Source organism: Schistocerca piceifrons, chromosome 9 (genome assembly GCF_021461385.2).
Source record: "Schistocerca piceifrons isolate TAMUIC-IGC-003096 chromosome 9, iqSchPice1.1, whole genome shotgun sequence".
Taxonomy (NCBI): domain Eukaryota; kingdom Metazoa; phylum Arthropoda; class Insecta; order Orthoptera; family Acrididae; genus Schistocerca; species Schistocerca piceifrons.
Window position 1 is genome coordinate 216023017 of NC_060146.1, and position 72089 is coordinate 216095105.

The following is a 72089-nucleotide window of genomic DNA, read 5'->3' on the forward strand; positions in this document are numbered from 1 at the left end:
CCATGGCGGCCGAAGTATTTCGTGTTTCATGATGCACTTACAGAAAATTTACGCCGCATACAGGGAAAGTGGAAAAAAACATCATCCGTCAAGTCACAACGCGTACGAAAGTGTCTGTTGAGGGATCGTGACGGACGGTCTTGAAGAGGATTGTGACCAAAAACAAAGAGGACGAGAGATCAAAACTCATACGCGAGTCTTCTCAGCACCAAAACAACACGAAGGCCGCTCCATAAACAGGAAAACTGCAGGGTGATCTGGAATTCCAAAACCGTTCCTCAGCGATGCAAATGGCCATAAAAGGACAACGTGGTTTGAAGCCGTGAAACCTGGACTACGCAGGAATGGGACAATGTCATCTGGTCAGATGAATCCTGTTTCACGCTGTTTCCAACTTGTGGCCGAGTTGACGCCCCAAGAGACAAAAATGTTGTGTTAATGCATAATGAAACAGTGCTGGCATAAGCTGTTGCCAGCACTCCGATTGGCGGAGTGACTGCGAGGAGATCGATAGTAGGCATCGGAGCAAGCGAGCCTATCAGGAGAGAGGCAAAGACAGACTCGCAAGCAATGTGGCGCCAACGCCCTCTCGACTTCCAGTATTTATATCGCCACCGCGGTCGAGAGGGCGCAACAGTCATGCAGTGAGGCAACGATTCGAGTCACCAGTCGCAGGCCAGTGGGAGTCGCAGCCGCAGCTAGCTCAGCCTCTAGCTCAGAGTCGGTCAGTACCTAGCGACCAGAGTAGTGTGCATAGCGGGACTCTGTACTTCACCGGCAGTGAGGCTAATGTGGACTGTTACGGAAGAGCTAGTACCACAACACCTTGAATGTCTTAAGTTAAGTAGCTTCATGTTTAAGTTAATAAGGAACCCTGTCAATATATGTATGTAGTTTGTGTTACAGAAAGAGGATACTGGCCACCAAACAACATCCTCCCCTGGCAACCCATGGTACAAGCCTACATTGACAATTAGACGACACAAAAGAAACTATTTTTTATACCACTGAAAAGTCCGATTTTTCTTAATTTAGAAGAATATACAGAGGAGTCCAAAAAAATGTATCCTATGTTTAAAAGTCCATAACTGGCAAACTAATTGACGGTGTTGTCTCATCTTTGGTATTGTAATAGTTTGTAGTTCCGGCAATCGCCACGCAAGCGTTGTATTGCGTTGTTTTCTTTTGTCAGATGACAGTCGCCAGACAGTCAGTGTTTTCTTCTTAGTTGCACCTAGTTACTGGAGTAAACATGGCTGGCGCAAGGCTTACATTCGATGAAAGGAAGTCAGTTTTGAAGTGGTATTTTAAGTACGAAAACATTAATGCGGTTCAACGGCAATGGCGAAATGAGTATCAAACAGAGTCACCGACACGTTTAACGATTCGTCGTATTCGAGACAAACTTGAAGCCGAAGGCTGTGTTAAAGATGTACACAAACAACGATCTGGACGACCTGTAACAGTAACAAGTCCAGCTAACGCCCGTCGTGTGTTAGAACAATTCACTCGCTCACCACAGAAGTCTGTGAGACAGTGTGCCCGTGAAACTGGAGTGAGTCGCTCAAGCGTTCGGCGAATTTTGAAGGCAGCAAGGTGGAAGTGCTACATCCCACGATTGCTATACGCAATGAACGAGGACGACCCAGATCTTAGAATAGAGTACTGTGAGTGGTTTAGTAACATGGTGCGCAACGATGAAGGGTTTGCAGAGATGATTGTGTGGTCTGATGAGGCACAGTTCAAACTGAATGGTACAGTAAATCGCCACAATGGCATCTACTGGGCCGCTGAAAATCCGAACGTCCATGTAGACAAAGCCGTGAAATTGCCAGGGGTAAAAGTGTGGTGTGGGTTGTCTTACCGGGGCTTAATTGGGCGATTCCTCTTTGGCCCCGTAAGACACCCGCGAGGTGTACCTTCAGAAGCTTCAGACATCTATTTTACCTAAGAGACTTGTATGGAGAAGGAAGAATTTACTTTCAACAAGATGGTGCCCCAGCCCACTACCAAAATCGTGTTAGGGCGTATCTCGACGAAAATATACCACGAAGATGGATAGGCCGTAGAGGTGCTGTGGAGTATCCTCTACGTTCGCCAGACCTAACTCCTCTGGACTTTTACCTGTGGGGAACACTAAAGGGCGTCGTTTATCGACAAAAGCCACGCACATTCGATGAACTTCGAGAATCCATCGTACATTCATGTGCAAATATCCAACTGAACACGTTGTTGTCAGTAGTTCGTGCTGCAGTTCGGCGGTATCGTTTGTGTGTGGATGTTAATGGTGACCATTTCGAACACCTACAGTGATATCTTTAAGTTGGACTTTAAGCTACACTTTCACCAAAAATGAGACAACTCCGTCAGTTAGTTTGCAAGTTATGGACTTTTAAACAATGGATACATTTTTTTTGACCTGTCTGTAGAAGGAGGTTTAGAGGGTCCTGTAGCCACCTTTCATTAGTCTGGTAGCCCAATTTAACTAGCATTTCTCTTTCTTTTCCTTGTTTATCTTTTCTCATAACTCTCATAGTGGTGTGATTGAATGAATGTGATTGTGTGTCACGCTGCTAGACGGTGGTGTAGTCTGCTGCAGAAAGTCTGCAGATAGCCAACTCTCGTAGTGGTCAAGTAGGAAAAAAGGTTTGGGCTACTTGTAAGAAATCCACTTGCGTTAGGTTGGTGGCGGAAATGGCATCTTTGGGTTTTCTGGGCCACGCGGAGCGTGGAAGAGGCTGGAGAAGTAAAAGGGAGGCAGTCTGCCGGCGGTACGGGAAGCGTCCACAGCTGTGCTCCATTCGAAGAAGGGTGAGTTAGACTGACCGCGTGGCGCGTTGTTACTTGGCGAGGGGAGAGCTGTTAGCTTTGGGTCTCGCTTTTCAACTCTTAAAGATTACTTTGCCTTGTCGCAGCAAGGAATGCAAAACTTTGGCAGATTTTTCTTTTAGTAAATTTCTATAGCAGACTTGGATCCACCGGAAGAGCGGCACACAAAGGTGTCGATAAGAAGTGAGCACTCGCTTCTGTATGAATGTCTGTTTGCCTTCAGCTGTGCCTGTATAAGCTTTCATTTTTCTAAATATTTAGAGCTTTGCCTTCTCGTAAATTTTCCTTGCTTTATGTATCTTTCGACCGGGGGGAGCCAAGCACATGGTAGAACATTAGTTTGTTGTGCAACCGTCGTCACTAACTGTCCGGTCTCATGTTTGTTTTAAAGAATGTTAACTGTTCATGATTGCGTGATGTGATATTGTTGCAACTTGGACACGATACGTAGAAATTGCGTCTCCACAAACCACGTGGTCACGCGGGTGTACTGCGAAACGTGTACCGTTTCACGAGTTATTGCGATCAGTTATCAGGCAACAGCAGTTGTATGAATGATTCACATTAATGATTTTAGGTGTAGATTATAACGGTGTATGTAGCGATGCTTTTCTTTCATGTTTTAGGAATTAATGTTATCAGGAATTGTGTACGTGCCTCACATCCATATCTTAGGAATAAATGATTTTATACACAATTTTCTCTTGCATTCCGAGGTTACGTCTTCGCACCTAAGCCACTCACCTCGTAGCTTTCCCGTTAGCACATCCAACGCGTTTCCTTACGCACAGGTCCAGTGATTAGTTTCCCCTTTTATTTTAAAGCAAATGCTTTAGATTGAGTCTTATTTTCAGGTGTGTTGCTGGGAGCTGATCTTCTGCACAGTGTTCATACATGTACTATTTTATTTTAAATGGTTGATTCTCGTGGACAGTGCACGGAAAATACTATTAATTACATCGCATCCCCCATGAGCGAAATCACGACGTACGTATTTTTATGAGTTTTTGGTCTGTGATAAAATTAATATATTTTCCGACTCGGCCAAACCTTTGATTAGTTGTATGGTTAGAGTCGGTGGCGACCCTAATCTTCTCACGTTAATTTCACAATCAATAAGCATTTCCATTCCCAATCTTAACGTAATAACCCGTAGAAACAGGTTAGTTACAAGGTTTGTGTTACAGAATATTACTCTCTGGGGTCCCACAGTATTAGGAGTATTCAGGGGCCGCAAGCAGAACTCGGACAGACTCTGCGGAAGCTCCGAAACGACTCACGAGGAGGAAGGTTTTAGAGGAGCAAAAAAACTGTGCAGACGGGGCGACATCCTCAGCAGGTGGAGGAAGGCAGGGTGGTAGTCGCGCTGCCCGCAGTACACGGCGGCCGAGCTGTCAGCCGCCACGCAGGGCGCGGGCCGCCGCTAGTCGAGTTCAGAGCGACCGGCATGCGAGAGCGCCAGCGACTATCGACCGGGCGAAGTCGACCACGCTAACTGGCGCCGGCAGCGGGGCCCTGGCTCTGCCTGCCTGCCTGCCTCTCCCTCCCCCCTCAGCCAGCCATGCACCAACCTGCGCCTCACCTAATCAGCAGTAGAGACCTCACGCCCCCCTCTGTGTTACAGGTACGTTGCTGCGCGCGCCCGTTGGCTGCGAGCGGAGGACGCAGTCAAGCGGAGCAGAATTTCCGGAGGGTCATCTCCACATGCAGGTAGCGTCGCTACTGTATACTGGTCGAGGCCAACGGGGAACCTGTTATAGGGTAAGGCCACACACCACCTTTTACGAGGTTGAGTCAAATGAAAACCTTAAATATGTAATAACAAATCGAAATCCTGTAAGTTGGTAAACGTGCTACAAACAGCGTGCCGAATGGCCTGTACATCTACATCTACATTTATACTCCGCAAACCACCCAACGGTGTGTGGCGGAGGGCACTTTACGTGCCACTGTCGTTACCTCCCTTTCCTGTTCCAGTCGCGTATGGTTCGCGGAAAGAACGACTGCCGGAAAGCCTCCGTGCGCGCTCCAATATCTCTGTAATTTTACATTCGTGATCTCCTCGGGAGGCAGAACTATGGGGAAGCAATATATTCGATACCTCATCCAGAAACGCACCCTCTCGAAATCTGGACAGCAAGCTACACCGCGATGCAGACCACCTCTCTTGCAGAGTCTGCCACTTGAGTTTGCAAAACATCACCGTAACGCCATCACGCTTACCAAATAACCCTGTGACGAAACGCGCCGCTCTTCTTGGGATCTTCTCTATCTCCTCTGTCAACCCGACCTGGTATGGATCCCACACCGATGAGCAATACTCAAGTATAGGTCGAACGAGTGTTTTGTAAGCCACCTTCTTTGTTGATGGACTACATTTTCTGAGGACTTTCCCAATGAATCTCAACCCGGCACCCGCCTTACAAACAATTAATTTTATATGACCATATCGGTAGGACCCTAGACGACTCTAAAACAGTTGCCTGATCAGTCGAGTTCTGGTTTCAGCTGATAAGAGCTGATGGTAGGGTTCGACTATGGCGCATCCCCACGAAACCATAGACCTAAGTTGCCAACAAGGCACTGTGCAAGCTGGTGGTGCTTCTTTCTATGTATTCGCAATACATTACATTTGTCTATGTTAAGGGTCAGTTGCCACTCCCTGCACTAAGTGCCTATCCGCTACAGATCTTCCTGCATTTCTCTGCAATTTTCTAATCCTGCAACTTCTCTGTATACTACAGCATCATCCGCGAAAAGCCGCATGCAACTTCCGACACTATCTACTAGGTCATTTATATATATTGTGAAAAGCAATGGTCCCATAACACTCGCCTGTGGCACACCATTGACAACATCATGCTGTATTCTGTTTGCTAAAAACTCTTCAATCCAGCCACACAACTGGTCTGATATCCCGTAGGCTCTTACTTTGTTCAGTGCGGAACTGTATCGAACGCCTCCTGGAAGTCAAGTAAAATGGCATCTACCTGGGAGCCTGTATCTAATATTTTCTGCGTTTCATGAACAAATAAAGCGAGTTGAGTCTCACACGATCGCTGTTTCCGGAATTCATGTTGATTCCTGCTGAGTAGATTCTGGGTTTTCAGAAATGACATGATACGCGACCAAAAAACATGTTCTTAAATTCTGCAACAGATCGATGTCAGAGATATAGGCCTGTAGTTTTGCGCATCTGATCGACGACCCTTCTTGAAAACTGGGACTACCTGTGATCTTTTACAATCATTTGGAACCTTCCGTTCCTCTAGAGACTTGCGGTACACGGCTGTTAGAAGGGGGCAAGTTCTTTCGCGCAATTTGTGTAGAATCGAACTGGTATCCCGTGTAGGTGGCAGCTTAGTGCAGATGCACACATACAGTCGCAGTATCAGTATAAAGATGGCCGCCCCACTTGCGACTTGCACCAGGGAAGAACAGCGTTCTGTTACTCCGTTTTTGCGTTGTGAAGGTGTGAAACCTACTGAAATTTATCGACGAATGAAGTACGGTGATGCATGTTTGTCATAGCAGCAACTCTACAAATGGAGTAGGAAGTTCGCAAATGGTGTTACTTCAGTGGAAGATGCTCCTCGTCCGGGTCAGGCACAACGAGTTCTGACTCCACAGAACATTGCAGCAGTTGAAGCCATAGTGAAGGAAAACCGCCGAGTGACACTCAGTGACATTGCAGCATGTTTACGGATTAGTCATGGGTCAGCTAACCACATTGTGCATGATGTGCTCCAGTTTCACAAAGTGACAGCAAGATGGGTGCCCCGGCAGCTGACTCCTGAAATGAGAGAACGACGTGTTGATGCTTATGCCTTCCTTGCAAGAATCTTTACTGGGGACGAAAACTGGGTTCACTTCCACCAACCGGAAACGAAGAGAGCGAGCTAGGAATGGCGCCATTCCTCATCACCAAACCAAAGAAGTATCGAACAGAACCATCAGCAAGGCAGGTTATGCTGACACTCTTTTGGGACGAAAAATGCGTCATTTTTGAGCATTACATGGCTAGAGGGACCGCTGTCACCAGTGCATCATACACAGATCTCCTAAAAAATCATCTGCGGCCTGCAATCAAATCAAAGCGACGTGAATTGCCATCAGCAGGTGTCCTTTTGAACCATGACAATGCAAGGCCCCACACTGCCCGTACAACAGTTGCAACAATCACAGACCTGCATTTTCAGTGTCTTCTTCATCCACCATACTCACCAGGCCTTGCCCCAAGTGATTTCCTTATGTTTGGACCACTCAAGAACGCAATGGGAGGAAAGAAGTTCCGTTCTGATTAAGAGGTACGCCACGCGGTGCATTAGTAGTTGCGCGGACTACCAAAAGAATTTTTTTCTTCTAAAGGAATTCATGCACTTTGCAAGCGCTGAAGGACTTGCATTGAGTGTGGGGGAGATTATGTTGAAAAGTGATACAGCTTTGTACCACTTCTGCACAATAAACAATATTTAAAAAAAAATTTAAGGTTTTCATTTGACTCACCCTCGTATCATGGTTTGAAGGCTGCTGGGACTACTATCAGTGAGGTATGTGGACACCAATATGGCAACTGTGAGTCCGCCTTGATGCCAAACACCTGTGTCATTTATTTACTTATTCCCGAAACTAGTTTCAGCGACAATTATCGCCATCACTAGGGGGTTCTGAAACCACTGCTTTTGGGGAATAAATAAGTGAATAACAAAGGTGTTGCATCAAGGCAGACTCACAATTCCCATAGCTGTTTTCGTATGCAATCACGGACCAAATGGAAGAGTTTTGAAATAAAATCAAGGTATCTGAATGTCTATGGAGGAAAGGAAGCCCATTCCTCCTCAAGGGCCCAAACCAGACACTGTAGTGATGCTGCAGTCTAGGATACGGAGCGAAGCCAACACTCTTATTCATTCGAAAGGTGTCGCAGTGCGTTCAGCTCGGGAGTCTGGGCAGGTCAGTCCCCCCAGGAATGTTACTGAAAAAATGGTTCAAATGGCTCTGAGCACTATGGGACTCAACTGCTGTGGTCATCAGTCCCCTAGAAGTTAGATCTACTTAAACCTAACTAACCTAAGGATATCACACACTTCCATGCCCGAGTTAGGATTCGAACCTGCGACCGTAGCGGTCTCGCGGTTCCAGTCTGTAGCGCCTAGAACCGCACGGCCACTCCGGCCAGTATTGTTACTGACCACAACCCGTTACCTTACAGATGATGCTGTAAGACACTAACATGATGATACAAATAACAATCTTTTCCGAGCTGTACCTCTGCTGTAGACAGTACACCATGCTGTTCTATGTCCATATCCTTCCGTATTTAGCGTTTTCTTACACGCAATAACGCGACCTCTTCCTAATCTACATCTACATCTACATCTACATCTACATCCATACTCCGCAAGCCACCTGACGGTGTGTGGCAGAGGGTACCTTGAGTAGCTCTATCGGTTCTCCCTTCTACTCCAGTCTCGTATTGTTCGTGGAAAGCAGGATTGTCGGTATTCTTCTGTGTGGGCTCTAATCTCTCTGATTTTATTATCATGGTCTCTTAGCGAGATATACGTAGGAGGGACCAATACACTGCTTGACTCTTCGGTGAAGGTATGTTCTCGAAACTTTAACAAAAGCCCATACCGAGCTACTGAGCGTCTCCCCTGCAGAGTCTTCCACTGGAGTTTATCTATCATCTCCGTAACGCCTTCGCGATTACTAAATGATCCTGTAACGAATCGCGCTGCTCTTCGTTTGGATCTTCTCTATCTCTTCTATCAACCCAGCTGCTGAGCAGTATTCCAGCAGTGGGCGAACAAGCGTACTGTAACCTACTTCCTTTGTTTTCGGATTGCATTTCCTTAGGATTCTTCCAATGAATCTCAGTCTGGCATCTGCTTTACCGACGATCAACTTTATATGATCATTCCATTTTAAATCACTCCTAATGCGTACACCCAGATAATTTATGGAATTAACTGCTTCCAGTTGCTGACCTGCTATTTTGTAGCTAAATGATAAGGGATCTATCTTTCTAGGTATTCGCAGCACATTACACTTGTCTACATTGAGATTCAGTTGCCATTCCCTGCACCATGCGTCAATTCATTGCAGATCCCCCTGCATTTCAGTACAATTTTCCATTGTTACAACCTCTCGATATACCACAGCATCATCTGCAAAAAGCCTCAGTGAACTTCCGATGTCATCCACAAGGTCATTTATGTATATTGTGAATAGCAACGGTCCTATGACACTCCACTGCGGCACACCTGAAATCACTCTTACTTCGGAGGACTTCTCTCCATTGAGAATGACATGCTGAGTTCTGTTATCTGGGAACTCTTCAATCCAATCACACAATTGCTCTTATAATCCATATGCTCTCGTTTTGTTCGTTAAACGACTGTGGGGAACTGTATAAAACGCCTTGCGGAAGTCAAGAAACACGGCATCTACCTGGGAACCCGTGTGTATGGCCGTTTGAGTCTCGTGGACAAATAGCGCGAGCTGGGTTTCACACGATAGTCTTTTTCGAAACCCATGCTGGTTCCTACAGAGTAGATTTCTAGTTTCCAGAAAAGTCATTATACTCGAACATAATACGTGTTCCAAAATTCTACAAGTGATCACGTTAGAAATGTAGGTCTATAGGTCTGCACATCCGTTCGACGTCCCTTCTTGAAAACGGGGATGACCTGTGCCCTTTTCCAATCCTTTGGAACGCTACGCTCTTCTAGAGACCTACGGTACACCGCTGCAAGAAGGGCGGCAAGTTCCTTCGCGTACTCTGTGTAAAATCGAACTGGTATCCCATCACGTCCAGCGGCCTTTCCTCTATTGAGCGATTTTAATTGTTTCTCTATCCCTCTGTCGTCTATTTCGATATCTACCATTTTGTCATCTCTGCGACAATCTAGAGAAGGAACTACAGTGCAGTCTTCCTCTGTGAAACAGCTATGGAAAAAGACATTTAGTATTTCGGCCTTTGGTCTGTCATCGTCTGTTTCAGTACCATTTTGGTCACAGAGTGTCTGGACATTTTGTTTTGATCCACCTACCGCTTTGACATAAGACCAATAATCACGAAAACCCTTCAACATACCACAACGCTCAGATTTCAAGACTATAACAATTCATATTCGAAAGAAAGCAGGTTCTGATAGGTGTGAAAATTACCTAACTACCAATTTAGTAAGTCACACCTGCGTAGTATTAACACAAATTCTTTAGAGACGAATGGTAAAAATAGTAGAAGACGAACACGGGGAAGTTCACTTTGGATTCCGTAAAAAATGTAGGAACACGCAAGGCAATGCTGACCCTCTGAATTAGCTTAGAAGATAGCGTAAGGAAAGGCAAACCTAAATTTGTAGCATTTGCAGACTTAGACATAGCTTTTGAAAATGGTGACTGGAATACTCTCTTTCAAATTCTGAAGGTGGCAGGGGTAAAATACAGGGAGCGAAAGGCTGTTTACAATTTGTACAGAAACCAAGTGGCAGCTATAACAGTCGAGGGGGCACGAAAGGGAAGCAGTGGTTGAGAAGGGAATAAGACAAGGTTGTAGCCTATCCCTGGTGTTATTCAATCTGTATATTGAGCAAGCAGTAAAGGAAACAAAAGAAAAATTCGGAGTAGGTATTAAAATTCATGGAGAAGAAGTAAAAACTTTGAGGTTCGCCGATGACATTGTAACTCTGTCAGAGACAGCAAAGGACTTGGAAGAGCAGTTGAACGGAATGGACAGTGTCTTGAAAGGAGGGTGTAAGATGAACATCAACAAAAGCAAAACGAGGATAATGCAATGTAGTCGAATTAAATCGGGTGATGCTGACGAAATTAGATTAGGAAATGAGACACTTGAACTAGTAAATGTGTTTTGCTATTTCGGCAGAAAAATAACAGATGATGGTGAAAGTAGGGAGGATATAAAATCTAGACTGGCTATGGCAAGGAAAGCGTTTCTGAAGTAGATAAATTTGTTAACATCGAGTATAGATTTTAGTGTCAGGAAGTCTTTTCTGAAAGTAGTTGTATGGGCGTGTAGCCATGTATGGAAATGAGACAAGGAAGATAAACAGTTAAGATGAGAAGAGCACAGAATATTTTGAAATGTGGAGCTACAGAAAAATGCTGAAGATTAGACGGGTAGGCCACATAACTAATGAGAAGGTACTGGACGGAATTGGGGAGGAGAGGAATTTGTGGCAGAACTTGACTGGAAGAATGGATCGATTGGTGAGAGGCGTTCTGAGGCACCAAGGGATCACCAATTTGGTAGTTGAGGGAAGCGTGGAGGGTAAAAATCGTAGACGGAGACCAAGAAATGAGTACAGTAAGCAGAATAAAATGGATGTACGTTGCCATAGTTATTTGGAGATAAACAGGCTTGCACACGATAGAGTAGCATGCGGAGCTGAATCAAGCCAGTGTTTGGACAGAAGACCACAACAGCAACAACAGCAACAACAAACGTAAGAGCACTTCCACTGTATTTCACTCTTGGCACTGCACACGATGGCAGGTGGCGTTCTCCCAGCATTCGGCAAGTGATGATGATATTTGGTTTGTGACGTGCTCAGCGACCGCCCCTACAAATTTCCAATGTTCACGCAGTCCAGTCTCGCCATTTTCCCCAATGATGACGAAATGCTGAGGACAACACAAAGAGCCAGTCCCTGGGCGGAGGAAACCTCGACCTGGCCGGTAAGCGAACCTGGGACCCCGTAATCCAAAGGTAGCAATACTGACCACTAGACCACGAGCCGTGGACGCATTCGCCAACCCAAATCTTTCCATCGGAATACCACAGGGTACAGTACGAGTCACTCCCAGTCACTCGCTTCTAGCCATTCACTGTCCAGTGGTGTCAGTTTTTACTCCACCTCAAGCGTTGCTTAGCTTTGAGTGCAGAAAGGCGTGGCACAAGAAGTTGCTCGGCCGTTGTCCCCCTTTGTTTCTACCTCCTTACCCACAGTCACTGCTGATTTCATGCGATATTTGACAAAGACCCTCCACAACGGTCAGCGGCTCCTCTTGTCTGTAAATCAGGTCTGCCTGATCTTAGTTTAGCTGTACTTGCTCCTTCGCGTTTCTACTTTACGATCATATCACCAACAGATGAAATAAATTTGAAGCACAGAGACGACAAGTAGCTGAGGAACCGTGTCTGTCTAAATAAAAAGTAAAAACACTGTGTTTTGCATAAGGCAGATTAAAAAAAAACTCAAATCTAATTTCGACACACTGAAAAAAGGCCAACAATAGCTGTCAACACTCGCAAGATGATTCATACAACAAGTTAAACTTTAGTATTTGCTACCGTTCTTCTAAACTAAAAAGAGTAGCTGATACAGAGCATCTTCTTCTAAGCCCTCGGGTTATTTCGGCTTCGTCATTCCGTTTAAAATTTTAACACTTGCGTCGTCACATAGGGGGAGGTGGGGTAAATCCGACAGGGTGGGTAAACCCGTCCGCCCTCTATTTGTGAGAAACGGCAAAGAGGAGCGATTTCGCATTAGTGTTACCGTATAGAGCATTCGAAATAACGAAAATGTCACCTTCAGAGCTTTGCCGCATTTGACATTTAGAAACCCAAAAGACAACAAGTGTGTTTTCGATTGTTTCAAATTAATTTTTGTGCAAATTGCATCACTAGATTTACCTTATTAAATGAAATGATCGCAAAACAAATGGTAAGTGATTTTTTTAGTGCATTTAGAGACCCATTCAGTGTATGTATAGTTTTTGCTGGAAATGTCATGTAAATTGTTCCTATGTGTGTTAAATGAAATATGGCATGGTGGGGTAAATCCGACCGCTAAATGGTGGGGTAAATCCGACCGTATATTTTTTACCGTTTATGTGTACGTAATTATTTATTTATCCAAACAAAGTGAATTATTGTTTATTTTTAGGAACATGGTACGAAATTACAAATGAAAAACAACAAAACGCAATCAAAACGATATTCGCCGAGCAGTTGCTGCAATGCAAATGGGAATGTCTGTAGGAGCTGTTGCTCGTGATTTTAACATTCCGAGATCGACATTGCTGCTGCACCGCCGTGCAATCAAATCATCTTTTTTTTCATTAAAAATTTACATTCATTTAACTTGCAGTACATTTAGTACTCTAAAGGCAAAGGTCCCGAGTCCGAGTCTCGGTCCGGCACACAGTTTTAATCTGCCAGGAGGTTTCATATCAGCGCACACTCCGCTGCAGAGTGAAAATCTCATTCTGGAAACATCCCCTAGGCTGTGGCTAAGCCATGTCTCCGCAATATCCTTTCTTTCAGGAGTGCTAGCCCTGCATGGTGCGCAGGAGAGCTTCTGTAAAGTTTGGAAGGTAGGAGACGAGATACTGGCGGAAGTAAAGCTCTGAGGACGGGGCGTGAGTCGTGCTTGGGTAGCTCAGTTGGTAGAGCACTTGCCCGCGAAAGACAAAGGTCCCGAGTTCGAGTCTCGTCCGGCACACAGTTTTAATCTGCCAGGAAGTTTCACTTTAAACATTGTTATTTTTTAAATACATTTTGTTCATTTATGTATAAAACATAACAACTTATAATTATTTCCCAAAAAACGTTCATTTAGAACTATTTATGTGCAAAATCAACCAAAAAAAGATAGGGGGCGGATTTACCCCACAAGTTTCTTAAAATACGGATATCTCAAAAACTAGTGATGGTACAACAAAAATATTTTGCAAACAGTTGCTCCTTTATACTGCCTATAATTTAATGAATATAACGTTAAGATCCGATCTCGGATAAGCGTCTTATAGCCAGAAGAAATTACTAGGTCGGATTTACCCCACCTTGCCCTATACTCAGTGTTCCTCTTGCTAAATACCGCAAAACGTCAGTTGTTCAGTACGAGTAGTCCAATGCTATTCCAGTAGTCAAGAAAAGGCAATGTAATTAGCTCTAGTATATTTTATATGTTTTGCTGTTAACTGCGTTACTGGGAAAGCAATCCGTGAACGACCTGCGTTCATAGCTGTCATCCCGTGCATCAGTTATAACAGCTTCTGCTGTTATGCATATTAATGAAAGTAGAATTTATAACAGAAATTCCGCTCAGCAGCCACAGCGGAAAACGTCAATAATAAATCCCGGAGCGGCATCAGACACGCACATTGCACTTTACTGACGCGACACCACCCGATGCCCCTCCAAAATTGATGCAACGCTGTCAATAAACAACCATTAAAATTATCATTGCTAATTATCCGTATCCGGCAAAGCATTCGTGCCTACGTTAGTTAGTTAATTAGCTAGTTAGTTGCTCGCTCTGTGGGTTATACATATGCAGCAGCTGCAGAGAGGAATTAGTTGGTCAGTTACACAAAAACAACAAACACAATTTGCAGCGCCATATGTAACAACAGCTAGAACACTCATTTTCCAGCAAATGAAGCTCAAAGAATTTCAAATACAAGTCACGCAAAACATTATGTATATTCGCTTAAAATACCGATTCGTTTTTAAACCAAATCATGTACACTTCTTCTTAACATGAAGACACAGGGTGATAATTATTCAACTGTATAAAATAAAAACGTCATAACTTCTGAACGGCTTGCATTAGGACGTTCTGACCCCACCGTTGGCCGCGGGTCATGGCGGGAATTATTATGGTCTGGTTTAGCGACGAAGACCATTTTCATTTGGACGAGTTCGTCAATAAGCAAAATTGCCGCATTTGGGGGACTGAGAATCCGCATTTCGCGATCGAGATGTCTCTTCACCCTCAATGGGTGAATGGGTGGTATTCAGTTGTAATGTTGATGCATTAAGTAATTCTGAAAGCGGTGCTGATATTCAAGACAATAAAAGCGGCTTAAAAGCCGTAAGCTATCTGGGGAAGTTAACCTTGCATTACTGAGCAACTGTTTCACCAGGTATGCAGTCTAGCTTGCCAAATTGCCAACCAGACTAACATTAATTATAATCTTTTAATAGTCGTCTTACGACTACCGGTGATATATATACATAAAAAGAGAATTTAAATAAAAAGAAATAAATCAGTTTATATTTGGACATTTATTTTAACATTCATCATTGTTCCGTTAAAATTTCAGCATATTAAACTTGATTCATAACTAAACTGGTGCTTTATTTAGGATTGTGAAAATGTGAGTTTCTAATCTTACGAAACACATCAACTATGGAGTCAAGACTGGGAGACTGTGTAAGTAGGCTGTTTAGGTTTTCTTATTGGTAACGCTACGTAGCGCTCTGTATGAAACTCACTGGCTGCGCTGTGTGCAGTCTGTGGCTGGTTTGCATTGTTGAAGTATTCGCTATTGTAGTGTTGGGCAGCGGCAGTTGGATGTGAACAGCGCGTAGCGTTGTGCAGTTGGAGGTGAGCCGCCAGCAGTGGTGGATGTGGGGAGAGAGATGGCGGAGTTTTGAGAGCGGACGATCTGGACGTGCGTCCGTCAGAGACAGTAAATTTGTAAGACTGGATGTCATGAACTGATGTATACATTGTGACTTTTAACACTATTAAGGTAAATACATTGTTTGTTCTCTATCAAAATCTTTCATTTGCTAACTACGCCTATCAGTAGTTAGTCCCTTCAGTAGTTAGAATCTTCTATTTAGCTGGCAGTAGTGGCGCTCGCTGTATTGCAGTAGTTAGATTAACGAAGATTTTTGGTGAGGTAAGTGATTTGTGAAAGGTATAGGTTACTGTTAGTCAGGGCCAGTCTTTTGTAGGGATTTCTGAAAGTCAGATTGCGTTGCGCTAAAAAAAAATACTCTGTGTCAGTTTAAGCACAGTCATGTATAATTTTTCTAAGGGGACGTTTCAACTGCATACAACAGTGCACTCATAAAATAACACATGAAGAACGTTGAAACATATGCAAGAGGAAATTAACCACAACCAACCGATTCAATTTTCACCCAAAGAAGTTATGTTCGTAGCGCAATCCTGTCCGTGATGAAATTACCACACACTGGTATACTAAATTCATACTAACTCTCTGTGAAATCTTCCCGAAAAGAATTGCTGAGGGCTACTTTGATGATTACATCACATGCTTCACATGGTCAACTTGGTTTACGCAAAGAGTGTAACTTCACAATAATTTTGATAATTAAAATAAATTACATCGAAACGCAATTTACAAAAGAAAAACCTCGAACTGGTTACTATCATCTTACTATTAACCTGATGGGTCAAACAATTGTACAAGCATTTGGTACTGGTCTCACAAAGTACACCCCACGTGTGTTGAACATAAAGAAAAGTTGCTATATTGAAAAATATTGTCAAGACGAGAAGTTATAATCTCACGCGCATTCGCATTTAACACTTACGATCTTAGAGTTACGGATCATCAACACGTGGTTCCACTTTACTCACAAAGTAGTGACAAAGCAACTACCGGAATATATTCTGAACTTCACACTCGAATTACACTGCATTGCAATTTTAAGATAACATATTTTGCATCTAAACCTGAAATAAAGGTGATTAAATTTTCAGGTAGGCTGAACTTAAGAAATCCATTGTCCTACGGACTTAGCAGAGACACGCTTAGCCGGGGATCTTACCACTTCAGACGCTCGCTGCGGACAGACTGGCGTGGGTCCCTACCGAGGGTGCTTCACAGATACAAACGGAAGTGACCAGAGAGGCAGCTTCCCATACCAACATGACAAGGAACGGACAGGACCATACTAAGAATAGAAACCTCTTTGCTTTTAGAAAGCGTAGCTACCTGTTCCGACGTTGGTCCTATTGTTCTCTAGCAGACAGGCTTGTCTGCTACCATCAAGCATGCAACTAGAAATACATTTGCTAATTCAACATTTCACACAGAAGGGAAGGGGGATGACAGTATCTTATCATATACAGTATATAAAAGAAAGCAGATGTAGGCTCCATATGGGACTGTGTGACATGAATTACATATAAACTGTGTTTTAAAGTGTAGTAGAGTGACAGATCGTTTTTGATTATGTGTAAAAGTAACACCTTCCACTGCTCAGTCCCAGATAGTCAGAAACACCACAGTAAATTTAGAAGTGGAATGTATGCCGTAAATGACAACAGATTTAATAAATTAACATGAAAGGAATCCAACAGAGACCTTTCACAGTCACGAAAACGTCGGTGCGATATTCTTTGATGCCACGGCAACTACTGAATGGTACGAGAAGGTTTTGGAAGATGATTTCATCCCCATTAACCAAAGTGTCCCTGATTTCGAAAAGATGTGGTTCATGCAAGACGGAAGTCAACCGCATCGAAGCAGGAGAGTGTTTGATGTCCTGGAGCAGCATTTTGGGGACCGCATTCTGGTTCTGGGGTACCCAGAGGCCACTGGCACGGGCCTCGTTTGACCGCCATATTCTCTGGATCTGAACACACACGACTCCTTTTTGCGGGGCTGTATTACAGACAAGGTTTGTGGCAATAACCCCACAACCATATCTGAGCTGAAGACAGACATTCAAGAGGTCCTCGACAACATCGATATCGCGACCAGTTCAGCGGGTTATGCAGGATTTCGCTAGTCGTCTGCAGCATATCATCGCCAATGATGGCATGCATAACGAACACGCCATAACCTAAATCCGAATATCTGTAGAGAATAAAGTGATTGCACGCCGTAGTTTGTAACTAATTTACGTTTTTTTTTTTCATATGGTTCAATAATTGTCACCCTGCAGTAGTTAGCACATGACCCAGAAACTGCCTTTATTTCAGGTAAGCATTCTACACGTACTCTGTAGTGTTTATTTTCTCCAAGTTTCTCTAAATTTACAGTGTGTCCTCCTATTTAATTAGACCACTTCAGGATCAATTTGAATAGGCTCCATAAAGTTCGAAAGTATGGATATAGGTCAGAAAATCAACGACAGTAATACTGTATTCGACGTCGCGTGTCAACGTGTCATCTGTGGGCGAACAAATCACCATGGAAACATGTCCTCTCTAGAGTCCTGCAGTGTCCCATTCTCAGTCCATTGCTTTTCTCGTTGCATATCAACGACACTTAATCTGTGTTACACTGTTGTAACCATTCCTTACGTGCTCACGATACATAACTGTATGTCGGTCTCACGTTAGCCATAACAACGCTACTGCTGCCGTATTAGGTCCGAATGGCGATCTTTGATCATTATCACGATGGGCACTACAAATAGATCTTAAATTAACACCTAAGAACTCATAGGCCATCCTTGTAACACACCTAAAGTTCACCAGCGGACATTTTCGTGAAACAATGCCTCTAAAACTTCGTAATGGTTTCCGATCACTTTTGCACAATCTTGGGTGACCATCTGAACTGAAAATTATCAACTACTGCAGCACGCAGGATATCTCTCTGCCACCTACATCCGATCCAAAAATTTAGAAAAACATTTTCATTCCAGATTCAACAAAAATTAGTTTAAATATTCACTACTGTCACGTCGTTCAGCACGACACAAACATTAATAATAAATAAATAAATAAATAAATAAATGTCGTGTGACTAGGGACTCCTGTCGGGTAGACCGTACGCCGGGTGCAGGTCTTTCGATTGACGCTACTTCGGCGAATTGCGCGTCGATGGGGATGAAATGATGATGATTAGAACAGCATAATACCCAGTCCATGAGCGGAGAGAATCTCCGACCCAGCCGGGAATAGTAGAACCCGGACCCGTAGGATTGACGTTCTGTCGCGCTGACCACTCAGCTACCGGGGGCGGACGACACAAATAATGAAAACTCCAGATGACTCGAATAAGCTATGAAAGCTTGCGTAAGATTTATGTGCAACTTTCGGTCGTTTGATCTTATCACTCCTCATTACACCCGAATGGAAGAACCAGTAGAAGCCGACCTCCGGGAAGATCAGTTTGGATTCCGTAGAAATATTGGAACACGTGAGGCAATACTGACCCAACGACTTATCTTAGAAAATAGATTAAGGAAAGGCAAACCTCGGTTTCTAGCGTTTGTAGACTTAGACAAAGTTTTGACAATGTTAACTGGAATACTCTCTTTCAAATTCCGAAGGTGGCAGCGGTAAAATACAGGGAGCGAAAGGTTATTTACAATTTGTACAGAAACCAGATTGCAGTTATAAGAGTCGAGGGGCATGAAAGGGAAGCAGTGGTTGGGAAGGGAGTGAGGCAGGGTTGTAGCCTATCCCCGATGTTAATCAATCTGTATATTCAGCAAGCAGTAAAGGAAACAAAAGAAAAATTCGGAGTAAAAAGAACAAAAGCAAAACGAGGATAATGGAATTTAGTCGAATTAAATCGGGTGATGCTGCGGGAATTAGATCAGGAAATGAGACGCTTAAAGTAATAAATGTGTTTTGCTATTAGGGGAGCAAAATAACTGATGATGGTCGAAGTAGAGAGGATATAAAATGTAGACTGGCAATAACAAGGAAAGCGTTTCTAAAGAAGGGAAATTTGTCAACATCGAGTATAGATTTAAGTGTCAGGAAGTCGTTTCTGAAAGTAATTGTATGGAGTGTAGTCATGTATGGAAATGAAAAGTGGATGATAACTAGTTTGGACAAGAAGAGAATAGAAGCTTTCGAAATGTGGTGTTACAGAAGAATGCTGATGATTAGATGAGTAGATCTCATAACTTATGAGGGGGTATTGAATAGAATTGGGGAGAAGAGAAATTTGTGGCACACCTTGACTAGAAGAAGGGATCGGTTGGCAGGGCATATTCTGAGGCATCAAGGGATCGGCAATTTAGTATTGGAGAGCAGCACGGAGGGTAAAAATCGCAGAGGGAGACCAAGAGACGAATACACTAAACAGGTTCAGAAGGATGTAGGTTGCAGTAGGTACTGGGAGATGAAGAAGCTTGCACAGGATAGAGTAGCATGGAGAGCTGCATCAAACCAGTCTCTGGACTGAAGACTACAACAAAAGTTTGGATGCAGCCAAACAGGCGGCGTTATTCTCACACGTTCTGTTTAGTTCTTCAGTGGTATCCTCAACATATCACGCAACAATCACCATTCCACAGCTGCAGTACCACACCGCATACATTCAGCGTCTTGGCTACATCATTCACTATCTCCTTCTACTTACCAGTCCTACGTCTGTGGAACAAGCTACCTTGTAGCCTACGTCTCCTCCAAAACCGGTCTGCATTCAAGACGGTGTTACAGCTTTATCTGTCATTGCCGGCGTAGCCTCCCTTTAGAAACACGTGAGCTGTTTTCTTTCTCTTCAACACGAAACCAGTATCTCTGCTATACTGTAAATTGTGTGCACTTTTCTCATTCTATTCTATGCATGTTTCCTTTCTTGTATCTCGTTTGCTAATCTTAGGCTATTATCTCCCGATCTTCCTCTGACCAGTCAGCTTCTTCTACAAATTGATTCCTTCTGTAGTGTTGTGACACGTTTCTATTAGCTGTCATGATGCAGATTCGACAAGGACGTAATAAGGATACTGATTAGTGTTGACAAGATTTACATTTCTTAAATTATTTACTATTCACCTCATCATTATCACAGTGATATATTGCTTGTGTACGAGGTGCATTCAAGTTCTAAGGCCTCCGATTTTTTTTCTCCAGACTGGAAAGAGATAGAAACATGCGCATTGTTTTAAAATGAGGCCGCGTTCATTGTCAATACGTCCCAGAGATGGCAGCACCGTACGGCAGATGGAATTTTACCGCCAGCGGCGAGAATGAGAACTGTTTTAAATACTTAAAATGGCGACGTTTTCCTTACTTGAACAACGTGCAATCATTCGTTTTCTGAATTTGCGTGGTGTGAAACCAATTGAAATTCATCGACAGTTGAAGGAGACATGTGGTGATGGAGTTATGGATGTGTCGAAAGTGCATTCGTGGGAGCGACAGTTTAATGAAGGCAGAACATCGTGTGACAACAAACCGAAACAACCTCGGGCTCGCACAAGCCGGTCTGACGACATGATCGAGAAAGTAGAGAGAATTGTTTTGGGGGATCGCCGAATGACTGTTGAACAGATCGCCTCCAGAGTTGGCATTTCTGTGGGCTCTGTGCACACAATCCTGTATGACGACCTGAAAATGCGAAAAGTGTTATCCAGGTGGGTGCCACGAATGCTGACGGACGACCACACAGCTGCCCGTGTGGCATGTTGCCAACCAATGTTGACGCGCAACGACAGCACGAATGGGACTTTCTTTTCGTCGGTTGTGACAATGGATGAGACGTGGATTCCATTTTTCAATCCAGAAACAAAGCGCCAGTCAGCTCAAAGGAAGCACACAGATTCACCGCCACCAAAAAAATTTCGGGTAACCGCCAGTGCTGAAAAAATGATGGTGTCCATCTTCCGGGACAGCGAGGGCGTAATCCTTACCCATTGCGTTCCAAAGGGCACTACGGTAACAGGTGCATCCTACGAAAATGTTTTGAAGAACAAATTCCTTCCTGCACTGCAACAACAACGTCCGGGAAGGGCTGCGCGTGTGCTGTTTCACCAAGACAACGCACCCGCACATCGAGCTAACGTTACGCAACAGTTTCTTCGTGATAACAACTTTGAAGTGATTCCTCATGCTCCCTACTCACCTGACCTGGCTTCTAGTGAGTTATGGCTTTTTCCAACAATGAAAGACACTCTCCGTGGCCGCACATTCACCAGCCGTGCTGTTATTGCCTCAGCGATTTTCCAGTGCTCAAAACAGACTCACTCCTAAAGAAGCCTTCACCGCTGCCATGGAATCATGGCGTCAGCGTTGTGAAAAATATGTAGGTCTGCAGGGCGATTACGTCGAGAAGTAACGCCAGTTTCATCGATTTCGGGTGAGTAGTTAATTAGAAAAAAATCGGAGGCCTTAGAACTTGAATGGTCCTCGTACTGTACGCTGAGGTGACAAGAGTCACGGGGTACTTCCTATTATCGTGTCGGACCTCGTTTTGCCCGGCATGGACTCAACAAGTCGTCGGAAGTCCCCTACAAAACTACTGAGCCATGTTGCCCCTACACGCACCCATAACTGCGAAAGTGTTACTGGTGCAGGATTTTGTGCACGAACTGACCTCTTGATTATGTCCCATGAAGGTTTGACAGCATCCGCATCGGGCGATCTTGGTGGTCAAATCATTCGCTAGAATTGCCCAGAATGTTCTTCAAACCAACCACGAGTAATTGTGGCCCTGTGACAATCCCGTCATTATTTGACAGCATGAAATCCACGAACGGCTAAAAATGGTCTCCAAGTAGTCGAACATAACCATTTCCTGCCAATTACTGGTTCACGTAGACCAGAGAAGCCAGTCCATTCCAAGGAAACACAGCCCACACCATTACGGAGGCACTACCAGCTTGCACAGTGCCTTGTTGGCAACTTAGGTCTATGGTTTCGTGGGGATGCGCCATAGTCGAACCCTACCATCAGCTCTTATCAGCTGAAACCAGAACTCGACTGATTAGGCAACTGTTTTAGAGTCGTCTAGGGTCCTACCGATATGGTCATATAAAATTAATTGTTGGTAAGGCGGGTGCCAGGTTGAGATTCATTGGGAGAGTCCTTAGAAAATGTAGTCCATCAACAAAGGAGATGGCTTACAAAACACTCGTTCGACCTATACTTCAGTAATGCTCATCAATGTGAGATCCGTACCAGGTCGGGTTGACAGAGGAGATGGAGAACATCCCAAGAAGAGCGGCGCGTTTCGTCACAGGGTTATTTGGTAAGCGTGACGGCGTTACGGAGATGTTTAGCAAACTCAAGTGGCAGACTTTGCAAGAGAGGCGCTCTGCATCGCGGTGTAGCTTGCTGTCCAAGTTTCGAGAGGGTGCGTTTCTGGATGAGGTATCGAATATATTGCTTCCTCCTACTTCTAACTCCCGAGGAGATCACGAATGTAAAATTACAGAGATATTCGAGCGCGCACGGAGGCTTTCCGGCAGTCGTTCTTCCCGCGAACCATACGCGACTGGAACAGGAAAGGGAGGTAATGACAGTGGCACGTAAAGTGCCCTCCGCCACACACCGTTGGGTGGCTTATGGAGTATAAATGTAGATGTAGTTGTGTAGATGTAGATGGTCACGAGCCCAGGAGAGGCGATGCAAGCGATGTCGTGCTGTTAGCAAAATCACTTGCGTCGGTCGTCTGCTGCCACAACCCATTAACTCTAAATTTCGCTGCACTGTCCCAAAGTATACGGTCCTCGTACGTCCAACATTGTTTCGTGAGGTGTTGCTTGTCTGTTATCACTGACAACTTTAGGCAAACGCCACTGCTCTCTGTCGTTAAGTGAAGGCCGTCGGCCATTGCGTAGTGGTGAGAGGTGATGCCTGATATTTGGTATTCTGGTTCAAATGGCTCTGAGCACTATGCGACTTGACTTCTGAGGTCATCAGTCGCCTAGAACTTAGAACTAATTAAACCTAACTAACCTAAGGACATCACACACATCCATGCCCGAGGCAGGATTCGAACTTGCGACCGGAGCGGTCGCTCGGCTCCAGACTGTAGCGCCTAGAACCGCACGGCCACTCCGACCGGCATTTGGTATTCTCCTTACATTCTTGACACTGTGAATCTCAGGATACTGAATTCGCTAACAATTTCCGGAATGGAATGTCCCATACTTGTAGCTCCAAGTACCATTCCGCTTTCGAAGTCTGTTAGTTGTCGCCGTGCAGCCGTCATCATGTCGGAAACACTTTGACATGACGCACCCGAGGACAAATGGCAGCTGCTCCACTGCACTGCACTTTTATACCCTGTGTACGCGATACTAACGCCATCTGAATACGTGCGTATCGTTATCACATGACCTCTCTCATCTCAGCGTACGGACTGTAATGTTGATTCACTGAGGATGTCTGGTTAGAAGTAAGAGAGGGCCTAAATGTCGTAATCTTTCCAGGTGAAATAAATAAATAAACAAAATAAATAAAACAACGCAGTCAGTGGGACTCACTGGCGCAGAAACAACCAGACGAGTGTTACAGAAGTACGGTACTCGATCTCCAGTTCATTTGAGCACTATTTTTTAGCCCTCTTGTTTCTTTCACACTTGGCAATCGTTTCTAAACATGAAAATACACAGCCGCATTGTGCTTTAGAATACATGTTGAACTCTGGTGCATCCCACTATACTCGTAAAAAAACAAAAAACAAAAAAAAAATGCGCACAGTGACTTGCCCCCTCTCATATTTATATCTTACTCTGAGTAAAGTATGGTCATTACAAGGCTAGTATTGAGAACCCAGAAGATATGAGTATTTTCCTCTCTCATTGCAAGCGGTGAAAAGTTGCTATTCCTTCACAGGCGGAGTTCCCACGCAACATCTCTCGTCACCCGGGTGGTCCGGTGACAGGCGGGCTCTGCTGATCTTGAAAGGGTTATGCCGACGGGTGTGAGGGAGTCAAGTGGATGCTGCCCAGACGCTGACATTGTCATAAGAGCGGAGGCGACACGCCCACAGGGGCCTGACAGAGCAGCTGAGCTAGAGATTCCGTTACTTCGCAGAAACTTAGTTAAAACACCTTCTGACAGGCTACCAGTGAGGCGTGGGAATGACTTGTGTTCCCAGGCAGTCTTGGCGGGCAAATTCCCGCGTTTTCTGCAAAATCATAACTGTGATTGGCTTGATCAGGCGATAGCTCCGTGACGTAGCAAAATCGGCGCAGAAATTGGCGCCAAGTATCTCCATTGGTGGAATGGTTGTGCTTCGGCAATAGAGTGGAATTTTCCGCCTGTTTTCGAGTTGCTGATTGGAACATTTAACCACGGTCACTGTCGTGGGGGCGGGAATATTCTGTTTATGGCTTGTACGGGTGTTCTTGAGAGAGTGGAGTTTCGCCTTTCGGTCGGAGTAGGTTATAAGACTGAACTCTAGCTGCCTGGACAACCTGCCTTTCTTTGGCTAGCTTACTTTCATTTAATTGTAACTGTTTGACGAAGTTGCTGAAGTTTCGACTTCAGTGAAACTTTCCGAGTACAATTGGTAATTGAGTATTCTGCGTACAAGCGGCCTATGTTGTTCATCTTGAGCAGTTTTGGCTAAAGTTGACTATATCGGAGTTACTGTGTGACTTTGCTTGTTAAAATCAATCACTGTACTGTCAGTGATTGTGTAGCGAGCCTTCTTCGTCACCCTCAGAGGTGCATTTGTATTGCTAGGAAGCCTTTAGTTTGGAACAACCAGACCAGGACAATTTATTTCTGGCTATACTCTCGACATTATCATCACCTCGACGGGACGTCTAAGTAACCAGCCATCGCCTCCGGTACGCCAGATTGTGTCCTTGCAGTTAAGAAGACAGCTTGGTAACGTTTGTCCGCAGCACCGGCAGATTAGCGAATTTGCTCTGTGATAATCAGAGCTCAGCAGAGCGCGCCTGTTCCCGTCTTTTCTTACATGCTTCTGTCTTGGGTGTTCATTGTTTGAGTTCACAGTACTGTAGCAGCAATTAGTGTTGGGTTGGCTGGGTGTTTCTGTCAAAATTTGAGTTGCAAGGAATTTGCACCACATACCACTTGGTCATAAATGTCATAAGCTAGTTTATCAACAACTTCACCGTCACAGCATTTATTTCAGTATCCAATTTGACGTATTGAATGTTTCATGTGTTTTGTTTATTATTTTGAGTTTAGTCATAATAAATCAAATTGTTATTTTGGACAGAACTTTCATTCTGCTAATCGGTAGAGCAAACCTTTCATTTCTCACTACGTTAATGAAACTTTCCTGTATCCAATTAATATCTATTCAATTAAATTATTGCAGGTGCCTAACTCTTTTCTACTCCACTTGCAGGGTCGATTACAGTCAGTTCGCGTTTCTTCTTAATCCATGTGCAACAACAAAAGTAGGAATTAGAAAAGGGGGTGGCTTCGAGCATAATTTTCATATGAAGATTCTAGAAGACTTTAGTGTTAAATACAATCCTAGCCCCGGCACCTCGCAATTTGACCGTGAGTGCCCTTCCGGGGAGTTCGATCGCCAGCTGCAAGTCTTTCTATCTTACGCCACTTCGGTGACTTGTGCATCGATGATGATATGATGATCAGTGCAGTACCCACAGCCAGTAATGAGCGATGAAAATCCCTGGCAAGGCCGGGAATCGAAGCCGGGGCCCCGTGATCGAGAAGCAGCAACGCTGATCTCGCGCGAGACACGATAAAGGTGCATGTACATGAGACACGCAGTAGTGTCGCCGTCGACACAGCTGCTCTGTGTCTGCAATATACGTCAGCATTGCCGCAAGGCCGGCCAACATTGCTGCTGCTGGAAGTTGCCGACGTATCGCCTAGATGTTGCTGGTGTTGCCCACCAACAGAGGAGAATGTTTCTTATGGCCGATCGCATTTTCCTCTGTGCTTGTCTGAAAATCTGTCCCTCTCACCGTCATGGTGACAGTGCTGCAGCGCCAAGTAGTGTAATATCAGCGACGTAACAGTATTACTTCGCTTCAGTTGCAAAGACGGCGCGCTTAGTTGCAGTGGAGAATGCTCGAGTTATTTACTATCTACAGCAGTGCAATTCCAATCCCAGAGAAAGCAGGTGTTGACAGATGTGAAAATTACCGAACTATCAGTTTAATAAGTCAAAGCTGCAAAATAATAACGCGAATTCTTTACAGATGAATAGAAAAACTGGTAGAAACCGACCTCGAGGAAGATCAGTTTGGATTCCGTAGAAATCTTGGAACACGTGAGGCAATACTGACCTTACGCCTTAGAAGAAAGATTAAGGAAAGGCAAACCTATGTTTCTAGCATTTGTAGACTTAGTTAAAGCTTTTGACAATGTTGACTGCAATACTCTCTTTCAAATTCTGAAGGTGGCAGCGGTAAAATACAGGGAGCGAAAGGCTATTTACAATTTGGACAGAAACCAGATGGCACAGTCGAGGGACATGAAAGGGAAGCAGTGGTTGGGAAGGGAGTGAGACAGGGTTGTAGCCTCTCCCCGATGCTATTCAATCTCTATATTGAGCAACCAGTAAAGGAAAGAAAAGAGAAGTTGTGAGTAGGTATTAAAATCGATGGAGAAGAAATAAAAACTTTGACGTTCGCCGATGACATTGTAATTCTGTCAGAGACAGCAAAGGACTTGGAAGAGCAGTTGAACGAAATGGACAGTGTCTTGAAAGGAGGATTTAAGATTAACATCAACAAAAGCAAAACGAGGATAATGGAATGTAGTCGAATTAAGAAGTCTGATGCTGAGGGAATTAGATTAGGAAATGAGACAAAGTAGTAAAGGAGTTTTGCTATTTGTGGAGCAAAATAACTGATGATAGTCGAAGCAGAGAGGATATATAATGTATACTGGCAATGGCAAGGAAACCGTGTCTAAAGAACAGAAATTTGTTAACATCGAGTATAGATTTAAACGTCAGGAGGTCGTTTCTGAAAGTATTTGTATGGAGTGTAGCCATGTATGGAAGTGAAACACGGACGATAAATAGTTTAGACAAGAAGAGAATAGAAGCTTTCGAAATGTGGTGCTACAGAAAAATGCTGAAGATTAGATGGATAGATTACGTAACTAATGAGGTGGTATTGAATAGAATTGGGGAGGAGTTTGTCTCACAACTTGACTAGAAGAAGGGATCGGTTGGTAGGACATGTCCTGAGGCATCAAGGGATCACCAATTTAGCATTGGAGGGCAGCGTGGAGGATAAAAATCGTAGAGAGAGACCAAGAGATGAATACACTAAGCAGATTCAGAAGGATGTAGGTTGCAGTAGGTACTGGGAGATGAAGAAGCTTGCACAGGATAGAGTAGCATGGGGAGCTGCATCAAACCAGTCTCAGGACTGAAGACCACAACAACAACAGCAGTATAGAAGTACATAAACAAGATAACCATGAAAGCCATAAATATGATGTCTACACGTATGAGCATAGCTATAGCAAACACAGAAATACACGTGGAGCGTTCAGTAAGTAATGCAAGACAATTTTTTCTCAGTCAGTTTTAGTTGAAAAAATTTTTAATTTGTTGTAGGACATTGGGGAACATTCCCGCTTCAGCGCCTTCAAAATGGCGCCTGTAACATAGGTGCGTTCCAAGTAGAGAGCTGTCACTGAGCTTCTTTTAGCGGAAAACCAGTGAATCGCAAATACTCGTAGGCGATTGCAGAAAGTTTACGGAGACGGCACAGTGAACAAAACAACGGTGAGTCGTTGGACGAGCCATCTCTACATCTACATCTACATCCATTCTCCGCAAGCCACCTGACGGTGTGTGGCGGAGGGTACCTTGAGTACCTCTATCGGTTCTCCCTTCTATTACAGTCTATTCTATTCCAGTATAGTTCGTGGAAAGAAAGATTGTCTCTGTGTGGGCTCTAATCTCTCTGATTTTATCCTCATGGTCTCTTTGCGAGATATACGCGGGAGGGAGCAATACACTGCTTCACTCCTCGGTGAAGGTATGTCCTCGAAACTTCTACGAAATCCCGTACCGAGCTACTGACCGTCTCTATTGCAGAGTCTTCCACTGGAGTTTATCTATCATCTCCGTAACGCGTTCGCGATTACTAAACGATCCTGTAACGAAGCGCGCTGCTCTCCGTTGGATCTTCTCTATCTCTTCTATCAACCCTATCTGGTACGGATTCCACACTGGTGAGCAGTATTCAAGCAGTGGGCGAACAAGTGTAGTGTAACCTATTTCCTTTGTTTTCGGACTGCATTTCCTTAGGATTCTTCCAATGAATCTCATTCTGGCATCTGCTTTACCGGTGATCAACTTTATATGATCATTCCATTTTAAATCACCCCTAATGCGTACTCCCAGATAATTTATGGAATTAACTGCTTCCAGTTGCTGACCTGCTATTTTGTAGCGAAATGATAAGGGATCTATCTTTCTATGTATTCGCAGCACATTACACTTGTCTACATTGAGATTCAATTGCCATTCCCTGCACCATGCGTCAATTCGCTGCAGATCCTCCCGAATTTCAGTACAATTTTCCATTGTTACAACCTCTCGATACACCACAGCATCATCTGCAAAAAACCTCAGTGAACTTCCGATGTCATCCACAAGGTCATTTATGTATACTGTGAATAGCAACGGTCCTATGGCACTCCCCTGCGGCACACCTGAAATCACTCTTACTTCGGAAGACTTCTCTCCATTGATAATGACATGCTGCGTTCTCTTATCTAGGAACTCTTCAATCCAATCACACATTTGGTCTGATAGTCCACATGCTCTTACTTTGTTCATTAAACGACTGTGGAGAACTGTATCAAACGCCTTGCGGAAGTCAAGAAACACGGCATCTACCTGGGAACCCGTGTCTATGGCCCTCTGAGTGTCGTGGATCTGTCATCATCCCAAGAAGGTCGCGCAAATATGTCCGATGGCCTGCGTGCCTTCTGGCGGCACACAGCTGTGAGTCGTGCAACACTGGAACGTGCGGACACTCCCATTCGAGGTGATCCATGGATCACAATCAAACACCTCGCTGCACAATTGAGCGTGTCTGTTTGTAGTGCTGGTACACTCATCCACCAGTTGGGGTACCCAAAGGTGTGTGCCTGTTCAGTTTCTCGCCGCGTAGCAGAAGATGAGTTTGTGCGTTACGAGGTTGGTCGTGACAAGTTTCAGTCGAACATCTACACAGGTTCGCCACTTCGAACCAGATGCAAAACGGCAGTCCATGGAGTGGCCCCACATCACCTCTCCTCCGAAGTAAACGTTAAACGCAGCACTCTCAGCAGGCAAGGCTGTGGCGGTAGCCTTCTGGGACTCTCAAGGGGTTATTCTGTTCGACGTCTTCCCTCACGGTGCAACGATCAACTCTGAAGTGTATTGCGCTACCCTAAGGAATTGGAGAAATGATTTCAGTGTTATCTTCACCTAAAAATTCAAATGAACTCCTCTTCCTCCAGAACATAATTGGACTGTTCTCCCTCATCCACCCTACAACCTGGACCTTGCACCTTTGGACTTCCATCTGCTTCCATCTGTTTGGCAGTATGAAGGATGCGCTCCGAAGGAGGCAGTAAGTGGATGATGGGGAGGTTATTGATGCAGCAAGATGTTGGCCCCGGCGTTTACCATTAGAGTGGTACCATTCAGGCATACAGGTTCTAGCAGTAAGGTGGCATAAGGCCGCCGCACTGAACGGCTAATATGTTGAAAAATAGGGTTTTGTTGCCAAAAGAGTGGGGAATAGCATGGTGTACTCGAATCCTGAATAAAACCAACCTGCTTTCAGAAGAGAAATGACTTGCATTACTTATTGAACCCCCTAATATATATATATATATATATATATATATATATATACAGGGTTATTACAAATGATTGAAGCGATTTCACAGCTCTACAATTACTTTATTATTTGAGATATTTTCACAATGCTTTGCACACACATACAAAAACTCAAAAAGTTTTTTTAGACATTCACAAATGTTCGATATGTGCCCATTTAGTGATTCGGCAGACATCAAGCCGATAATCAAGTTCCTCCCACACTCGGCGCAGCATGTCCCCATCAATGAGTTCGAAAGCATCGTTGATGAGAGCTCGCAGTTCTGGCACGTTTCTTGGTAGAGGAGGTTTAAACACTGAATCTTTCACATAACACCACAGAAAGAAATCGCATGGGGTTAAGTCGGGAGAGCGTGGAGGCCATGACACGAATTGCTGATCATGATCTCCACCACGACCGATCCATCGGTTTTCCAATCTCCTGTTTAAGAAATGCCGAACATCATGATGGAAGTGCGGTGGAGCACCATCCTGTTGAAAGATGAAGTCGGCGCTGTCGGTCTCCAGTTGTGGCATGAGCCAATTTTCCAGCATGTCCAGATACACGTGTCCTGTAACGTTTTTTTCGCAGATGAAAAAGGGACCGTAAACTTTAAACCGTGAGATTGCACAAAACACGCTAAATTTTGGTGAATTGCGAATTTGCTGCACGAATGCGTGAGGATTCTCTACCGCCCAGATTCGCACATTGTGTCTGTTCACTCCACCGTTAAGAAAAAATGTTGCTTCATCACTGAAAACAAGTTTCGCACTGAACGCATCCTCTTCCATGAGCTGTTGCAACCGCACCGAAAATTCAAAGCGTTTGACTTTGTCATCGGGTGTCAGCAATTGTAAACGGTAAGGCTTCTGCTTTAGCCTTTTCCGTAAGATTTTCCAAACCGTCGGCTGTGGTACGTTTAGCTCCCTGCTTGCTTTATTCGTCGACTTCCGCGTGCTACACGTGAAACTTGCCCGCACGCGTTCAACCGTTTCTTCGCTCACTGCAGGCCGACCCGTTGATTTCCCCTTACAGAGGCATCCAGAAGCTTTAAACTGCGCATCCCATCGCCGAATGGAGTTAGCAGTTGGTGGATCTTTGTTGAACTTCGTCCTGAAGTGTCGTTGCACTGTTATGACTGACTGATGTGAGTGCATTTCAAGCACGACATATGCTTTCTCGGCTCCTGTCGCCATTTTGTCTCACTGCGCTCTCGAGCGCTCTGGCGGCAGAAACCTGAAGTGCGGCTTCAGCCGAATAAAACTTTATGAGTTTTTCTACGTATCTGTAGTGTGTCATGACCATATGTCAATGAATGGAGCTACAGTGAATTTATGAAATTGCTTCAATCATTTGTAATAGCCCTATATATATATATATATATATATATATATATATATATATATATATATATATATATATATATATATAATAAACACGGATTCTGCAGTAGTGAGCCGTAATTTTATTCTATGTGGGCTGAGTGTGTACAAAGAAAGTCAGCATGATACCCAAGTTATCTATCACATCATCATGCGTTGTTGCCTGCATTATGCCGTAATTGTATGACACCCTAGTAGACATAGGCCAATTTCTGTAGGTATAAAATGGCGGGAAATTCAAAAAATGACTAGTAATTCAAAATAGCCCAGTTGTGCAAAATTTACAAATGTGGGAAATTCAGAAATTCAAGACTGTGGACTTCGCTCAATTATCCGAAGTATAAGGTCCAAGATGGCGGATCTAAAAGAAGGTCTTATCACCTCAGAATCCAGGTTGGCGATCCAAGATAGTGGACCTGCGCCTACAAAGACAACCTCTATCACGTCAGCAAACACTATGGTGACCCAAGATTGCGGACCTGGAATAACAAGACCACTATGCATGGTTCACAGGTCACTTCTTCTATGTGTATCCAGTATGGCGGATCTATACCTGCGAGGACAGCTTACGTGGTTGCCCTGTCAGCTTTTCTGTATATAGAATCCAAGATGAAGGACTCGGGTATGCGAGGACAGTCCGCGTGGCTGCCACGTCACTTGTCTTAGCTATGGAACCCAAAATGGCGTACCTGAAGGTAGCATCGTTGTCTGGTCACTTGGCCTAAGTATAGAATCTGAGGGGGTCACTCGTAAAAATCCAAGATGGCCGCTGGGGTGTCACAGGCCACTGGTCATCCAAAAGCAAACTTTAAAATGATAGGAAATTCAAACAGTCCATTTTAAAATGGCACCTAAACAATTTGCTCACCCTCCATAACCAATGGCGACAGCTCAGTTGCCTAATTTTAAAATGTGTTTAAACATTTATGCTGTGTTTGTACAGTAGGAAAGATGTGGGAGTCACTGCATCTTTATTTCAAAAAATTTCATGCCATGGAGGGCCTCCAAAGTCCCTCAGCTGACCCCAAACCACCACAAGCCCCTCAGTTGTCCAGCGTAGCCGCAGATTGCAGACACCGAGCCCTAAATTTAGAATCCGAGACCTCACATCTCATAAGTTAAAAATTGTTGGGAAATTCAGAACCCAAGGTGGTGGAAATAGAACTGAACTCTCCCCCCCCCCCCCCCCCTCGCCATCCTCACCCTCTCTCCTCGTCCTGCACCATCTTCACCTCGCCACAGACCGTGGGTGGCAGAATCTCTAGTTAAGGATCCAAGAGCCCACTCACCCTAACTGCAGGAAATTATAAAATCCAAGATAGTACTATCTGCGGTTACCCATACAACCTCTCTGATCTCACAGCCCGTGTGACTTAATTTAAAATGGCAGTGAAGTACGAAAGTAAAAGAGCACACTAATGTTTTAGCCTCGGTTGAAAAATGGTGGGAAATTCAAAACTGTCGTAAGTTTAAAACGTTGGCAGTTGTGCAACAGCCTACACACAAGCCGCACAACACTGTGTTATTTCTAATGTTCTGCAGGGGAATTGAGAATCACAAATGGACATTCACTCTATGGTAATAACTTGTGCAATAGATCAGGAGCCGAAAGGTTCAGGTTCTATGTTTTAAAAATTCGTCACCATAAAAACGATTGAAGTTCCGTCTTCTATGCACGCATCAACCACATTAGAAACCTAAACATGGTTAAACGAAGTGACAAGTAGAAATTTCACCATCAAGAACTGAAACGTCCCCTTTTGAACAATTATACATGACTGTGCTTAAACTGACACACAATATTTTTAGCGCAACGCAATCTGACTCTCAATAATCCCTACAAAAGAATGGCCCTGACCAACATGAAGCGATACCTTTCACAAATCACTTACCTCACAAAAATCTTCGTTACTCGAACTACTGCAATACAGCGAGCGCCACTACTGCCAGCTAAATAAAAGATTCAAACTACGGAAGGCACTAACTACTGATAGGCATAGATAGCAAATGAAAGATTTTAATAGAGAACAAACAATGTATTTACCTTAATAGTCATAATATACACTCCTGGAAATTGAAATAAGAACACCGTGAATTCATTGTCCCAGGAAGGGGAAACTTTATTGACACATTCCTGGGGTCAGATACATCACATGATCACACTGACAGAACCACAGGCACATAGACACAGGCAACAGAGCATGCACAATGTCGGCACTAGTACAGTGTATATCCACCTTTCGCAGCAATGCAGGCTGCTATTCTCCCATGGAGACGATCGTATAGATGCTGGATGTAGTCCTGTGGAACGGCTTGCCATGCCATTTCCACCTGGCGCCTCAGTTGGACCAGCGTTCGTGCTGGACGTGCAGACCGCGTGAGACGACGCTTCATCCAGTCCCAAACATGCTCAATGGGGGACAGATCCGGAGATCTTGCTGGCCAGGGTAGTTGACTTACACCTTCTAGAGCACGTTGGGTGGCACGGGATACATGCGGACGTGCATTGTCCTGTTGGAACAGCAAGTTCCCTTGCCGGCCTAGGAATGGTAGAACGATGGGTTCGATGACGGTTTGGATGTACCGTGCACTATTCAGTGTCCCCTCGACGATCACCAGTGGTGTACGGCCAGAGTAGGAGATCGCTCCCCACACCATGATGCCGGGTGTTGGCCCTGTGTGCCTCGGTCGTATGCAGTCCTGATTGTGGCGCTCACCTGCACGGCGCCAAACACGCATACGACCATCATTGGCACCAAGGCAGAAGCGACTCTCATCGCTGAAGACGACACGTCTCCATTCGTCCCTCCATTCACGCCTGTCACGACACCACTGGAGGCGGGCTGCACGATGTTGGGGCGTGAGCGGAAGACGGCCTAACGGTGTGCGGGACCGTAGCCCAGCTTCATGGAGACGGTTGCGAATGGTCCTCGCCGATAGCCCAGGAGCAACAGTGTCCCTAATTTGCTGGGAAGTGGCGGTGCGGTCCCCTACGGCACTGCGTAGGATCCTACGGTCTTGGCGTGCATCCGTGCGTCACTGCGGTCCGGTCCCAGGTCGACGGGCACGTGCACCTTCCGCCGACCACTGGCGACAACATCGATGTACTGTGGAGACCTCACGCCCCACGTGTTGAGCAATTCGGCGGTACGTCCACCCGGCCTCCCGCATGCCCACTATACGCCCTCGCTCAAAGTCCGTCAACTGCACATACGGTTCACGTCCACGCTGTCGCGGCATGCTACCAGTGTTAAAGACTGCGATGGAGCTCCGTATGCCACGGCAAACAGGCTGACACTGACGGCGGCGGTGCACAAATGCTGCGCAGCTAGCGCCATTCGACGGCCAACACCGCGGTTCCTGGTGTGTCCGCCGTGCCCTGCTTGTGATCATTGCTTGTACAGCCCTCTCGCAGTGTCCGGAGCAAGTATGGTGGGTCTGACACACCAGTGTCAATGTGTTCTTTTTTCCATTTCCAGGAGTGTATATAGCAGTTCATGACATCCAGTCTTACAAATTTCAAAACTCCGCCATCTCTCTCCACACATCCACCACTGCTGGCGGCTCACCTCCAACTGCGCAACGCTACGCGCTGTTAACATCCAGCTGCCCAACACTACAATGGTAGATATTCCAACAATAATGCAAACTAGCCACAGACTGCACACAGCACAGCCAGTGATTTTCAAACAGAGCGCTACATAACGATGCCAATAAGAAAACATAAACAGCCTACTTACAAAACATTTGAGAAAATGTAACGACAGAAATGTGTTGTGGGAGTAGAGGTCTGCACTCTTGTTTTGTGATGCATTTCGAGAGGAGAAACGACGACTAGTGCCCCCTAGCGGACGAAGGCTGTAGCTTACCGGTGGCAGAGCTGTGACGGTCCAGAATTTGCTACCTTTGTTGGAGTGGGTTAACATGCAATGATATAATTGCTTTCTTAATGTTTTTACAGTGAAAGTTCTAGGTAAAAATGAGAAAATGCGACGTTCAAGAGAAGAGTTTTCTACGTCTGCTCAGTTCTAGAGTGCTCACCGACTGGTTTGGTGTTGTCACCAAGTAGACATGAAGTAGACTGAAGAGGGTCACACAGTGACTAAAATTAAGGATTTCAATCTTTAGGACCGATGCTGCCATTTATCCAAAATATATTGAGAATAATATGGTCTTGGTGTACACGGTTCCCAATGGAATTACACATCAAGCAGACATGGCAGCATATATCGACATGTTACTAGGATCATAACAGGTCAATACACCAACCATACGAAAGTGTAGCAGAGATGCTCTGAGAATTCAAATGAGAAAGTTGCGAAGGAAGGGAACGGCCTGTGGCCCTATGAAAGTATTAGCAGAAGATGTAGCTGTATGCAGGGAGGCGCTATAGTCAGAAACATATAGCGAGTGGCGCAAAGATGAAAACACCTGGTCAGCGCACTTTAGGAACTCAGCTGCCGAATATTGTGAGCAAAGAGGAATAATTTGTACAAAAATCCTAAAACATACAATCAGTCAACCACACTCACAGTTAAGTTAGAAATCACGTCACTGACATTTTCATTACGAACGCGAGACCGAAATAGAGAAAAGGTTTGTGAGACCACCTTTGGGGAAGGGCAGAAGAAGTAAATACCTACGGGAATATAGTGGAATGTTAAGATAATTTCACGTGTTTAGTGGCACTTCATCTCAGCTACACTGTGTTTACGTATTTCGTTGCTGAAGTACCTTTAGAATCTTGAGAAGCCTCGACAAACGGTGCTTTATCTCATCTACACATTGTTTATGTACAACAAACTTGCTTTTAGTCTTAGCCAATGCCTACAGTAGCTGCCATCTTGTCGTTTGTCAAAGTTGGTTGCTTACAAAAACCTGCTGTTATCAGTACGCATCTCACAGGCCAGTGCGATGAAAGTGAGCTAGTTGATAAAAACAGACATGTGAGGGCAGCAGCGTTTGAGGTCTGAACTTACCAGTGTGTTAGTGATGTCGTAGGAGCATACTGAACGAGATCTGATCAGAATACAACACTAGCTTACTCTGATCTCTCTCACACAATAACTTCCAAGCAAGTGACTAGAGAACTGTGTGCATAGTATTCACGGAATGTCCCCAATTACTGTCACCGACTCAAACTCGCTACAGCTATGAAGCTGAACCGCTAGAATTATCTCCAAGCTGCTTGCAAGTATACCAGCTATTACAGAGAATAGTGTATTTCACGTACTACATTTGTCTTTGTTTCTCTGTTTGGTCATGTTGTTCTCTGACTGAACATGTTCGACAGAACAGACACCAATAAACAGTCATATATATATATATATATATATATATATATATATATATAGGCTGTTTAGGTTTTTATGTTGGTAACGCCACGTAGCGCTCTGTATGAAAATCACTGGCTGTGCTGTGCGCAGTCTGTGGCTGGTTTGCATTGTTGTTCGCTATTGTAGTGTTGGCCAGCTGGCTGTTAACAGCGCGTAGCGTCGTGCAGTTGGAGGTGAGCCGCCAGCAGTGGTGGATGTGGGGAGTGAGATGGCGGAGTTTCGAGAGCGGATGATCTGGACAGAGACAGTAAATTTGTAAGACTGGATGTCATGAACTTATATATATATATATATATATATATATATATATATATATATAACCACGTTAGTTTTGTTAGCACATCTGAACATATAAACAAATACGTAATCAGTGCCGTTTGTTGCATTGTAAAATGTTAATTACCTCCGGAGATATTGTAACCTAAAATTGACGCTTGAAACATTGTCCTCACTTCATTGCAGGGGCCCAAACAGCTGCAACATACATCGCGTTTCTACAGAATGATCTGCCAACGTTGCTCGAAAATGTCCCACTGGAAACGCGTCGACGTATGTGGTATCAGCATGATGGTGCACCTGCACATTCCGCAATTAACACTAGGCTGACCCTTGACAGGATGTTCGACGGGCGTTTCATAGGACGTGGAGGACGCATAAATTGGCCAGCCCGTTCTTCTGATCTTACACCTCTGGACTTCTTTCTGTGGGGTACGTTAAAGGAGAATGTGTACCGTGATGTGCCTACAACCCCAGAGGATATGAAACAACGTATTGTAGCAGCCTGCGGCGACGTTACACCAGATGTACTGCGGCGTGTACGACATTCATTACGCCAGAGATTGCAATTGTGTGCAGCAAATGATGGCCACCACATTGAACATCTATTGGCCTGACATGTCGGGACACACTCTATTCCACTCCGTAATTGCAAACGGAAACCACGTGTGTACGTGTACCTCACCCCTCATGGTAATGTACATGTGCGTCACTGAAAAAGACCAATAAAACGGTGTTAGCATGTGGACGTAATGTGCTGTTCCAGTCTCTTCTGTACCTAAGGTCCATCACCGTTCCCTTTCGATCCCTACGTAATGCGGTGCTCTCCGATACACACGATCGAACAGCGGAGGAGTGGTACTCAAGCGTCAACTTTAGGTTACAATATCTCCGGATGTAATTAACATTTTACAATTCAACAAACGGCACTGATTACGTATTTGTTTATATGTTCAGATGTGCTAACAAAAATAACGTGGTTCCATTTAAAAAACGTAGGTTTGTGTTGAAAAACATACTTCAGTGCATTTTTTTTTATGGTTTGTATTAACCAATTACACTAGCCCCTCTCCTCACGTTCGGTCTGTGGAATCAATTCGTCAGTATTTGATGTGGTTTACGAAATATATCCAGCGGTAATGTTAGGTGACTCACCCTGTATATATATATATATATATATATACTGATGAGCCAAAGAAACTATTACACCTGCCTAATATCGTGTAGGACTGGAGGGAATTGACACTATGAATCCTGCAGGGCTGTCCATAAATCCGTAAGAGAACGAGATGATGGAAACCTCTTCCGAACAACGTGTTGCAAGGCATCCTATATATGCTCAATAATATTATTGTCTGAGGTGTTTGGTCACCAGCGGAAATGTTTAAACTCAGGAGAGTGTTCCTGGAGACACTGTGTAGCAATTCTGGACGTGTGGGATGTCTCATTGTCCCAATGGAATTGCCCAAGTCCGTCGTAGTGCACAATGGACATGGATGGATGCAGATGATCAGACAGGATAACAGGTCCCATATCACTCCAACTGCACACGCCCCACAGAATTACAGACCCTCCGCCAGGTTGAACAGTCCCCTGCTGACATACAGGATCCATGGACTCATCGACACAATTTGAAACGAGACTTGTCCGACGAGACAACATGCTTCCAGTCACCAACAGTCCAATGTCGGTGTTGACGGGCCCAGGTGAGGCGTAAAGCTTTGTGTCGTGCAGACATCAAGGGTACACGAATGGGCCTCCGGCTTCAAAAGCCCATATTGATGATGTTTTGTTGAATTGTTAGCATGCTGACACTTATTGAAGGCCCAGTACTGAAATCTGTAGCAATTTGCAGATGGGTTGCACTTCTGCCACGTTTAACGTTTCTCTTCAGTCGTCGTTGGACCCGTTCTTGCAGTATCTTTTTCCGGCCGCAGCCATGTCGGAGATTTGATGTTTTACGGCATTCCTGATATTCATTGTACACTCGTGAAATGGTCGTACGAGAAAATCCCCACTTCATCGCTACCTCGGAGAAGCTGTGTCCCACCGCTCGTGCGCCGACAATAACACCGCATTCAGACTCACTTAAATCTTGATAACCTGCCATTGTAGTGTCAGTATCCCGTCTAAGAACTGCGCCAGACCCTTGTCTTATAAAGGCGTTCCCGACCGCAGCGCGGTGTTCTGCCTGTTTACATGTCTCTGTATTTGATTACACATGCCTGTACCAGTTTGTTTGGCACTTCAGTATATATCCCTAAAAGCGCGACGGCCCTTGACCTTTGTTTCAGTGCGGACGCACTAATATCATCCGAATTTGTGAGAGAGTCAATAATTTGCGAGTAGGGGTTAATGGACGATGGACACTGCACTGCAGTATGCGAAAAGTTGGAAATTTGAGTCGGTCAGGGAGATTGGCCAGATAATTGAAGGAATTAAGGCAACTGGTCATGAGGAGCGGCAAATCCAGGTTCGAGTACCTGTCCAGAACAAATTTTGAGCTCCCGCCATTGCATTACCACAATGCCCTGTGCGGCTGGACGTCACGAATTCCCACCCGTCCCTTCCCTTTTTTTCACAAATCTCTGATTCATATAAATTCATTCTATGTGTTTCTACATGGCTCAACAACTAGAGGTATATTTCTGCTTGCAGCAGGATATTCAGTTTTAGTTTAAAATACATACGTTCAAATAACTTGTAGCAGTCACTTTACCTTTCACATTAAGCATTTAATTCTCTTCATTATGAGACATAACGATTTGAACATTCCGTTATGTCTGAAACACGGCATACGAAATCCTATGCACAGTACGACAACTTCTCGCCAATATCATATGACAACAGCTTCTCACAAGTAAACCAGAAAAACGAACAATTAGAGGTATATTTCTGCTTGCAGCAGGATATTCAATTTTAGTTTAAAATACATACGTTCAAATAACTTGCAGCAGTCACTTTACCTTTCACATTAAGCATTTAATTCTCTTCATTATGAGACATAACGATTTGAACATTCCGTTATGTCTGAAACACGGCATACGAAATCCTATGCACAGTACGACAACTTCTCGCCAATATCATATGACAACAGCTTCTCACAAGTAAACCAGAAAAACGAACAATTAGAGGTATATTTCTGCTTGCAGCAGGATATTCAGTTTTAGTTTAAAATACATACGTTCAAATAACTTGCAGCAGTCACTTTACCTTTCACATTAAGCATTTAATTCTCTTCATTATGAGACATAACGATTTGAACATTCCGTTATGTCTGAAACACGGCATACGAAATCCTATGCACAGTACGACAACTTCTCGCCAATATCATATGACAACAGCTTCTCACAAGTAAACCAGAAAAACGAACAATTAGAGGTATATTTCTGCTTGCAGCAGGATATTCAGTTTTAGTTTAAAATACATACGTTCAAATAACTTGCAGCAGTCACTTTACCTTTCACATTAAGCATTTAATTCTCTTCATTATGAGACATAACGATTTGAACATTCCGTTATGTCTGAAACACGGCATACGAAATCCTATGCACAGTACGACAACTTCCCGCCAATATCATATGACAACAGCTTCTCACAAGTAAACCAGAAAAACGAACACATCTTTCGAGGAAATAAATTTCCACAACAAATAAGTTTCTTATAGTTTTCTCGTTGACATTATTTTTAAAGTTTCCTTTATGTTTATGATTAATGTCAGTGACCTGAAATAGAAACAAAATTAAGTAAGAACAATGCGAAATAACTCCAATATATGAGGAACAATCAAGTGTGTTTGAAAGTTCGTAAAATTAATATAATTTACGTTACATCGATGTCTGATGGCATACTATATATAGAAGGATACAAAAATATAAATATGTCTTTAAAACCATACGGGATGCGAAATTACTATTTCGAACTCGTCTAAATCGTCCAGTAAATTTATGGAGTTTATCAAATAATTCATTTCTTTTAATTTATCCGCAAGTACTACATAAAGGGTGGTCCATTGATAATGACCAGGCCAAATATCTCACGAAATAAGCATCAAACAAAAAAACTACAAAGAACGAAACGTGTCTAGCTTGAAGGGGGAAACCAGATGGTGCTATGGTTGGCCCACTAGATGGCGCTGCCATAGGCCAAACGGATATCAACTGCATTTTTATTTTATTTCTCTTTTAAATAGGAACCCCCATTTTTATTACATATTCGTGTAGTACTGTTTTAGTTGGACCACTTTTTTCGCTGTTCTGGTTGGAGCACTTTTTTCGCTTTGTGATAGATGGCGCTGTAACAGTCACAAACGTATAAGTAGGTGGTCTCATGTAACATTTCGCCGGACCGTATTTGCTTCGTGATACATTACCCGTGTTAAAATGGACCGTTTACCAATTGCGGAAAAGGTCGATATCGTGTTGATGTATGGCTATTGTGATCAAAATCCCCAACGGATGTGTGCTATGTGAGCTGCTCGGTATCCTGGACGACATCATCCAAGTGTCCGGACCGTTCGCCGGATGCTTACGTTACTTAAGGAAACAGGAAGTGTGCAGCCACATGTGAAACGTCAACCACGATGTGCAACAAATGATGATGCCCAAGTAGGGGTTTTAGCTGCTGTCGCGGCTAAACCGCACATCAGTAGCAGACAAATTGCGCGAGAAACGGGAATCTCAAAAATGTCGTTGTTGAGAATGCTACATCAACATCGATTGCACCCGTACCATATTACTATGCACCAGGAATTTCATGGCGACGTCTTTGAACGTCGTGTACAGTTCTGCCACTGGGCACAAGAGAAATTACGGGACGATGACAGGTTTTTTTTCACGCGTTCTATTTCGCGACGAAGCGCCATTCATCAACAGCGGTAATGTAAACCGGCATAATATGCACTATTGGGCAACGGAAAATCTACGATTGCTGCGACAAGTTGAACATCAGCGACCTTGGCGGGTTAATGCATGGTGCGGCATTATGGGAGGAAGGATAATTAGCCCCCATTTTATCGATGGCAATCTAAATGGTGCAATGTATGCTGATTTCCTACGTAACGTTCTACCGATGTTAATACAAGACGTTTCACTGCATGACAGAATGGCGATGTACTTCCAACGTGGTGGATGTCCGGTTGAAGCGGTATTGAATAGCATATTTCATGACAGGTGGATTGGTCGACGAAGTACCATACCATGGTCCGCACGTTCACCGGAGTTGATGTCTCCGAATTTCTTTCTGTGGGGAAAGTTGCTATTGTGTCAGCGCATTGTCAGTGCATGTGCGAACATTACGGAAGGCGAACTACTCGCTGTTGAGAGGAATGTCGTTACACGTATTGCCAAATACATTGAGGTTGACGGACACCATTTTGAGCATTTTTTGCATTAATGTGGTATTTACAGGTAATCACGCTGTAACAGCATGCGTTCTCAGAAATGATCAGTTCACAAAGGTACGTGTATCACATTGGAACAACCGAAATAAAATGTTCAAACGCACCTACGTTCTGCATTTTAATTTAAAAAACCTACCTGTTACCAACAGTTCGTCTAAAATTGTGAGCCATGTGTTTGTGACTATTACAGCGCCATCTATCACAAAACGAAAAAAGTGGTCCAACTAAAACATTCATATTTCTTTACGTATTTCGTGAGATATTTGACCCGGTGACTATCAATGTATCACCCTGTATAGCAAAAGATGATCCGCTGATGAGACTCCATTGCAGACTTCAGCCTGTGTAGTGCTGGTGTTGACGCAAATCGTTCAGCTGCAGCAGTCAACACTGCCAGGCGAGGCGACTTGTTGTGTCTGCGCGCTTGATTGATTCACCTCTCTTCTCCGCTGCAGTGTCTGCGCGCCACGATTTAGAGTGCAAAGTGGCCGTAATCTGTGTCGCTAAACTGCCTCGCGGGAGAGAAGGCAGCAGACTTGGGCTCTCCAAAGAGAATCGCAGGAGTTCCTCGTCTCGCTTTTATTGGCCCCGCGGCTACGCTGCTACTGCGCACTAATGCCCTCTGTCGAGATAAACGAGAACTCTCTCTCTCTCTCGCTCTTTCTCTTTCGCCGCCATAATGGAGATCCGATTACGCGGCTGCCTTACGCGACTTCACACACACACACACACACACACACACACACACACACACTTGCTGACGCACATACACGCCGACGCCAAGACGTACACAGCGCGTATACTTTAAAGGATGCTAACAGTAAATAACACGCACACGAGCACGGAGATTCTGTAACCGTCCCTTTAATTTAGTTGATTCACCGGTCCAAAGAGGCTGGAAAACCGTTGATTTAGAGGCGCACGTAATGACCGTCTACCCCAGCGCCGCTGCATTATATCTGTCTGCGTTCTGCTTCCCCTTTTCTTTTTTAACCACTCGCTATTCAGTCTCTCCCTTTGGTTTTGTTTCTTTTCCTCTTCCCCCCCCCCCCCCCCCTCATCCCACCACCGCCGTAGCCTTCCTTTTGTCGGCTTCTTCAGGTAAGGTCTGAGCGCAGACCAGCCGCATGCTCTTTGTGAATGCGGGTGGACTGTCCCTGCAGACGAAATGCTTTGGCTACTGTCGGCTACATATTTCACCCTGCAAGCAGCTCTCGCTTTATAGAAGTCTAAACAAAATTATAAGAGTGTCTGTATTGATCACAGTGTTACGCAAGACAACAAACATATTTTAAACACTCAGGAACATGGTTACTAATTTTTGTTGCTGTATAAAGACGTTACTTTACGGAACAATCTATTCTTTCTGAACCTGCCCGCCGTTTGAGAGTGAACTTCTTTTCTGTAATGAGCTCAGACACGAAGGAAACTGACGAGGACACACGCTCGTTTATTCAGTATTGCTTAAGAGTCTCATTCGATGGCTTTCATGATTTCTACCGCCTGTTATGCATTTCTAATGGCTTCAGAGTAAATGAATGCGTTTACGGCGAAGTGTTCCTGGAAAAGCTTGCTTTTAATGATGGTGCTTTTCAACACTTCTCTTGGGCTACATTTTGTATATGAGTGCACATACTTTACATTTATTCCAGTCTTACAGTCTCACTAATTAACGTGATTTACTTAAAACATGTATTTTACAACTTAACAGTAGCATCTGATCCTAAAGAGATAAAAAAAAGGAGGTGATTTAAGGAAAAGAAAGTGCCACGTTTCTGAATCAGTTTCCCTAACTTCCTTGTTGTCTTAATCTTTGCATTTAATACAACGACCAGAACAATACGATTTGTTAATAGAGCTCCTGTAATAATAATAACTACAGTTTTTTTTTTTTTTTTTTTTTTTTTTTTTTTTTTTTTTTTGGTCATCGGTCTACTGACTGGTACTGGTTTGACGCGGCCCGCCACGAATTCCTTTCCTGTGCTAACCTCTTCATCTCAGAGTAGCACTTGCAACCTACGTCCTCAATTATTTGCTTGACGTATTCCAATCTCTGTCTTCCTCTACAGTTTTTGCCCTCTACAGCTCCCTCTAGTACCATGGAAGTCATTCCCTCATGTCTTAGCAGATGTCCTATCATCCTGTCCCTTCTCCTTATCAGTGTTTTCCACATATTCCTTTCCTCTCCGATTCTGTGTAGAACCTCCTCATTCCTTACCTTATCAGTCCACCTAATTTTCAACATTCGTCTATAGCACCACATCTCAAATGCTTCGATTCTCTTCTGTTCCGGTTTTCCCACAGTCCATGTTTCACTACCACACAATGCTGTACTCCAGACGGACATCCTCAGAAATTTCTTCCTCAAATTAAGGCCGGTATTTGATATTAGTAGACTTCTCTCGGACACAAATGCCTTTTTTGCCATAGCGAGTCTGCTTTTGATGTCCTCCTTGCTCCGTCCGTCATTGGTTATTTTACTGCCTAGGTAGCAGAATTCCTTAACTTCATTGACCTCGTGACCATCAATCCTGATGTTAGGTTTCTCGCTGTTCCCATTTCTACTACTTCTCATTACCTTCGTCTTTCTCCGATTTACTCTCAAACCATGCTGTGTACTCATTAGACTGTTCATTCCGTTCAGCAGGTCATTTAATTCTTCTTCACTTTCACTCAGGATAGCAATGTCATCAGCGAATCGTATCATTGATATCCTTTCACCTTGTATTTTAATTCCACTCCTGAACCTTTCTTTTATTTCCATCATTGCTTCATCGATGTACAGACTGAAGAGTAGGGGCTACAGCCTTGTCTTACACCCTTCTTAATACGAGCACTTCGATCTTGATCGTCCACTCTTATTATTCCCTCTTGGTTGTTGTACATATTGTATATGACCTGTCTCCCCCTATAGCTTACCCCTACTTTTTTTCAGAATCTCGAACAGCTTGCATCATTTTATATTGTCGAACGCTTTTTCCAGGTCGACAAATCCTATGAAAGTGTCTTGATTTTTCTTTAGCCTTGCTTCCATTATTAGCCGTAACGTCAGAATTGCCTCTCTCGTCCTTTTACTGATCGTCACCTAGCGCATTCTCAATTTTCTTTTCCATTCTTCTGTATATTATTCTTGTAAGCAGCTTCGATGCGTGAGCTGTTAAGCTGATTGTGCGATAATTCTCGCACTTGTCAGCTCTTGCCGTCTTCGGAATTGTGTGGATGATGCTTTTCCGAAAGTCAGATGGTATATCGCCAGACTCATATATTCTACACACCAACGTGAATAGTCGTTTTGTTGCCGCTTCCCCCAATGATTTTAGAAATTCTGATGGAATGCTATCGATCCCTTCTGCCTTATTTGACCGTAAGTCCTCCAAAGCTCTTTTAAATTCCGATTCTAATACTGGATCCCCTATCTCTTCTAAATCGACTCCTGTTTCTTCTTCTATCACATCAGACAAATCTTCACCCTCATAGAGGCTTTCATTGTATTCTTTCCACCTATCTGTTCTCTCCTCTGCATTTAACAGTGGAATTCCCGTTGCACTCTTAATGTTACCACCGTTGCTTTTAATGTCACAAAAGGTTGTTTTGACTTTCCTGTATGCTGAGTCTGTCCTTTCGACAATCATATCTTTTTCGATGTCTTCACATTTTTCCTGCAGCCATTTCGTCTTAGCTTCCCTGCACTTCCTATTTATTTCATTCCTCAGCTACTTGTATTTCTGTATTCCTGATTTTCCCGGAACATGTTTGTACTTCCTCTTTTCATCAATCAACTGAAGTATTTCTTCTGTTACCCATGGTTTCTTCGCAGCTACCTTCTTTGTACCTATGTTTTCCTTCCCAACTTCTGTGATGGCCCTTTTTAGAGATGTCCATTCCTCTTCAACTGTACTGCCTACTGTGCTATTCCTTATTGCTGTATCTATAGCGTTAGAGAACTTCAAACGTATCTCGTCATTCCTTAGTACTTCCGTATCCCACTTCTTTGCGTATTGATTCTTCCTGACTAATGTCTTGAACTTCAGCCTACTCTTCATCACTACTATATTGTGATCTGAGTCTATATCTGCTCCTGGGTACGCCTTACAATCCAATATCTAATTTCGGAATCTCTGTCTGACCATGATGTAATCTAATTGAAATCTTCCCGTATCTCCCGGCCTTTTCCAAGTATACCTCCTCCTCTTGTGATTCTTGAACAGGGTATTCGCTATTACTAGCTGAAACGTGTTACAGAACTCAAGTAGTCTTTCTCCTCTTTCATTCCTTGTCACAAGCCCATATTCTCCTGTAACCTTTTCTTCTACTCCTTCCCCTACAATTACATTCCAGTCGCCCTTGACTATTAGATTTTCGTCCCCCTTTACATACTGCATTACCCTTTCAATATCCTCATACACTTTCTCTACCTGTTCATCTTCAGCTTGCGACGTCGGCATATATACCTGAACTAACGTTGTCGGTGTTGGTCTGCTGTCGATTCTGATTAGAACAACCCGGTCACTGAACTGTTCACAGTAACACACCCTCTGCATTGCCTTCCTATTCATAACGAATCCTACACCTGTTATACCATTTTCTGCTGCTCTTGATATTACCCGATACTCATCTGACCAGAAATCCTTGTCTTCCTTCCACTTCACTTCACTGACCCCTATTATATCTAGATTGAGCCTTTGCATTTTCCTTTTCAGATTTTCTAGTTTCCCTACCACGTTCAAGCTTCTGACATTCCACGACCCAACTCGTAGAACGTTATCCTTTCGTTGATTATTCAATCTTTTTCTCATGGTAACCTCCCCCTTGGCAGTCCCCTCCCAGAGATCCGAGTGGGGGACTATTCCGGAATCCTTTGCCAATGCAGAGATCATCACGACACTTCTTCAATTACAGCCCACATGTCCTGTGGATACACGTTTCGTGTCTTTAATGCAGTGGTTTCCATTGCCTTCTGCATCTTCATGTCGTTGATCATTGCTGATTCTTCCGCCTTTAGGGGCAATTTCCCACCCCTAGGAAAAGAGAGTGCCCTGAATCTCTATCCGCTCCTCCGCCCTCTTTGACAAGGCCGTTGGCAGAATGAGGCTGACTTCTTATGCCGGAAGTCTTCGGCCGCCAATGCTGATTATTTGTCAAAATTTAGGCAGTGGCGGGGATCGAACCCGGGACCGAAGACGTTTTGATTATGAATCAAAGACGCTACCCCTAGACGTCGGGTACTTAATAACTAAAATAAAAGACTGATAAAAAGTCTATTGAGTAATAATTATGTATGAAATGACATTTTCCTCCTCCTTGTTTAATTCTACTTTCGGCTGTTATGCCATTTTCAAGCTATAGCCTAGAATATAACTGCTTTCTTGCCAATGATATCGCGAAGAAGTTTCTTCTTTTGTTGTTTACATGGCAGACGTACTGTTTTGAACACATTCTCTATAAAAGATGACAACTGAATCGTACACTCTCAGCTACCGTTTGAAAATGGAGGAATATCCGAATCGGCCAACAGCGGATAAATTAAAAATAATGACAGTGGAGGGGGCAGAACGTTATTTCACAAATTTTGTACGGCTGTGGTATCAGCCCGAAGAAAAGAAATCAAATAATAATAATGATGTTTCTGCGCTGAAGAAGCTCTGCTCCGATAACTAATCATAGAGCCACAGTGGATATGTTATGGGAAAATTTCAAATAATATTTCGATTCACTTGATCTTTCCAAAATTTGAAAGAACAACGTTAAGACCCAAAAATAATGGAATCATAAGCGATTCCCGAAAATAACACAAAATCGAAAGTAAAATAACCGAAAGTAATTCCAGAACTTTTCCACAGAAACCTGTGTCAAGAGACTCAGTTGGGCTCTGCACATTACTCTTGAATCACACGCTTGAGAAGCTGATGCAAGAACGTAATCAGCAAACATATGTTCGACCACGTAAGACGGAGGTTGCGATAGCCTGCCTTCCTTTTGCAGATGGCCTCGACTCGTGACGCCATAACAGCCTAGAAACAGGTTTATTTCGAAAAACAAATCTCAGGAAATATAGGTTTACCGATTTCAATCGAAAAGACAAAATCTATTCCTTGTAACAAATGGCCACCACCCTAAGCGGTAGCAAAATATGGTAAAATAGAGCGAGTTCTAGAGTTTACATTGTTTGGCGAAACAATTCGAGAAAATGAAATGGAAGAAAACTAATAAAATTAATGCAAAAAATATGAAACAGCGTACAGTTTCATCGAAAATACCTACAACAAGAAATGCACAAACTGAAACATTATAATTCCGTCATTAAACCAGAATGACTGAACACCTGTGAAACACTAACTCTGGATATGGAAGGAGACGCTGAGACATCGTCACCAGATGTTGCCAACCTGCCCCAAACCCGTGGACTAAAATGCACAGAAGGAACTTGTGGTACGGAAAGTTTCACGGCCGTTTCGAGAGATAATGATGGTTTGACTCGCATCTTACAGGTATTTTACTTTACCATCTACTCTTGCAGAAAAAATACACAACTATAATACGTTCTGATACAAGCAAGTGTGTTCTTATATGTTTTTAGCACTTATGATAGCCACAAAGTAGTTTAAGTCGAGCTGGATGTGCAACAGTATTAGCGACTGACTGCTGAACATTTCTCAGTTTCAAGGGAAATACGCCATTACAAGTAATTGTTTCAGTTCTACTACTAACACTCACATTTATATTTATTTTCGTAAAGCTTGACAGCAGGGCCTACTGCTAGGGCACCAGAAGAAAATTAATTTCTGATGATGCCTTGTAACGCCGAAACCTCTGTGTTGTCCAAGTGAACAGACAAAGAGATACGAGATGCATCTTACTGAACTCCTCATCAAAGTAATACCAGCAGGAACCACCTCTGTATCCCTGTTACACCCACTGCCAATCCCGCCAAACACATACAAACACACACACACACACACAGAGAGAGAGAGAGAGAGAGTTGTAGATAACGTATTTCTGCGTTAATTTAGATAAATTCAGACATTTTATCATTAAATAATATACATATACTGGTATTTATGTCTTAAGAACATGTTCAAAACACGTAGCATTATGTTAAGTTAAACAGAAAATAAATGTAAATGTAACTAGTGGCAGTATTACTGTGGAATGGGTACAGGTGGGAATTACAAAAAAAGAAAAAGAATTTATACATAAATATGTACAAAATTTACTGCCGAAATCAATTTATTTAAAATGTTCAAATGTGTGTGAATTCCTAAGGGACCAAACTGCTTAGGTCCTCAGTCCCTACACTTAAGACCTACACAGTACTTAAACTAACTTAAACCAACTTATGCTAAGAACAACACACACACCCATGCCCGAGGGAGGACTCGAACCTCCGGTGGGAGGGGTTAATTTCTTTGTTCAGTTAAAAGTTTCGCTAGACATGAATGAATCTTTCAACACGAAATTCCTTGGAAAAACCAGAGGGTCGGCTAACTTTTCAAAAAAATTAATAAATAAAAATAAAAACAATAAATTGTTAAAAGAAACGCAATAATGAAACGCGCTAGACGCCGGAAGGCCTTTCAACCACAAGAAGAAGAAATCAACAGAGATATGTTACCGGCAACATATTTTGCTACCACTTAGGGTGGTGGCCATTTGTTACAAGGAATATATTTTGTCTTTTCGAATGAAATCGGTAAACCTATATTTTCTGAGATTTGTTTTTCGAAATAAACCTGTTTCTAGGCTGTTATGGCGTCACGAGTCGAGGCCATCTGCAAAAGGAATGCAGTCTGTCGCAACTTCAACATGATGTGCTATCACAAGGAGAAGGTAAACGTCGTTTACTCTGCTATCGCAGACACGTATTGTGTGCGAAGCGACAGAGTCCTTACGCAAAAATTACGTAACACGGACGCTTCTACTGGGAAGAAAACAATCAATTTCTGCTTACCGGTTCGTAGTCTATCATCTCATTGTTTCGGCTGTCAACGTCTGTCTATCAAGCTCCCCACAGAAAAAGAAAACATCAGTTTCTGTCGGACAAACTGTCGTAGCAGTCCCCAATCGCGTGCAGCCGGACTCCACAGTCAATAATCGTTGGTATTACGTAACGACGGAGACTGGTATCGACAGCCGAGGATAAAACAAATGTTTTCGTGTCCGATTTCCCACGCTTAAGTTGATCGGCGCGCCGCTGCTATTGTGCCGGTCATTACGCCCCCTGCCTTTCCCCCCTCCCAGAGCAGCCATTGTATTCGTTCCTTCTTTTTGCAGCCCGGCCACTTAACCGCCAGGCGGCCGCGCTCGTCATTTGTTTCCCGACAGGCCGCCATCACGCAGCCGGCGATAGCCATGGCGCCGGATGAATTATTTATTCGCGATCCGGTCACGACCGCAGTAAATCTACGCCTGTAGTTGGAGTGTCAAAGAATTTATCCTCTCTATTTCCTCGACGCGATGACGTGCGAAGCTGAAAGTTTGACGAATGGCTCTGTCGATGACGTCTCAGAAATACACTCAGACGGAACACGACGACGTGTGTTATGTTATGGGTGACGACTCGTCAGAATGCCGAACGCCTCTGCTGTCAGTGCAACTGTAAATGCTTCAACACATGCCTGTTGCCAGCTTCGTTAAACACCTAGACGGAGATCGAAAGAAGACAAATTTCCGATGTTAATAAAAAAATTATTATCGACAAATCCCGTTGGCGTTTTTAATTTTCTCTTCGCCTCAGGATTTGTCCTGTCACCTGATCGCTTCTTTTAGTCAACGTAGGCATTAATTAAGTTTATTCCCACCATCATTCCATTCAGTGCACCTTCATTAGTTGCGTGACGTACCCACCTAGTCTTCAGCATTCTTTTCTGACATCACATTTGAAAAGCTTTACTGACTGGTTGTCTAAACTGTTCATCGCCCACATTTTACTTCCGTGCGAAGCTGAACTCCAAACAACTGCCAACACAAAAAAGAGTTTCTAACATTTAAATTTAATGCCGATATCAACAAACTTCTGTGTTTCAGAAGCGCTATTTTTGCTAGTGCCTGCCTGCATTTTACGTCCGCTCTACTTCTACCATCATCAGTCATCTTATTCCCCAAATAGCAAAATTCATCAACTACTCTTAGTTTCTCATTTCCTAATCTAATTCACTCACCATCGCATGATTTATTCTACCTACATTCCATCACATTTGACATTCATCTTGCAGCCCCTTTTCTAGACACTACACACAACTTTCAAATGCTCTTCCAAGTCCTTTGCCGCCTCTGACAGGATCACAAACTTACTAGCAAAAACCTTAATGTCTTTATTTCTTCTCCTCGAACTTTAATTCGTTCCATGATCAGATGGAATACCATGGCCGACCGCTGCACCGTCTCGCATTGTTCTCGACAACTGTCTTCCTGCGACGTTCCTCAACTCTCAGAATTGCAATGTCCTTTCTGAACTTTGTAACTTTTCTGTAAATAAATAAATAAACAAACTCTCTGTGCGTATGTTGAGTGTGTAGTATAAAGTGTAAGTGCACGAAACTACTTACAGAAAAAGACATTACTTAAGCCTTGTGTTGTGCAGTCGAGTAAACAGTGGTGTGTTTCCTGGTGTCACAATGGACAGTTTTCAACATCTCAAAAATACACCAAAATAAAACCAATAAAATTTATACATCAAATGAACCACTTACTTTTTCTGAATAAATCAACCAAATTACTTTAATTAAACTTCACGCCTGATTTACGCAATAACTTCCAATGAAAACTCAGAATACGAAAAACGTTTCGCAAGCAGATGTATCACACTCTCCACTAAAATGTACTTTGTATAACAAGAAAATAACTTCCAAACTGAAAGTAAGCTGTCTTACCCAAACACTGATTAACTGTGTAATAACATTATTCCGTCTCTACATCTACGTGATTACTCTGCTATTCACAATAAAGTGCCTGGCAGAGGGTTCATTGAACCACCTTCAAGCTGTCTCTCTACTGTTCCACTCTCGAACGGCGCGCGGGAAAAACGAGCCCTTAAATTTTTCTGTGCGAGCCCTGATTTCTCTTATTATATCGTGATGATCATTTCTCCCTATATAGGTGGGTGCCAACAGAATGTTTTCGCAATCGGAGGAGAAAACCTGGTGATTCAAATTTCATGAGAAGATCCCGACGCAACGAAAAACGCCCTTGTTTTAATGATTGCCACTCCAATTCACGTATCATGTGTGTGACACAGTCTCTCCCCTATTTGTCGATAATACAAAACGAGCTGCCCTTCTTTGTACTTTTTCGACGTCATCCGTCAGTCCCACCTGATACGAGTCCCACACCGCACAGCAATACTCTAGAATAGGGCGGACAAGCGTGGTGTAAGTAGTGTCTTTGGTAGACCTGTTGCACCTTCTAAGTGTTCTGCCAATGAATCGCAGTCTTTGGTTTGCTCTACCCACAATATTATCTATGTGATCGTTCCAATTTAGGTTATTTGTAATTGTAATCCCTAAGTATTTAGTTGAATTTACAGCCTTCAGATTTGTGTGACTTATTGCGTAATCGAAATTTATCTGTTTTCTTTTAGTACTCATGTGAATAACTTCACACTTTTCTTTATTCAGGGTCAACTGCCACTTTTCACATCATACAGATATATTATTTAAATCATTTTGCAAGTCGTTTCGATCATCTGATAACTTTACAAGACGGTAAATGACAGCATCATCTGCAAACAATCTAAGACGGCTACTCAGATTGTCTCCTATGCCGTTAATAAAGATCAGGAACAAGAGAGGGCCTATAACACTTCCTTGGGGAACGTCAGATATTAATTCTGTTTTACTCGATGACTTTCCGCCTATTACTGCGAACTGTGACCTTTCTGACAGGAAATCACGATTCCAGTCGCACAGTTGAGGCGATACTCCGTAGGCACGCAGTTTGGTTAGAAGACGCTTGTGAGGAACGGTGTCGAAAGCCTTCTGGAAATCTAAAAATATGGAATCAATTTGACATCCCCTGTCGATAGCACTCATTATTTCATGAGTATAAAGAGCTAGTTGTGTTTCACAAGAACGATATTTACTGAATCCGAGCTGACTACGAGTCAATAAATCGTTTTCTTCGAGGTACTTCATAAAGTGGGCCTGTAATTCAGCGGATTACTCGCACTTCCCTTTTTGGATATTGGTGTGACTTGAGCAATTTTCCAGTCTTTAGGTACGGATCTTTCTGTGAGCGAGCGATTGTATATATTTGCTAAATATGGAGCTATTTTATCAACATGCTCTGAAAGGAACCTGACTGGTATACAATCTGGACCGGAGGCCTTGATTTTATTAAGTGATTTAAGCTGTTTTGCTACACCGAGAATATTTACTTCTATGTTTCTCACCTTGGCAGTTGTTCTTGATTGCAATTCAGGAATATTTACTTCGTCTGCTTTGGTGAAGGAGTATCGGAAAACCGTGTTTAAAAACTCTACTTTAGTGGCACTGTCGTCAGTGACTTCGCCGTTGATATCGCTCAGTGAAGGTATTGATTGCAACTTGCCACTGGTGTGCTTTATGTATGACCAGATTCTCTTTGGGTTTTCGGCCAGATTCCGAGACAGAATATCGTTGCGGAAATTATTAAAAGCATCTCGCATTGAAGTACGTGCTATATTTCTAACTTCTGTAGTGTAACTGTATGACTATGGCCCTGATCTATACTTGCACTTACCTCGGTACAGTAAACATTTTCTCTCGAAAATACGGTACGGCAAGCACCACCGCAGCATAGCTAAAATGAAATGGTAAGCTAAAAACGACATTCAGAAGCGTGTAGATTGCCACGTTGCAGTGCGGACACAAGAAACATAGAATTTCCTGTATGGGAATAATTTTGGGTGCTAATGTTGAACAAATGATTTCTGTGAAACAATTTTATATCAAAGAATTACTTTATAGCTTGACCTCCAAGATCGTGAACAATATCGACTTTATACAAAAAGACCTTTTTTTAACTGGTTTGTTATTCAAAAATTTTACTTTACATAAGGATTAACTCATCCAAAGTGATCTCTATTCATTCACAAAAAAATGTATATGTCGGGAGGGGAACTAACTTCCCCAGCCGTGAGGAACCCATGGGACGAGTTTCAACCAAATTTCGGTACAACAATTAATTTTACAACAGATTGCTAACTATGCACAACTATGCAAAGCTACAAATTTACCTTAAATCACAATTCTTCACAAAACTCTTTTCAAAATACATGAATACTCTCATAATCATAATCTTATTCAATCATTTCCAGTAAATCTGTTTTTAGTATTTAGTTGCTCAGTTCCAGATAAAAGTCTCTTGACCATTCAGTTCCACCCCAGTTTCCCAACACACCACGACAAATAACGAAAATCTCTCTCTGTGAGCGCCATCAGGCAGAGACGGTGCAACCACACAACTAAAGATCGCGCATCAACATGGCTTGCTCTCCGATGTGTGTATATCCATACCTGAAACTAAGATATTACTATTTCTGTAACGACCAAGATGACATGCACACATCACAACATGTATATGGGCATGTATACGAACTTAAATGTAAAGTGTTACATCATTAACATCTCAGCCGAATGCCGTCAAACTCGTGCACCAGTATTTTAAGATGCGAGAGGTGCATGCTGATTAAAATTTCATCCTTGTTGTTGTTGTTGTGGTCTTCAGTCCAGAGACTGGTTTGATGCAGCTCTCCATGCTACTCTATCCTGTGCAAGCTTCTTCATCTCCCAGTACCTACTGCAACCTACATCCTTCTGAATCTGCTTAGTGTATTCATCTCTTGGTCTCCCCCTACGATTTTTACCCTCCACGCTGCCCTCCAATACTAAATTGGTGATCCCTTGATGCCTCAGGACATGTCCTACCAACCGATCCCTTCTTCTGGTCAAGTTGTGCCACAAACTCCTCTTCTCCCCAATCCTATTCAGTACCTCCTCATTAATTATGTGATCTACCCATCTAATCTTCAGCATTCTTCTGTAGCACCACATTTCGAAAGCTTCTATTCTCTTCTTGTCCAAACTATTTACCGTCCATGTTTCACTTCCATACAGGGCTACACTCCATACAAATACTTTCAGAAATGACTTCCTGACACTTTATACTCGACGTTAACAAATTTCTCTTCTTCAGAAACGCTTTCCTTGCCATTGCCAGTCTACATTTTATATCCTCTCTACTTCGACCATCATCAGTTATGTTGCTCCCCAAATAGCAAAACTCCTTTACTACTTTAAGTGTCTCATTTCCTAATCTAATACCCTCAACATCACCCGAGTTAATTCGACTACATTCCATTATCCTCGTTTTGCTTTTGTTGCTGTTCATCTTATACCCTCCTTTCAACACATTGTCCATTCCGTTCAACTGCTCTTCCAAGTCCGTTGCTGTCTCTGACAGAATTACAATGTCATCGGCGAACCTCGAAGTTTTTATTTCTTCTCCATGGATTTTAATACCTACTCCGAATTTTTCTTTTGTTTCCTTTACTGCTTGCTCAATATACAGATTGAATAACATCGGGGAGAGGCTACAACCCTGTCTTACTTCCTTCCCAACCACTGCTTCCCTTTCATGTCCCTCGACTCTTATAACTGCCATCTGGTTTCTGTACAAATTGTAAATAGCCTTTCGTTCCCTGTATTTTACCCCTGCCACATTTAGAATTTGAAAGAGAGTATCCCAGTCAACATTGTCAAAAGCTTTCTCTAAGTCTACAAATGCTAGAAACATCCTTATGGGAGCTAATTTTGAGTGCAGAAAAAAATCTATTCCGACAGATGTAGACTACTGTTTCTACGTATTTCCGACTTTAAGACACAACCCATCATTGGCATGAGGTACAGGACAGGATTATACCAACAGATCAGAGAAATCATTGGCAGTACGATTGGCGACTGCATGGTCTGGCGATAAGGACGTGGCAGGAACAGTGGGAAGAAGTCCTTTCAGGAGGACTGAAACATGGGATGGCCGTTGGGTTGTTCGACGGCCTCTGACGAGAAGGCGGATGACAACAGGTGAAATCCAGGCAGAGGGTCACCACGAACTGTAGGGAAGGGCGAACTGGGAACTGCGTTCAGATGTGGAATTCTACCTGTTACACCGTAGTAAAGGAAACGGGAAATTTCATGGTTTAGAGTTAGAGACAATTTTTAGGTTGTCTGGCATTTTGTGGTGTTTGCTTCTACGAGGGTTGAAACTTTAATAATGGCAACAGTTTATTTACAGCTCGCACAAAATAGACACGTGTTTCAAAGTTTTATTGACCTTCAAAGTAGTCACCAGCATTCGGTATAACCCGTTGTCAGCGATGTGGAAGTCGTAGGATACTCCTAGCAGTGCCAGTTGTGTTGACAGTTCGAGTGGCGCGGTCTATTGCCCGACGAATTTGTAGCAGGTCTGAAGCGAATGCCGCGAAATGTTTCCTTCAGTTTAGAAATCGAGTTGAACTCACGAGGGCTTAAGTCCCTAAGCTGGTCCTCCGTTGTGTTCCAAAAATGAAGAGCATAGAGACAGAAGTGATGACACTTTCTGTAGGACCTGATCATCATTTTGCAGGACAATGCTCAAGCACGTACAGTCCAAGCTGTTACTGATTTCCAGAATGACATTTTCACCCTGCAGCGAAGTGTGCGCTGATATGAAACTTCCTGGCGGCTTAAAACTGTGTGCCGGACCGAGACTCGAACTCGGGACCTTTGCCTTTCGCAGGCAAGTGCTGAAGTTTTGGAAGGTAGGAGACGAGATACTGGCAGGAGTAAAGCTGTGAGGACGAGGCGTGAGTCATGCTGGGGTAGCTCAGACGGTAGAGCGCTTGCCGGCGAAAGGCAAAGGTCCCGAGTTCGAGTCTCGGTCCGGCACACAGTTTTAATCTGCCAGGAAGTTTCGATTGTTACTGATTTGTTTGGCCGATGGGGTTGCTAAGTGCTATACCACCTACTGCACTCCCCTGACTTAACTGTCAGCACAACTGGCACTGCTAAAAGTATTCTATGACTTCCGCACCGCTGGCAACGGGTTATACACAATGCTGGTGACTACTCTGAAGGTCAGTAAAACTCTGAAACACGTGTCTATTTTGTACGAGCTGTAAATAAGTAGTTGCCACTATTAAAGTTCCAACCCTCGTATTTGTGGTGGTCCGTCACGGTAGTCGACTTGGTGAAAGGTCATGTCACGCAGCAGTTCTCAAGACCAGGACCACTTCTTCTCGTGAACTCATGCTGTGGTTGTGGATCTGTCAACAAGGTCATTTGCTAATTGATGAATGGAGGCTGGATGCTCGACAGTATCTTACACGAGTGGTAAAGCTTATAGTCGTAACTGTAAGTTACCAGGGTCCCAAATGGAATATTTCCAGCACAAAAAAGGAAGCTTTTACACTGCAGTTCGCACGACACCCACATGGGGATGTAGGGATCTTTGACTGGCCTGCCTGTTCCTCAGGTTAGCCACACATACAGAACGTCTGTGATGCAATCCAAATGGTTCAAATGACTCTGAGCACTATGGGACTTAACATCTGATGCCATCAGTCCCCTAGAACTTAGAACTACTTAAACCTAACTAACCTATGGACATCATACACGTCCATGCCCGAGGCAGGATTCGAATCTGCGACTGTAGCGGGCGCACAGTTCCAGACTGAAGCGCCTAGAACCGCTCGGCCACAGTGGCTGACTGATACAATCCATTAACAATCAGTATACTAGGGGCATTCAGTAAGTACTACAACACACTCTTTTTCTGAAAGGAGGTTGGTTTTATTCAGGATTCCAGTGCAGCACATTACTACTATAAAACCCTATTTTCCAACATAGACTCCGTTCAGTTCGAAAGCCTTACGCCACCGTACCGTGAGGCCCGGTATGCCCGCACGATACCACTCCACCGATCGACGTCGGAGCCAATTTTTTGCTGCATCGATAACATCTCCGTCATCCACGTACTGCTTCCCGCGGAGTGTGTTCTCCATTGGGCCTAACAGACGGACGTCGGAAGGTGCGAGATGCTAGACCGTAGGGTGGACGAAGAAGAACAGCTCAGTGAAACTCTGTGAGCTCCTCTTGGGCGTACAGACATGGGTGAGCCATTGTGTTATCGTGGAGAAAGAGTAGTTCGTTTGCATTTTTGCGGCGACAAACACGCCGAAGAAATTTCTTCAATTTTCTGAGGGTACTACAACACACTTCCGAGTTGATAGTTGCACCACGACGGAGGACATCAAACAGGATAACCCGTTTAGAGTTACAGAAAACTGTCGCCATGACAGTGCGGCTTTGAACTTTGTCGTCGGAGCAGAGGTGCTGTGGCACCTTTTCATGGATTGCGTTTCGTTTCCAGTTCGAAGTGACGAACCAGTGTTTCATCACCTATGGCGACGTTCTACAGAAAGCTGACACTATCAGCCTCTTAAACGCACAAGCAGTTCCGCACAGATGGCCCTTCGTTGTTCTTTATGCTCTTCTGTTAGGCAGCGAGGAAGCGAGTGGACACCCCAACTGGTGGACGAATGTGTCAGCATTACCAACAGGAACGTCCAATTCTGCAGCGAGGCGTTTGACTGACAAGGGAACCTCCCCATCGCACCCCCCTCAGATTTAGTTATAAATTGGCACAGTGGATAGGCCTCGAAAAACTGAACACAGATCAGTCGAGAAAACAGGAAGAAGTTGTGTGGAACTATGAAAAAAATTAGTAAAATATACAAACTGAGTAGTCCATGCGAAGATATGCAACATCAAGGACACTGGGGGTAAAGTAGCGCCGTGGTCCCGTGGTTAGCGAGAGTAGCTACGGAACGAGAGGTCCTAGGTTCAAGTCTTCCCTCGAGTGAAACCTTTAACGTTTTATTTTCAGTTTATGTGACAAACTCTTATGTTTTCATAACTTTTTTGGGAGTGATTATCACATCCACAAGAAAACCAAAATCGGGCAAGGTAGAAGAATCTTTTTACCCATTCGCCAAGTGTACAAGTTAGGTGGGTCGACAACATATTCCTGTCATGTGACGCACATGCCGACACCAGTGTCGTATAGAATATACCAGATGTGTTTTCCCTTGGAGCAATCGGTTGACCTATGACTTTGCGATCAAATGTTTTCGGTTCCCATTGGAGAGGCACGTCCTTTCGTCTACTAATCGCACGGTTTTGCGGTGTGGTCGCAAAACACAGACACTAAACTTATTGCAGTGAACAGAGACGTCAGTGAACGAACGGACAGATCATACCTTTGGGAAAATAAAGAAAGTAAAATTTTCAGTCGAGTGAAGACTTGAACCAAGGACCTCTCGTTTTGCAGCTACTCACGCTAACCACGGGACCACGGCGCTCCTGAGCTCACATTCTCCTTGATGTTGCCTATCTTGTGCATGGACTCAGTTTGTATAATTTACTAATTTTTTTCACTGTTCCGCACAACTTCTTCCTATTTTCTCGATTGATCTGTGTTCAGTTTTTCAAGGCCTCTCCACTGTGCCAACTTATAACTAAATCTGAGGGGGGTGCGATGGGGAGTTTCCCTCGTGAGATCCGTCGATCACCTCGAACGAGTGTGCCCACACGTCCCATCACTGCGGTAGTCACAGCTGTGTTGCCGACCGCCAGCACAGGGCAGCTACGACAGGTTGGCGCGACGTCGTTGCCATGATGTCACACGCCTCGCTCAGCGACTTAGCGTGCTTTTGTTTACATCCAGATCCCGAAGACACTTTGCAGGCGCCTCTGAATATCTGCAATTCTCTGGTTTTCCGCCAAAAGAAACTCAATAACAGCTGTCTGCTTGGAACGCACCTTCGTTGCAGGCGCAATTCTGAAGGCTACATAGAGCGCCGCTGCCTATTGGAACACCATGAAACTATGGGGACTGAAGCGGGACGTCCCACAATCAATTCCGCATTTTTTTCAGCCATAGTGGCCGAGAAAAACATGTGTTCCATTACTTATCGAACCATTTCGTACTTTCATTCCTAGCTTTAGTCACTTTAATCGGCAATATTCGTCCGCAGCTCGTGGTCGTGTGGTAGCGTTCTCGCTTCCCGCGCACGGGTTCCCGGGTTCGATTCCCGGCGGGGTCAGGGATTCTCCCTGCCTCGTCATGACTGGGTGTTGTGTGATGTCCTTAGGTTAGTTAGGTTTAAGTAGTTCTAAGTTCTAGGGGACTGATGACCATAGATGTTAAGTCCCATAGTGCTCAGAGCCATTTGAACCATTTTTTCAGCAATTTTCGTGAGGTAACACAGCATGTTTTTGAGGCATGGCAAGTAGTTTCCCAGAGTGGTATTTGCAGGCTACATCTACATCTACATCTACATGGATACTCTGCAAGTCACATTTAAGTGCCTGGCCTTCATCGAACCACCTTCACAATTCTCTGTTATTCCAATCTCGTATTGCGCGCGGAAAGAATGAACACCTATATCTTTCCATACGAGCTCTGATTTCCCTTATTTTATCGTGGTGATCGTCCCTCCCTATGTAGGTCGGTGTCAACAAAATATTTTCGCATTCGGAGGAGAAAGTTGGTGATTGGAATTTCGTGAGAAGATTCAGTCGCAACGGAAAACGCCTTTCTTTTAATGACGTCCAGCCCATTCCTGTATCATTTCTGTGACACTCTCTCCCATATTTCGCGATAATACAAAACGTGCTGCCTTTCTTTGAACTTTTTCGATGTACTCCGTCAGTCCTATCTGGTAAGGATCCCACACCGCGCAGCAGTATTCTAAAAGAGGACGGACAAGCGTAGCGTAGGCAGTCTCTTTAGTACGTCTGTTACATTTTCTAAGTGTCCTGCCAATAAAATGCAATCTTTGGTTAGCTTCTCCACAACATTTTCTGTGTGTTCATTCCAATTTAAGTTGTTCGTAAGTGTAATACCTAGGTATCTAGTTGAATTTACAGGTTTTAGATTAGACTGATTTATCATGTAACCGAAGTTAAACGAGTTCATGTGGATGACCTCACACTTTTCGTTACTTAAGGTCAATTTGCCACTTTTCGTGCTATCCCGATATTTCTCCTAAATACTTCTTCTAAATCGTTTTGCAGTTCGTTTTGATCTTCTGATGACTTTATTAGTCGATAATCGACAGCGCCATCTGCAAACAACCGAAGACGGCTGCTCAGATTGGGTCCCAAATCGTTTATATAGATAAGGAACGACAAAGGGCTTATAACACTGCCTTGGGGAACGCCAGAAATCACTTACGTTTTACTCGATGACTTTCCGTCAGTTACTACGAACTGTGACCTCTCTAACAGGAAATCACAAATACAGTCACATAACTGAGACGATATTCCATAAGCATGCAATTTCACTACGAGCCGCTTGTGTGGTACAGTGTCAAAAGCCTTCCGTAAATCCAGAAATACGGAATCGATCTGAAATCCCTTGTCAATAGCACTCAACACTTCATGTGAGAGAAGAGCTAGTTGTGTTTCACAGGAACGATGTTTTCTAAACCCATGCCGACTGTGTGTCAATAGACCGTTTTCTTCGAGGTAATTCATAATGTTCGAACACAATATATGTTCTAAAATCCAGCTGCATATCGACGTTAACGTTATGGGCCTGTAATTTAGTGGATTACTCCTGCTACCTTTGTTGACTATTGCTGTGACCTGTCCAACTTTCCTGTCTTTGGGTACGGATCTTTCGTCGATCGAACGGTTGTATATGATCGTTAAGTATGGATCTACTGCATCAGCATACTCCGAAAGGAACCTAATTGGTATACAGTCTGGACCAGAAGACTTGCTTTTATTAAGTGACTTAAGTTGCTTCAGTACTCCGCGGATATTTACTTCTACGTTATTCATGTTGGCAGCTGTTGTCGATTCGAATTCTGGAATACTTACTTCGTCTTCTATTGTGAAGGCATTTCGGAAGGCTGTGTTTAGTAACTCTGCTTCGGCAGCACTGTCTTCGATAGTATCTCCAATGCTGTCGCGCAGAGAAGGCATTGATTGTTTCTTGCCACTAACATACTTCACGTACGACCAGAATCTCTTTGTATTTTCTGCGAGGTTTCGAGATAAAGTTTCGTTTTGGAAACTGTTATAGGCATATCCCATTCCGCTCTAAATTTCAAGCTTCTGTAACAGATCACCAATCTTGGGGATTTTGCGTCTGTTTAAATTTCGACTGTACAAAACCCTGATCCAGCCTGTTGTTCTATATGGCTGTCAGACATGGAGTATCCGGAAACAGGACTTCCATAAGCTCCTTGTTTTTCAGAGAAAAGTGCTTCGGAAGATCTTAGGTCCGGTTCTGGATGCGGATACAGGGGAGTGGAGGATCAGATAAAACCAAGAGCTTGAGGAACTATACCAACAGCCCAACATAGCAGGAACTGTCAAAGCCAAACGAATGCAGTGGGCCGGCCATATGGCCCGGATGGAGGATCACAGATGGCCTCGGAAGCTCCTGGATTTCACAACTACAGGAAAGAGACCGCCAGGGAGACCCAAGAAGCGTTGGAGGGATGGACTCCATGAAGATTTAAACCAAGTGTCAATAGATGTGGCGGATAGCAGCAATGGACAGAATACAGTGGAGGAGGAAACTTGTAGATGCGTGCGGTCCACTGGGCCTGATCACGTAGTAGTAGTAGTAGTAGTAGTTAAATTTGGCAAGTTTGTTTCGTTGTTTCTGCAACAGTGTCCTGACCCGTTTTGTGTACCTAGGAGGATCAGCTCCGTCGTTTGTTAATTTATTTGGTATAAATCTCTCAATTGCTGCCGATACTATTTTTTGTTTCCTTCCACCCCTCATGAAGGGAGAAGGAGGTAACACCCCATTTATTAATGCTGATGATGAACATCCATTCAGAATGGAATGAAACATTAATGATTTAAATCGAGTGAGGTAGTGCAGTGGTTAGCACACTGGGATCGGAGTCCGGAGGACGACGGTAGGCAAATGCTGGGATGGTTCCTTCGAAAGCGCACGACCGACTTCCTTCCCTATCCCTCCCTGATCCGATGGGTCCTATGACCTCGCTGTTTGGTCCACTCCTGCAGATCAGCCAACCGGTGATTTAATAGTCGTTACGTGATGGGCATCTCGGCAAAGTTTCATAAATTTCTGACGCATGGTTCGTAATGGGGCACTTTCCATATCTGTCAGTGTATTTGAGAAACAAATGAGTGCTACTGTAGAGGGGCCTGGTAACTTTGTCTTAGGGGAGACGTGAAAGGAAAAGATGAAGTGTGCGTCTCAGAAATGGCCATATACAGGTAATTGGATTAAACTGGCTCTCTATGAGTTGACTTGTTTTCCTTCCATTCCTTTTCCTATTTGTCCTGTGTGTGTGTGTGTGTGTGTGTGTGTCTGCGTGCGTCGCTTAGCGGCGATGTTAGGGGCGTGGAAAATGGTATTGCGGCTGCCCGGGGCGCAGCTCGTGCGAGCATTAGGCCCAACCTCCGGCTCGTTTGGAATTCCCCGCGCAGGGCTGCCGGGAGGTTGGCAAGACTGTCACGTAGCACTCATAAACAAGCCGCGCGCCGTGGAGTGGTAGGGGGACCGGGCGCGGGAGCGCTGGCGAGGACTGCGGCGGGAGGCGCGCGGCCGATAAAGAAGAGAGAGAAAAGAGAGGGGCCGGTGAGAAAAGTGTGGAGGAGAGGAGGAGGAGGAGGAGGAGGAGGAGGAGAGGCGAGAGCAGCAGCGCAGCCCGGAGCTGGCGAGTTGTCGCCACGACGGGTGGGAGGGGAGGGGGGGGGGGGCAGCCGGCGCTAGACACACAGCGTGGTCCCGCCTAATGACCACACACACACCGCTATGGGAGACTGAAGTGTAGTAAAGTGATGGACGCTGCGTTAGGACGGTACGGTACTGATAGATCACCTGGTCGGCACGTAACGCTGTCCACTGTGTGTGGCGAGTACTTATACAGCGTACAGCGCAGGCCGGGGATGATCGATGGTATCCACATATACAAAATATGGATGTTGGAACTTTATATTATAGACTCGATTTTCAATATCGTTGATGAAGACTCTGAAGTATCTTAACATCACTCAAATTATACATTTATTTATTCTTTACAATTACAGACCATTATCTGAAAAGCTAAAATAGACCACACAGATCAAACTTCTTTGTGTAGTGATGAATTCATATGTTAACGATTTATTTATGATACTTAGTTTTCTAACTGCTACAACTACTTCTACTATCACTAAACAACAATAAACAACATCTACTACTGCTACATGCAAGAGCCAAGGAAACTGGTACACCTGCCTAATATCGTGTAGGGCCCCCGTCAGCACGCAGAAGCGTCCCAGCACGACGTGGCGTGAACTCGACTGATGTCTGCAGTAGTGCTGGAGGGAAATTACACCATAAATCCAGCAGGGCTGTTCATACATCCGTAAGAGTACGAGGATGTGGAGATCTCTTCTGAACAGCACGTTGCAAGGCATATCAGCTATGTTTAATGATGTTCATGTCTGGGGATTTTGATGGCCAGCGGAAGTGTTTAAACTCAGAAGAGTTATAAAATGACTTTTTTTTTAATATTATGAATATTTATATATGTGTTTGGAGAGAGAGAGAGAGGGAGAGATTGATTTTTGATTGAGATTTTTACTTTAAGTCGTAACTGGTACCTGAATTTTGGTTGCTGCCTCCTCGAATGATCAGCTTCTTCACCAGTTGGTGACGTATTATAATTTGGAGGAAGTTATTGTTCTTTAAGGTTTAAAATACAACTCTGTTAGTTACTTGCCCGTATTGCGGATAGCTTTGAGCCCAAGTTTTCCTAGCTTTTCATACCTAAGGGACCACTTTTGTAAGTAAATAAGATCAAACAGCAATCTGCTTTTCGTGAGAAAAGGAGATTGCTTGGCACACAAACTTCCTTCAAACTACACGTCCTGCTACATCAGAATTGGTCAGTGGAGTTCAGCACCATACTATTGTACAAGAACATAATCCAATTACTGAAACTGAGACATTATGAGAGGTTGTTACTTATTGAATGAAAACTATAGAGAATGCATTTCTTTTCCCGTACAATTCTGTTGACTGATAGACGGCGACGATAATGAAGTTCACCTCCGTTTCCAAAAATAAAAAAAGGTATTTCTAGTTCTCTTTTTTTTTAATCAATTGTCTTTTTTTTAGAGTCCATAGTCAAAGATTCATAACTACTATCGTTCGGGGATTGCGCGCTAAAGAGTTTGTTGCTGTCCAGCTGCTCTTCACTTCACTTCACGTCAAGTACTTTTTGAATCAAATTTACATTTACGGTATTTACATACATTACTGAGCTTCTCAGAGTAAAATCAGACACAAATTAGTTAAAAACAGAAAAGGGGCAGTGAGGCTCACATAACATTACAGAGTGTTCCTGGAGCCACTCTGCAGCAGTTCTGGACGTGTGGGGTGCCGCATTGTCCTGCTGGAATTGCCCAAGTCCGTCGGAATGCACAATGGACATGAATGGATGCAGGTGATCAGACAGGATGCTTACGTACGTGTCACATGCTATAGTCGTATCTGGACGTATCAGGCGTCCCATATCACTCCAACTGCACGCGCCTCAACGCCGCGTGTACTATTACACAGCCTCCACCATCGATGATTTGATGTTTTACCGGATTCCTGACATTCAAGGCACCCTCGTGAAATGGTCGCAGGGGGAAATCCCCTCTTCATCGCTACCTCGGAGATGCTGTATTCCATTGCTAGTGGACCTAGTAACGTACAAATTCGTTATATCGTGGTAACCTGCAATTGCAGCAGCAGTAACCGATGTAACAACTGCGCCAGAGACTTATTCTCTTATGTAGGCGTGTTCTGCCTGTTCACATATCTCTGTATTTGAATACACATGCCTATACTAGTTTCTTTGGTGCTTCAATGTATAAGCCCTACAGAATCCATTCTCTTTTTCACTTACTTTGGTGCATTTTACTTGCAGGTGGTTGTTTCCGCTACTGGATCCGCCCTCATAGTATCCCAGTCAACGGTCACTTTCTGCTGGATTCCTTGGGCGGCGGACAGCACGTCACCCGCGTTTCCATTATAGCGCACAGTTCCACCTATCACTGTTACGTGTTCAAGTTCACACTCCCATGATGACTTCCACCAAAGCAATATAGATTCTAGGGAAACTGTTTCATTCGGAGGTCGCTGACCTCACTTACCTTCTATCAGCAGCGTATGTTGTCCAACCTGGATGGCAAGATTCTGACTTGTGCTTCAATGCCTGGTGAAGTTTGCCTTATCCTTCCCGTATACTGTGGCTACAGTGTCGTCCGAGAAGCGCCAGGTCGACTCGCACCTTGGTGCTTCTTTGGGATCCAACATCCTTAACACATTTCGTCCAGTACCCGCCACATCTTGACAGACCGCGCACTCCAACAATGTGTGTTCTGGTGTGACCACACTGCCGCAGGCGCAGCTGTCATTCATCTGGGGAACAATCAAGAGTGGGGTGCCTCAAGATTCGGTCTAGGGTCGTCTGCTGTTCTTAATACATATTAATGACTTGCCATTCTATATTCACGAAGATGCAAAGCTGGTACTTTTTGCCGATGATACAAGTATACAGGGTGTTACAAAAAGGTACGGCCAGACTTTCAGGAAACATTCCTCATACGCAAATAAAGAAATAGATGTTATGTAGACATGGTCCGGAAACGCTTAATTTCCATGTTAGAGCTCATTTTAGTTTCGTCAGTATGTACTCTACTTCTTCGATTCACCGCCAGTCGGCCCAATTGAAGGAAGGTAATGTTGACTTCGGTGCTCGTGTTGACATGCGACTCATTGCTCTACAGTACTAGCATCAAGCACATCAGTACGTAGCATCAACAAGTTAGTGTTCATCACGAACGTGGTTTTGCAGTCAGTGCAATGTTTACAAATGTGGAGTTGGCAGATGCCCATTTGATGTATGGATTAGCACGGGGCAATAGCCGTGGCGCGGTACGTTTGTATCGAGACAGATTTCCAGTATGAAGGTGTCCCGACACGAAGCAATTGGTCGGCGTCTTAGGGAGCACGGAACATTCCAGCCTATGACTCGCGACTGGGGAAGACCAAGAACGACGAGGACGCCTGCGATGGACGAGGCAATTCTTCGTGCAGTTGACGATAACCCTAATGTCAGCGTCAGAGAAGTTGCTGCTGTACAAGGTAACGTTGACCACGTCACTGTATGGAGAGGGCTACGGGAGAACCAGTTGTTTCCGTACCGTGTACAGCGTGTGCAGGCACTGTCAGCAGCTGATTGGCCTCCACGGGTACACTTCTGCGAATGGTTCATCCAACAATGTGTCAATCCTCATTTCAGTGCAAATGTTCTCTCTACGGATGAGGCTTCATTCCAACGTGATCAAATTGTAGATTTTCACAATCAACATGTGTGGACTGACGAGAATCCGCACGCAATTCTGCAACCACGTCATCAACACAGATTTTCTGTGGACGATTGGACAGGCATTGTTGGTGATGTCTCGATTGGGCTCCATGTTCTTCCACCTACGCTCAATGGAGCACGTTATCGTGATTTCATACGGGATACTCTAACTGTGCTGCTAGAACTTGTGCCTTTACAAGTACGACACAACATGTGGTTCATGCACGATGGAGCTCCAGCGCATTGCAGTCGAAGTGTTCGTACGCTTCTCAACAACAGATTCGGTGACCGATGGATTGGTAGAGGTGGACCAGTTCGATGGCCTCCATGCTCTCCTGACCTCAACCCTCTTGACTTTCATTTATGGGAACATTTGAAAGCTTTTGTCTATGCAACTCCGGTACCAAATGTAGAGACTCTTCGTGCTCGTATTGTGTACGGCTGTGATACAATACGCCATTCTCCAGGGCTGCATCAGCGCATCAGGGATTCCATGCGACGGAGGCTGGATGCACGTGTCCTCGCTAACGAAGGACATTTTGAACATTTCCTGTAAAAAAGTGTCTGAAGGCACGCTGGTACGTTCTGTTGCTTTGTGTTTCCATTCCATGATTAATGTGATTTGAAGAGAAGTAATAAAATGAGCTCTAACATGGAGAGTAAGCGTTTGCGGACACATGTTTACATAACATATTTTCTTTCTTTGTGTGTGGGGAATGTTTATTGAAAGTTTGGCCGTACCTTTTTGTAACACCCTGTAGCTATCACATCCAACAGACAAGAATTAACTGATGAAATTGTAAACGATGTTTTTCAGAAAATCATTATGTGGTTCTCTGCAAATGGGCTCTCATTAAAATTTTACAAAACACAGTATATACAGTTCCACACAGTAAATGGAATGACACCATTAATAAATATAGACTTCGATAACAAATATGTAGCTAAGGTAGAATATTCAAAATTTCTGGTTATATGCATTGATAAGGAGTTGAACTGGAAAAAAACACACTGAGGATCTGCTGAAACGTTTGAGTTCAGCTACTTATGCTATCACGGTCATTGCAAATTTTGGCGATATACATCTGAGTAAATTAGCTTACCACGCCTATTTTCATTCTCTGCTTTCGTATGGCATCATATTCTGGGGTAACTCATCATTGAGTAAAAGTGTGTTCATTGCACAAAAGCGTGTAATCAGAATAATTGCTGGAGCTCATCCAAGATCATCCTGCAGACACTTATTTAAAGAGCTAGTGATCTTCACTGTAGCCCCACAATATATATAATTTGCTATTAATAATCCGGACGAATTCAAAAGTAATAGTAGTGTACATGGCTACAACACCAGGAGAAGGGATAATCTTCACTACTCAAGGTTAAACTAACTTTGGCTCAGGAGGGAGTAAATTATGCTGCCACAAAAGTTTTTGGTGACTTACCTAATAGCATCAAAAGTCTGACAGATAGCCATATAGCATTTAAAAGGAAATTAAAAGAATTTCTTAATGGTGACTCCTTCTACTCTTTAGATGAATTTTTGGATATAGTAAGTGGGTAATTTCCCCACCCCTCACCCCAAAAAAAATTAAGTGGCATGTAATATTTTGTCTAATGTAATATCTTGTATAGACACCTTTTATTAACCTGGTACGTTCCACATTATTACGAAGTGTCGTATTCATGATCTATGGAACAAGTACTAATGTAATCTAATCTGTCTTTTGGTACTGTACAGGCAGGTAGCATCCGGGACGTTGCCAGTCAGGTAATGTGTCAGTCCACTCGACGGGTTAAGAAATCTCATTTTTAAGGTCTCCCTCATGGCAGGGAGAATTTCGTATGTTCTCCTGCCTGTGCCTGAAGTGTCGCATTCATTTTGGCGATCTTTCATTACCTTTTTCAAATTGCCCTCAGTTCCAAGCACCCTTCGTACTTCCATTCGACTGCCTTTCTTTAACCAGTAAAGGGCTCCCCTTTTCCTAATTTCCAAGTCTAGTGGGGCATATTCCTGGAATTACTAACAACGAATCATACGGGGTAGTGTAGTAGGCGCACCTTTCATCTTAGCAGCACTCCTAGTTGAACTCTTGTCACTAATGAGACGGTCTTCGTTATCTGCAGTCTATGGGCTGAAACGGTCGCACCATGTCCTACGACTGATGATAATATAGATTACTGGTATACATTGATTGTTTACGAGGGAAGCCAAAATTGCCAGTTTGGAATGGTCAAAATTTTATTTATCACGTTTGTACCTTTTCTGCCTATTTCCTCTACATGACGTGCAAAGTTATGACGTTCGTCCAGAAGTAGCCCTAAATATCTCGTTACTGCCCTTTACTGGGTTCCCTTTCAACGTTAGAAAGTCAGTGAAGCTACCACGAGGCGCTAAACGACTAAGCATCAGCCAATCTTCACAGAACCTGTGGTTTGGATGTTTGCCTGTTCTGTAAAGTACGAGGGTGAGTCAAATGAAAACCTTAAAAATTTTTTTTAAAAATATTATTTATTGTGCAGAAGTGGTACAAAGATGTATCACTTTTCAACATGATATCCTCCACGCTCAATGCAAGTCCTCCAGCACTTACAAAGTGCATAAACTCCTTTAGAAAAAAATTCTTTTGGCAGTCCGCGCCTTTGTTTCAGTGACTGCCACCCGAACTCGCGTATCATATCAGTGACACTCTCACCCCAATTGCGCGACAACACGAAACGAGCTGCCCTTCTTTGCACTTTTTCGATGCCCTCCGTCAATCCTACCTGGTAAGGATCCCATACCGCGCAGCAATATTCCAGCAGAGGACGGACAAGTGTAATGTAGGCTGCTCTATCGTGGGTTTGTCACATCTTCTAAGTGTTCTGCCAACAAAGCGCAGTCTTTGTTTCGCTTTCCGCACAATGTTATCTATGTGGTCTTTCCAATTTAAGTTGCTCGTAACTGTAATTCCTACGTATTTAGTCGAATTGATAGCCCTTAGAGCCGCCCGGGGTGGCACAGGGTTCTAGGCGCTACAGTCTGGAACCGCGCGACCGCTACGGTCGCAGGTCGAATCCTGCCTCGGGCGTGGATGTGTGTGACGTCCTTAGGTTAGTTGGGTTCAAGTAGTTCTAAGTTCTGGGGGACTGATGACCTCAGAAGTTAGGTCCCATAGTGCTCAGAGCCATTTGAACCATTTTTGAACAGCCCTTAGATTTGTGCGATTTATCGTATACACAAAATTTATCGGGTTTCTTTTAGTACCCATGTGGATGACCTCGCACTTTTCTTTGTTTAGTGCTAACTGCCACTTTTCGCACCATACAGAAATCCTCCCTAGATCATTTTGTAATTGGAATTGATCGTCTGATGATTTTACTAGACGGTAAATTACAGCGTCATCTGCAAACAATCTGAGGGGGCTGCTCAGATTATCACGTAGATCGTTGATATAAATCAGGAGCAGCAGAGGGCCTATGACACTACCTTGGGGAACGCCAGATATCACTTCTGTTCTACTCGATGATTTATCGTCTATTTCTACGAACTGTGTCCTCTCTGAGGGGAAATCACGAATCCAGTCACACAACTGAGACAATACTGCATATGCGCGCAATTTGATTAATATTCGCTTGTGAGGAACGGTATCAAAAGCCTTCTGGAAATCTAGGAATATGGAATCGATCTGAGATCCATTGTCGACAGCACTCATTACTTCATGGGAATAAAGAGCTAGCTGTGTTGCTGAATCCGTGTTGGTTATGTATCAATATGCCATTTTCTTCAAGGTGATTCATAATGTTCGAGTATAGTATATGCTCAAAAAATGGTTCAAATGGCTCTGAGCACTATGGGACTTAACATCTGTGGTCATCAGTCCCCTAGAACTTAGAACTACTTAAACCTAACTAACCTAAGGACATCACACACATCCATGCCCGAGGCAGGATGCGAACCTGCGACCGCAGCAGTCGCGCGGTGCCGGACTGAGCGCCTAGAACCGCTCGGCCACCGTGGCCAGCAGTATATGCTCCAAAATCCTACTGCAAATTGAGGTCAGTGATATGGGTCTGTAATTCAAAGGGTTACTCGTATTTCCTTTCTTGCATACTGGTGTGACCTGTGCTACTTTCCAGTCTTTGGGAACAGACCTTTCGTCGAGTGAGCGGTAGTATATGATTGCTAAGAAAGGTGCTATTGTGTCTGCATACTCTGAGAGGAACCTAGTTGGTATACCATCTGGACCGG